The following is a 71,709-nucleotide window of genomic DNA, read 5'->3' as shown; positions in this document are numbered from 1 at the left end:
CCACTACATTGTTACTATACGTGGACATGTTAGTATGCAGGCCAACCATAATCAATGTTGGCATGCCATAAGGGTAATCCCTATTGTTCATTAGCGTAGAAATGCCGAACAAAGGCCTTGCGACCATATGGTTAAATAAGGCATTTTATGACTATTGCGGGTGGGTTTCCCCTTGTGATGGTACCACTACAACTGGCATGGATGACGCCATTAGAGGAATGTCATAACAAGTGTTAATACAACCGCGTCTTCAACCGCCAATCTGACTGGTTGTTCTACCATATTTCAGGGATTATTTTGTGCATTAGTGTTGTCGACAGAAGGACATGTCATTTTCAGTAAAGACTTTCCACTCCTTAAACACATGCAAACAACCCATAAACGATCATGGATGCAAAATAAGTTTTTATAGGAAAATTTGTGAATATATAGAAACTAGAAGGTTTATCACAAGTCCCACTGGGTATACCAATTTGTTTACGCTAGAATTTCGTAAACAACCGATAATCTTTTAATTAAAGGTTACAGGTAAGATCGACTAGTGAATCCTAGGACACAATGCTAAAGTTCTTAACTTATGGTTTTCTTTGAAAAAAGACTTAATTTCGACTAGGTCTAAACAGTTGTAATGAAAGCATAAATGTGTAATCTTGATAGAGATAAAGCAAAATATTGCAGTAAAACAAAAGTAAAAAGAAAATACTAAAATGATGTATGGATGAAAGTAATTGGACAAGAAAAGTAAACTGAATTGAAAGACTTTCACATTAAAGTAAAGATTGGTGTTTCATGGTTCATACATTTTCTCAATGAAAACTCTTTTCTCTTACCGCTGGTACTTCGAGTGTAAGTGAGATTTTGTAATGAAATGAACACCCTGAATTCTACAAATGAGATTCCTATATATACTAGTAAAAAATAAACGCCTTCAACGTTCATATCTTCGACTTTCGCCACGTAGAAACCTACATGTCTTTCGCCTTGCATTTCCTCCATGTGTCCTTCAGGATGTAACTTCAAAGTAGTTATCTATATTTGAACGTGATATCTACCCACCCAAATAACCGCTTCTTCGACGCACTTGGTGCTGTCGAGAACTTCGATGTCAGAATTTTTCCACAATATTCCTAAAAAATACTAAGTCCTAATTTCTCTTTGCTTTAGACTCTAAACTCTATATACGTCATCAAAAGTCAACATGTCCCTAACTTTGACCTATTTGCTGAAGTATATTCCCTTGTTAAAAATACCAGCTAACACTAATACCTTATACATGTTTAAGCTTTATAAACCCTTCTATAATACTAGGAGAAAACAATATGGTACTATGTATTCATACATCACACATAAACCATCTTCATCAAATTTCAAAAGAATGAAGTTAAAATATTGAAGGTGTTTCCTCCTTCCTTATTCTTCCATATTTTGTTGACGTAGAAATAATAATTTTCTTTTTCCATTTTCTTTAATGTGGCTACAATTACTTGTTGCGTTTACATTAGAGAAGATCAATCGATGGAAAATTACTTTTATTTCTAATTTGCAGGTGATTATAGGCATTGAAGCAAAACATACTTTTGGTCCCTTTGAAAGGTTGGGCTTGAATAATGATGTTAGTGGTATATAAGTGAGGCAAATGAATATTCAAATATCTTGAACATTATTCAATATTAGACACTGCATCTGGTTCTTAAAATATTAGCAGCAATTTAGAGAGTAGTTAATTGAACATGTTGGCATTGTTTTCCGTTTAACATTATTTTTGAACATGTTAATCATCCATTGTTGAAGACCATGCTCCATGTATTAAAATCCCATGTTTACCAATAAATTAAGAGGGTAGCCAAAATAATATGTTCAAGAACTTCATTTAAATGTGTCAGTATCATGTATTTCAGATTAATGGTCAATTCTGGACAAGCATTCCAGGAATATTTGTTGTTGGTGATGTAATTGCTTTCCTTTTAAAGGTATACTATTAGTTTGTTGAGATGGGTTGTCTCAATTCATTTTTGAGTTGACATTGACGTTTCTGGAAAACTAGATAAATCTTTAAACTCAACCCGTTCTTGATCTAACATTTGTATTTTTCGGAAAATTGGGCATATATAAAACCGTGTTGCTCGAGTGTAACACGTAGACCATGCTCGTAGATCGACACAACACTGTGTGAAAGCATTACTCTGTGCACAAACTAACACGTACATTGGATCATATTTCTTGCAAATTGAAATTACTTTTTTTTTCTCCCTGCTGATATTGTTGAATTTCATGAATGATTTCTAAGTATGTTTATCTTCTGTACTTCTACTAAAGAGTTTTTGAATATGAAAGAAGCATTAGAAAAATATTGTGACAGTTATTTGGAGACAATGATAAAACATTTGCTTTTATGTTTTTGTCTCACATCGATTGTTTTACTAATAATGCAAGTGTTTATATAACTCATATATAAATGATATGTTGTCAATTGATGTTGGATTGATACTCTAAGTAAATGGGCTTAGGCCCAGAAATATGTTTAAAACACTTAAATTAGAGGGACCAAAAGTGTATTTAAGCCTAAATTAGAGGGATCAAAATCGCTGGTTTTGTAATAAGGGAACATAATCGTTGGTTTTGTAATAGTGGGATCAATTGTTTAAAACACCTAAATTAGAGGGACAAAAAGTGTATTTAAGCCTACAATTAAAAAAATGTATCCATGGATTCGTAAATACTCGCAGGTATCTCAACATCCACGGATACCCGTTTGAAGGATACCTGCACGAATATGAGACATGTACAAATATCATATTTACTAAACGAGGTGAGTAACGGGGGATTAGTACCCGTGCCTACTGGTACCCATTGCCATCCCTAGTTGTATGTTACACTCACACGACCTGATTTAATCTTTTTTGTCAATAAAGCTTTCTAATGCATAACAACTCCACTTGAATCACACTGTAGGAAAACACATCCTACGTTACTTGAGTGACACAATAACTCATGGTTTGACGCTTGCACCAACCAACCCCTTACATAAGTTCTATCTTCGAGTCTATAGTGATTTCGATTGGACAAGTGACCCTGATGATCGCATATCGACCTCAGGTTCATGTGTGTATTTTGGCCCCAATCTAGTATCACTGAGCTCGAAGAAACAACTATATTTGTAAGGTTAAGTACGAAAGTAGAATATCAGGTATTGACGCATAAATCTCGAATCTGTTATGTGAACGCCTTTTCTCTCAAAATTAAACATTGATTACTTAGTTCCCATATTATTATGTGTCAATCTCAATGCGTTGATACTATCACATAATCTAATATTGCATGCTAGGATGAAATACATTAAACTTGATACTCACTTTGTTCGAGAGAGAGAGTTGTAGCAAATCATCTGCAAATCCAACATGTTCTTGCTCATGCTCAGATTGCTGACATGTTAACAAAACCTCTCCTAATTTCAGAAACAAACTCAAGCCACCATAAGCTTCTGTGGATGAGTATTAAAATATAAATGGTTCATCCATGTTACTAAGCTCATAACGATTGTTACAAATGATTAAAAAATGGTTATAATAAGTAATTGATGTAACTAACTTCAAGTTATAAGTTATAACTAACTTATAAAATCTATTTTGTATAAGAGACTGACTATCACTCTTTGTACACTCAATGAACCATAATACCAAAGAAGAGAATCTTGTACACTCCTATTCATTCTTTTTCCCTCTCTTCAATGAACAATTTTTCATTCAAACAACATAGCTTCAAGTTATAAGTTATAACTAACTTATAGAATCTATTTTGTATAAGAGACTAGCTATCACTCTTTGTACACTCAATAAACCATAATACCAAAGAAGAGAATCTTATACACTCTTATTCATTCTTTTTCCCTCCCTTCAATGAATAATTTTTCATTCTAACAACTTCTTTTAACTTATGATGGTTGCTAATCTAATCTACCTTATCTCATACTTAATACTACTTCATGTATTTACAAATGTCAATTGTTATGGTGATTGATTAACAAATTCTTCTACCATAAAAGTTTCCTTTATCTTTTTATCTCTTGTTTTTGTATTAAATTCAACCATAATAATAATAATAATTCGATGATGACACATCAGCTGTAGAAATATCTAGCTTCACTGCTGCGCCGCAAACAGGATTCCGGTTCCGGTATTAACCTAACCGACTCCAATCACGCAAAAGACCTAAATGACACTCGTTATTGATACAAAATCAACTCACTCTCAGTAATTCGTTAAGGGTAATATCGTCACATAACATCATCATCTCGCCCTAGACACTATCAAGATGCAGCAACAACCATAATACACGAAATCTTGCACGTTAACCGTTAATCGGCGGCACTTTCTCTTCGCACAATTCTTGGTTGTTTGGATCGAATATCTTCGATCTGAGTTTGAGAGTGAACGATGGGAGTCCCAGCGTTCTATAGATGGCTTGCAGAGAAATATCCGATGGTGATTGTCGACTCCGTCGAGGAAGAAGCGGTTGTTATCGAGGGCGTTCAAATCCCCATCGATACGAGTAAGCCAAACCCTAACAACATCGAATATGACAATCTTTATCTTGATATGAACGGTATCATTCATCCTTGTTTTCATCCTGAGGATAGGGTTAGTAACCTTTACCTTTCTCATTATGATTATGGAATACATTATTATTATTATTATTGTTGCTGTTGTTGTTGAATTCAGAGTATTGTGAATGATTTTAAGTTATTTGAAAATATTATTATTATTATTGTTGTTGTTGTTATTGGATTTGGAATAATGCTAATAATTTTGTGTTATGTGATTGCAGCCATCTCCAACTTCTTTCGAGGAGGTGTTTGAGTGTATGTTCGATTACATTGATAGGCTGTTTAACATGGTGCGGCCAAGGAAGTTGCTCTTTATGGCTATTGGTTTGTGTTATTTCTTTGCTATGAAAATTGTGGTATTTTGGTTTACATGGTTTTATTGGTTGCTGGTGAGGCTTAATTTTGATTCTTGGGGTTTAAATTGTATAGATGGTGTTGCGCCGAGGGCTAAAATGAACCAGCAACGGTCTAGGCGGTTTAGGTCAGCTAAAGACTCATCTGATGCGGTATGTTATGATGTGTTTTTTTCTTCTTCTTTATTTAGACTGTGATTTATTACAGATTTTGATTTATCATGCTTCTTATTGATGTGGACTGTGGAGCACTTTCATTGAACTATATTATAAACTTACACTTTGGGGTTGTTGTTTATAATAAATTGAATTTCTTGCTGTACTAGTTTGTATTTGGAAGTTTGAACCGCGCATTGGTCTGATCATTTGCGAGTTTATTGTAATCTTGAATGCTCTGATATTGGGTATTTGTCTGCAAATTTATGTTGATTTAATAGTCTTCTTGCTTGAGGCCAGTGGTGTAATATATAGCTGGTATAGCAGTGCTTGCATACTCTCCTTTGTGATTTCTGTATGTTCTGTTCATTTTATATCACTGATACATGTTCAACTTCAATCTCTCGGTACAGCAATGAAAATTTTGAAAATAAGGGTACATTTGATTCATTATTTTTTTTACTGCAATTATCTTGTTGGTAGGCTGCTGAAGAAGCAAGGTTAAGGGAGGAATTTGAGAGGGAGGGAAGAAAACTTCCTCCTAAAGAAGAGTCACAGACTTTCGATTCAAATGTAATCACTCCTGGAACCGAATTCATGTCTGTTTTGGCAATTGCACTTCAGTACTATACTCATCTTAGGCTGAACAATGATCCTGGTTGGACAAATATCAAGGTAAGTTCATTGTATTATGATTTAAATTGTTATGGCTGTATCATGTGTGTTTCGATGGAGTGTTGGTTATTAATACTTCAATTTATGTGTATATCTGAAGGTTATTCTCTCTGATGCAAATGTTCCTGGTGAAGGGGAGCATAAGATTATGTCCTATATCCGCCTTCAAAGAAATCTTGAAGGATATGATCCGAATACACGACATTGCCTGTATGGTTTGGTATATATCCTCCAATTTTTTGTTATTCTTTGAAAACAACTTATTTTTGACTGTCACTCAATATCTTCTATGCGCTTTTTTATCCCGGATTTGATGAACTTGTTCATATAATTTTGGTTTCTTATGACAGGATGCTGATTTGATTATGTTGGGTTTGGCTACCCATGAAATCCATTTTTCAATTCTTAGAGAGGTGTGTGTACTGCAATTTCAGAGTCTCTGAGTTAGTGCATAGTATATGTAATATTATTGGCTTCTTTTGGTCATACTTTCATAAGGATTGACAGATTGGTAAATCACGGGTTATTGTAGGTTGTATTTACTCCTGGACAAGACAAATGCTTTGTGTGCGGTCAGATGGGCCATATGGCGGCAGATTGTCAAGGAACTGCTAAAAGGAAGGCAGGAGAATTTGATGAAAAAGGAGATGCTATTGTTGCTAAAAAGCCCTTCCAGGTCAGGGTTTGAGATGAATTTTTAAATTAACAATGAAATAATGTCAATGCAATGGAATTTAATTCTTACTTCTGCATTTTCTTTTGTAGTTTCTGAACATTTGGACTCTGAGGGAATATCTGGAGTATGAAATGAGAATACCTAATCCTCCTTTTGAGATTGATTTTGAATGCATATTGGATGATTTTATCTTCATATGCTTTTTTGTTGGAAATGATTTCCTACCACACATGCCTACGCTAGAGATTCGCGAGGTAAGGGTTATATTTATAAGAATTAATGTGCAAATTTTGTCCTTACCGATAATGCGTGGTCTTCTACCTTTATTATCTAAAGTGCACATTTTATGCTGATTAAGTTGGTTTAACTTATACAAATTTCTGTGTTTTTTATAGGGTGCACTTAACTTGCTGATGGCTGTATACAAGAAGGAATTTAGGGAGTTGGGTGGTTATTTGACAAATGGTAGTAAGGTACTTACTTGATAATACCAAGGGTGATGATTGACATATATCTTTGTCTTATCCATCTAAATCAAGCTTGTGACTAATGTCTCCTTTTCCTCTTTTCTCAGCCAAATTTAAGCAGAGTGGAGCATTTTATTCAGGCTGTAGGGTCATATGAAGATAGCATATTCCAGAAAAGAGCACGGTTGCATCAGGTCTGTTGATCTTGAATAACTATATCATTATATTAGCCGGCGTTTAGCTTTGGTTGATGGCCAATAACTGTAAATATGATTTATAATGTATTTACTATATGTCGTGTCTGATCTTGAAAGAGTTATTGGAAATAGCACCGAGTATTCGGTATGCTAGCATACTCAATTGTTATGTTGTCTGGATTTGTGATTATGGAAGCTTAAATTATTCAGATTATCAGATGTTTTTAATGCATTTTGTATTGTAACTGTAATAATGATCAACGTTGGATTTATTATTTTGTTATTTCCATTTACCACTGTATCTAGTTGCATCTTTTCCTCTATGAAAACAAGGTAGATAGAAATCATCAGTCTATGCCCAATATCTATGCTGTATTTATGCCGTACCTATGTGCAGGAAAACGGTTGCTACTTGTATAACTTCTCTAATTTCTATCCATGTATTTTATATATGAAATGAAGGGAACATTATTGGAACAGAGTGGTCAACAAAGAGTTCATATTGCTGTTTAGTTTTTCACATTCGTTGTAATATATGTTTGATTGCTTGCTTTGAAGTAATTCTTCTGCTGTGTTTTAATACTTTTATTTGACCTCTCTTTAGCGACAAGTTGAAAGAATAAAGCGTCAGAAGTCACAAGCTAGAAGAGGCGACGATGTTGGGCCTCAAGTTCAACCCGAATCTCTAGTTGCCATTTCAAAATTCCATGGTTCTCGTCTTGCTTCAGCTCCAACGCCTTCACCGTTTCAACAATCTGGGCCCACTTCAGTTAGTGAAGGCAATAAAGAAGTCTTTGAGAGGCCCAGTAAAGTGTCTAGGTCATTTTCAGGAGCAACTGTTGCTGCTGCAATTGTTGAAGCTGAGACCAGTCTTGAAATGGATGTATGTTTTCCTGCTTCAGGAGAGGCATTCTTTAAACTAATATATAGGCTAACCTTTTACTGGTTATGAGCCTGTAAGATTTAAAAAAGCATTTTAATACATTGTTTAATAGTTTTTTTCCGAAGAGTTCTATATTGAGCTAGAGATTTCTCTTTACCATTTCTTGTAGTTAAGTATTCTCCTGCTTTTCAGGCTCAAGATAATAAAGACGACTTGAAAATAAAGCTGAAGGGGATACTTCGTGACAAAAATGATGTGTTCAACTCAAAAGATGGTCACGAGGACAAGGTAAAGCATATGATGCAGATAATTTTTACTTGAGATTTTGAACTTCATTAATAGTTGTAGCTTGGTATAAAATGAAAATATAGTATGTAAATTTTCCTGCGTATGGATGTATTAGATGGAATCTTAGTTATTTTTATTTTTCATTACCAATGTTTCATATCCATCCAGTGGATATAATGCTTTCCTGCGTGTTAAATAGCCGGTACAGCGGCTGTCGCAATACTGCTATTACATAACATTCGGAGCGGCCACTATGAGAGGCAACACGCTATTTCACTACCACTGCAATAGCAGTAGCTTTTTGCATATCAGTGATAGCGGTTATGGCTTACATAGCGGAAGTTGTTGTTTTTTATGCTTTTTATTTATCCCTAGTAATATCAGTAAAAATATCATGTGAGCATGTGAGCAGCACATGACATATTTTTAAAACATAATAAAATAATGCTGAGTTGGTGATGAGATGGGGTCGTATGTCACCCCTAAATCCCATAAGCTAGGTAACCTCTAATCTATTCCCTTTTATCTGTCATCTATAATTTGATTTCTTTTTTCTCTTTTTCTCTTTTTTTTCTTCCCTTTTTTTCTCTTATTCCTCAGTCTTTTTCCAAAATATTTCCTTTCTATTATATTCCCCTACCCATGTTTACTTTAATTTCTGTTAATGTAGAGCTTTTTTTTCTATGCAACATGCTTTATTTTGTTTATAATTATTTATTTCAACCCCTTTGCAGCTTCTGCTATTTTCCAGCTACTACTCTATTCACTATTTCTTTTATTGGATTTTATAGCCATCTGCTATTAATAACACAGTTATTATCCTTGGAGCTTTATATTGAGATGCATAATATTTTGGAATTTCATAGTATGCAAGCTTCATATAAAACTATGATTTTATTAAATAGAAACTCTATAAATAGAGTTGCTATTTAAACATTTTCTGGTTAGTATCAATCATTCATAGAAAAAAACATTAAATCAAACTCTTTTAATCTCAACCAACATTTAAAACATTTTCTGGTGAGTATTGATCATTCATTGTAGAAAGCGTTAAATCAAAATCTTTTGAGCCCAATCAAAGTTTTTGAATTTGAAGCATATGCTTTGAAGGATTATTCATTTGTACTCTGATTATCTAATATTGATTATACATGTATTTAATTTTTCAATTATAAATCAATGTGGTTCTAGTCGTAGTAGCCCCAAGATAAAAGTATAAGTGGCGCAATCAATCTATTGGCCACAAAATGAGTCCGGCTATTCCCATATTGGGAAGCATACCGGATCAAACCACCCCCTTTGTGTATGTTGGGTGTTCGGTTTAATGCATGTTTTTAGTATATGCATATTGTGAGTATGGTTAACAACCCAGAGCTTTCTTTGTCTTGGGCACATGCTACAAGCCTACAATGACTGGGATTACAACATTAATTTGAAGTGTTAATGGTTCATAACAATATCTTGGTAGTTTGAGAAGGATGATGTGTCATAGTGTAATGCTTGCACTTGTTCTTTGTATCTATATTGCATTTTTAAAACTGGTCTCCTTTATTTTAGTTAATTTAGGGCACTGCAGTCTTGTAGCTAATATATTTTGGTTTACAGATTAAGTTGGGAGAACCTGGCTGGAAGGAGAGGTATTATGAAGAAAAATTTTCTGCTCAAACTCCGGAGGAACTTGATGCCATACGAAAAGATGTTGTAAGTTGAGAAGTTGAATTTTATTGGTTTAGATTCATATGTAAAGATATGAGATTTCTTATTGCAATTTATTTATTGTTTAGGTCTTGAAATACACAGAAGGTCTATGTTGGGTGATGCATTATTATTATGAAGGTGTTTGTTCTTGGCAATGGTGAGTTTTTTCTCTGGAGTGCTGTATGAGTATGAAGTTGTGTTGGCTTTACTTTTCCTTTTATATAGTACTTGCTATATTTTCCAACTTCCTCACATTGATGAGAAATTTATGATTACCAAATTGTCTTGTTAGATAGAAATTGATCATGTGATAAGTGGTGCGTGCTCAGAACATATTTCTAACTTGTTTTTTGATTGTTCTACTGATATTTCTATAAAGATCTTATGTGGTATCTAATTGAATTTGGGTTTTGTTAGATAGAAATTTATCATGTGATAAGTGGTGCATATGCTCAGAACATATTCCTAACTTGTTTTTTGATTGTTCTACCGATATTTCTATAAAGATCTTATATGGTATTCTAATTAAATTTGGGTGTGTGATATAGCACTATCGCTGAACCAATTATTGATGATTACTTTCATTGTTTTGGTATACAAAGCATGTTTACTTGGCAGCGCCCAATCTATGATTTAGGTTTACATTTTGAAAAGCAAGATTATATAACTTCTCTTCATATTGACTAAATTCAAGAATCAAATATCTCTGTTAAATGAATTGATGGAAACTATTTATTAGTTTCCTTTGATAATTCAAATAAGAATTGAAGAATGTTCAAAAAATTAAACAAGAAATGTCTACACTTGGCTACAATACGATGTGTTTGGTTAGTTCATAATTCTCTTAAAGTTTCTCTAGCAATCACTTAATTGAAGACTAGAATTGGTATACAGATTCTAGCCTTCTCATTCATCTTTTGATTAACAATATGTTGAGGGACTGGGAATCTTTGTTTCTACCATCAATTTTCTCTTTTTATTGGTTGTTTCATGATTTGTTATCCTTCTTTTCCTTTGCAAGCAGTCAAAACTAATAGGAAAAATGAGAGATAAGAAGAGTGTTATTCATTTTTACTTGCCTTTGATATTCAATATTTTATTGATTAGTAGTGCACAGCCATTACCCGATAATATGCTTGTTTTATTGTTCTTGTTTTTCCTATTTTCTAATTTGTTCATATATCAGGTTTTATCCCTATCATTATGCCCCTTTTGCCTCTGATCTCAAGGACCTTGGTGGGCTTGATATTAAGTTTGAGTTGGGTACTCCATTCAAACCATTTGATCAGCTTCTTGGAGTTTTTCCTGCTGCAAGGTTTACTTGCCATCCCATTGTTTTAAATAGATGTTGTAAATCCAACTAAACTTAGTTTTTGTAACGTCAATATAATATATCTGCAGTTCTCATGCTCTGCCCGAGCCATATAGGAAACTTATGACTGATCCAAACTCTCCAATTATTGACTTTTATCCAATAGGTATGTCTATAACATCAATACACTCAAAGTTTTAGAAGTTTCACTGAATTATCTATCTGTTTTGCCCCCCATGTAATATTTGACGTCTTGTGTCAGATTTTGAAGTGGACATGAATGGCAAACGCTATGCTTGGCAGGTTTACCTCCGTTACACTTACATCTATCTTTGATTTTCTAACATAACGACATGGTTTGTAATAAAATTTTCCATTTTTAGGGTATTGCAAAGTTGCCTTTTATTGATGAAGTGCGACTTCTTCAGGAAGTTCGGAAAGTAGAGAACTTGTTAACGGTATTGCTCTTTCCCTCATACAGTTCTATCAACTCACATTTATTTAGTTCATTGTTCTATTGTTCTCTGATCCTTCTCCTCATGTTTCTAGACCGACCCCTTTTATCATATACTGATTTTAGTTATATTTTGATGGTCTTATGTCTATTTAAAAAAATAAAAGCCAGAGGAAAAACGACGGAATGCAATGATGTTCGAGATGATTTTTGTGAATTTGTGTCATCCTCTCTCTGCGTGCATTAGTACACTCGACAACAAATGTAGAAACATGTCCAACACTGAACGTGCTGATGTAAAGGAAAAAATAGATCCCAATGAAAGGTCAGTTCACTAAGCCTTGCAATTTTTTTGGACATACTTTTTGGTCGAGAAAATATTTAAATTGATTTGCTTTTAATCATAATGGTAAATGCGTTGTTGTATTGATAGAACATTGTTTAAAGTAATGAGCTGTGCAGTTATTTCCAGGAATATGCGCCAAGCTACATTATGCTCTTATGGGAAGCTATATTATGCTCTTATGGATAGTTTTAATTGATTTTTTCTTTATGAAATTATTGTGGTGCCTTTGTGTTGATTATCGTTTCATTTGAATAAATTATGTTTTTTTTTTATAAAAGGCTCATTTACCACATAATTGCTAGGTTTGTGCCTAATAATATCAAGTTAATCTCAATTACCACATAAACAGGGATCATTGAAAAAGCTAAATATAACTAGGTGTACAATATAAGATTCACAGACTACAATGTGGATACTAATAGTGAAGCATGTTCAAATTTAGGTAGTTGTTAACTCATCGAAGTCCAGGGATGGGGGTCAGCCAGTTGTACCTGTTGGCTGATTTTGAAGTAGCCACAGGAACTATCACTAACCCTTTTAAGCAATCTGTGTCATTTGTCAGTTCTCAACTGGAATTTAATAGTTAGGTCGGCTACATCATGGGATGAGCATATCCTTCATTGCCAAGCATTAAATAGTTTGATTTGCTACATTATGGGATGTGCATATACTTCATTGCAAGCTTTTGGTGAGAATTCTGTCAATTGATAAATAAGAAAGTAATTGTTTTGAACCCTCTGATGGTGTATTTTTCTATTTTCAAACTTTTAGGACAAGCAAAGTAACAGGTTGTATGGCATCAAATTATTTAGTTTACACCATATATTCTATTTATCTATTTATTATGGCAAATTTAAGATCTTGCTCGACTACTTTCTGATGTTATTTAGGGATACATGCAGTGGTGGAATGAATGGATACATATCCTTATGTGCTGGAGAACCTTGCCCTCCCATATTCAGGTCCCCTATTGCAGGCATGGAAGACATCATGGATAATCATGTTATGTAAGATTATCAATGCTGAGTATAGTCTAATTAAAGCGCACTATTTATGATCATGGATCTGATGAGATCGAACTTCAACAGATCCTTGATGTTTTGCTTCATATTGTTTTTGTAACACGTAAGTGATGTTATGTTTCTTATTTGCTGGACTGGCGCTCAGATCTGCAATCTATAGACTTCCAGACGTGCATGAACATATAACTCGACCACCACATGGAGTAAAATTTCCAGAGAAGGTATTAAAATTGCTACCTGCTACTTATTGTAGTGCTCTAACTCCCCGGGTTCCCTTCTCGGGTTTCCTGCTCAATTTCAGTGGCGTACTTCATATTGCTGAAAAAAACTTTTCTACAGATTGTGACGCCTGGGGATATACAACCTGAACCTGTTCCATGGCATGAAGATAATGGTAGGAGATATAACGAAAGTGGAAGGTAAGGCTTTGGGTTTAATATATTGGGCTAAAAAAGACTTGAAGTTAAATTTGTTACTTACTGTTGTATAGCATGCAATATCTTGTTGTCCAGCTGATCATGATCATAGCTGTTGATGGTGCTCTGATTTTCTATCTCAGGAAAAACCCACCGGGATCCATTTCTGGCCGGGAGCTTGGAGAGGCAGCACACAGACTCGTTGCCAATTCCTTACAGGTTAGGTCGGATGCAAATAGATACCATCATCCTAATGGATCCACGATGCCTTATAATGGCCCAAGGGGTCATAGACACCCCCACCCTCGCAATAACTATGAATCGCGCCCTGGCCATAACTATGAATCACGCCCTGGCTATAACTACGAGTCACACCCCGGCTATGCTGCTGGACTTCAACCGCCTTTATCAGCTCCTCAACAGTATATACCTTATACTGCCCCTACCGTGCAGTATGGTTATAACCAACCATACTCTCCACCGGTTATTCACAGTCCTCATCATCAATCAAATTCCTTTCCAAGAGGTGACCATCAAAACCCTAGATCACATCATTATGAAAGAAATAACTACCATGTTAATGGTGGAAATGCAAGGCATTCTACAGGAAACAATCAGAATCCTCGCTTTACAAATACACAAGGTTCATATCCCCGTCAAAGTCATCATGATTCTGGGCGTCACAGTCAAAACTTCCAACCATATAGAGGAGGTTCTGACCAGCATTGGACTCCAAGGGGTAACCCTAGTGGGTATAGAGATTATGGTCAACAGTCAGCCAATCATTATTCTCTATTAGATAGGGGAGCAGGTAGGAAGCCAATGCCACCACCTGGTCATAATCGTGGCAAATAAATCATCATTTCTAGGGAGTAACTTTACTCTAATGTTAGCATTGTTGTAACATAATTTTTTAAGCCATTTATTTAGTTTGGTTTGAAAGTTGTACGACTAATTTCTTTTCATCGTCCACATAAGATAATGGAGTCATTATTTTACCATTTGGATAGAGACATATTCACAGGACTTAAAGTTGGTAAACATTATTCAATTTGATAGACCTTTTATTTGTTACTTATCTCTTGAAGTTCCCTTGTTTGGGTTTATTTTGCAGTTCACAAAGGGTCCAATTCTTATCCCTTCCATGGGTATAATAGAATTTAGAAAATCATGAAGGATTATTAATTACTAATTAGTTACACCAACGTATCAAATATATTCTATACGATATTAATCAAGGCAGTGTCTTGTTTTTGAAAATGAAGACATTTGTCTAAATATGTGATTATTTCTATGACATTATTTTATAAGTATTTCAACAAATGTTTTTTCTTATTATATTTGATCAAACTCCCATAATGTTGTCACTTAGGTTGCAAGCAGACTTCGATTCATCATCTTGTTTGATGCAGTATTCAGTTTCTAGATTTTATTGGGAGATACCTCAAATTTAAAAGTTATATCAACAATAATCCCGAATTTAAAATTGGCAAAGTGTACAAAAGCCATCCTACTAACTCTGAGAAACTGAGAAGGGTAGGAACGTGTTTAGGCTAAAGGTTATCATGTGTGCTATTAAAAACAAATTGGATATAATAGTTAAAGTGGTTTAACAACAAATATATAAGATGAAACATAATGGTTAAATGGCTCAGGGGTTAAAAATAACATGCCTCAATGTGTGTATAGTCTGAAATCAATGAAAAAACATGTGTCTGAAATCAAAGAAAATGTGAAATAAATTCATAAAAGAAAATGTTTTATTTTTTCGATTGCTTACTAAGTTGGTTACATTAAATATATTTAAATCTCAGTTACATTAAATCTATTTAAATCTCAATACATCGTAATTAAATAGTATATAAAATAATTTGCAAGTTGGAATACATTAGAACTAAAAAAAACTAACTTTGATTCCTTTTTAAACTACAAATTTTCTCAACAATAAAACAACAACAATACTAGAGATTTAACATAAACATGACGCTAGACCTATTCACATTAGAACTCAATCATTCCAAAATAGAAATAACTTAACTAAAATAGAAAGATATTTAAAACAGAAAATTCAAATAGAACACAACACAAACCTAAACATCATGCTCTCTATCCTCCATGTCTTGATCAAAGGAACTTTTGCGGAGGATCTCAACATTAGGGGTGGCAAAACGGGCTCGGCCCGCGGGGAATGCTCGTTTTGCCCGCACTTTTGTGCGGGGCGGGCCAAGGATTTAGGCTCTCACCCTCAAATGTGTCCGTCCCGTCCCGTCCTGTTTTTTTCGCGGGCTTTTGCGGGCACGTGTATTTACATATATTTTTGCATTTTTAGGCTTAAAGAGTGCAGTGCCCGCGGGCTTTCCCCGTCCCGCCCTCACTTTTTTGCGGGGCGGGTCTAAGTTTTAGGTCCGCATCCTCAACTATGACCGCCCCGCCCCGCCCCGTTTTTTTGTGGGCTTTTGCGGGGCGGGCCTAAACGGGGCGGGCATATCCGTTTTCCACCCCTACTCAACATCACCCTCGCGCCTCAAAGGGAGGAAAGGGGCAGCTGAATTTGCTGAGAAGGTAGAAGACCCCCAAGGCTTTAACATTGGTAACCTCAGACGCATTCACATTGGTGTCTATGTTATGATGGCAGAAATAACCCTAGCTTTTGGGATAGAGATGTTGAAGAAATTTAGCTTGTGCTTCTTTATGATTTTATGAAAATTTGTGTAATCCTCCTTACCCAGATCAAAAGCTCTTTCTTCCACAAATTTTCTATCTACCAAGCTCTCGAATCTCAAATGGTGGTCTGGAGAAGAAAACCTTGATGAATCAAAGGTGACATGGTTTCTTTTCCTTTGTGAGAAGTTTGTAGCATGGAGCACAAGATGAAGAAGATGAAGATAACGAAGAAGATAGAGAAAGAGAAGAGAGACAGAAACAGTTATAACAAACTTTGAAGGAAGAGAAACTCTATTCATGTTATATATAAAAAATCTATTTACAAATTTTTAAATACACAAACTAAATTGTCACTTAGGTACCGTTAAAAGCTAAACTAGAAACTCAAAAGATAAAACACACTTCTGGAACAACAATTTTAGAAGCTTTTGTTTCTGAGTAAGAACATTGTTTTTGAATACGAATTACTTTTAACATCATCCCTTAATTCATATTCAACTAATTAAATTCTACAACACCAATTTCGTCTCTCAAGCAGACAAAATATTCAGTCTTGATAGTTTTAGTCAGAACATTTGCAAACTGCTTATGAGTTCTACAATACATAATTTCTAACACTCTTTCATGAATTTGATTTCGCAGAAAATCAAACTTCGTGTCAATATACTTGCTTCTTCCATGCAGTACTGGATTTTTGTCAAGATTTATGGCTGATTTATTGTTAATCATCAGCTTCACATGCTTGTTCACTTTAATCTTTAGATCCTACAATAAATTCATAAGTCAAATAGCTTGACACACATGCAATTCACTCAACTTCACAAGTTGATAATGCAACCACTTGTTGCTTCTTGGAGCACCAAGAGATAAAACATCCCAGATATTTTAAAAAAATATTCAGAAGTACTTTCTCTATCAAGTCTATCTCCACATCAATCAGAGTCTGAATAGCATATCAGCTCTGAGTCAGATTTAACATTAGAAGGGAACTACACTTCATCTCTCAGAGTCCCTTTAATGTACCTCATATCATGACATCAGTTTGGTAGTATGACCACTTTGGTTTATTCATAAACCTATTCACCATTTCAGTTGCATAATAGATGTTAGATATGGTGTCACACAAATATCTTAATGATCCAACCAACTGATTAAAAGTTGTAGCATCTGCATCGTCACCCCCAACATCAGAATCCAACTTATGATTCGTCTTAGTGGGTGTGATTGCAGTCTTGCAATTTGTTAGCTCAAATCTCTTCAGAATCTTAAGTTCACACTTCAGCTGATGCAAAATGATACTCTTCTTAGAATACATAATCTCCATTCCTAGACAATATACCATATTTCTCAGATCAGTAATCTCAAACTCATTCATCAACACCTTCTTGAACTTGACTAACTCATCTGAATAACTTCCTGTTAGCAATATATCATCAACATAGAGACACACTAGAATCATATTGCTTTCAGAAGTATGATGAACATAAATGACATATTTTATCTCACACTTTCTGAATCTTCTAGGTTGAAAAATGAATCAATCTTCAGATTCCAAGCTTTAGGAGCTTGTTTCAATCCATACGGTGCTTTATGTAATTTGTACACCATCCCTTCATGATTCTTTTTCATAAATCCCGAAGGTTGTGACACATATACCTCTTTTTGCAATGGACCATTCAGAAATGCAGATTTCACATTCAAATACATCAAAGATCAATTTCTATTAGCAGTTATAGTAATCACCAATCTAATTGTTTCATGTCTAGCTACACGTGCAAACACTTAAAAGTAATCTAATACAGGTTTATATAGAAATCCTCCTGCTACTAACCTTGCTTTGTGTTGGCCAATTAATCCATCTGGCTATAGCTTCACCTTGAAAACTCATCTGACGTCCATGACTTTCTTCTCCTTTGGAAGCTCAGTTAACTCCGAAATCTTGTTTCTTTTTATAACTCAAGTTCTTTTTCCATGGCCTTTAACCACACTTTCTTCTTGAGAGCTTCTTCAGTACTAACTAGTTCAGAGTCTACTAACATGGAACACTAAATGACTTCTCCCTTAGAGTCTACTTCAGTATCTTGTAACATGTCAAACTCTGCAAATCTCCTTGGTATTTTTATGATTCTTTGTGGCCTTTGAACTTGTTTAGGATCTTCTTCAGATGCTAGAACAATATCATATGCTTGACCACCTCCAGAAGTTGGACCACCTTCAGAAGTTTAACCTCCTCTAGAGTCTTGACCATCAGAGTCTAGATCATCATCAAAATCTAGATCAGAGTCTGATTCACCTTTATGGTCATACTTGCCTTCCGATTCACCTTTAGAATCATCATTTAATTCTGACTCATCTTCAGAACCTTTGGATTCTGAAGTATCTTCAGAACCTTAGGATTCTTAAGTATCTTCAGAAATTAACTTAGGTGTTGGCACTACACCTGAGTTGGATTGAGACTTACTTCAATCCCACACTTCTGATTCCTTCATAATGACGTATCTACTGACCTCAAACTTATTAGTGATTGGACAATAAAGTTTATATGCACCTGTATTGTGGTACCCAATCAACAACATTACTTTTCTTTTATCATCCAAATTCTTTCTAGTAACACCTGGTACATGTTTGTAATAAACTAAACCAAATACCTTGAAATGACTCACACTTTGCTTTTCTTCAGTCCACTTCTCAAAAGGAATAGTTTCCTTCAACTTCTTAGTTAGACACCTATTAAACACATACGCTGAAGTGGCAACAGCTTCTCCCTACAAGATGTGAGGGAGCTTCTTCTCCTTCAACATGCTCCTTGTCATATCAAGCAAAGTTTTGTTTCTTCTTTCAGCAAGACCATTGTGTTGAGAACTTTATGGAGCAGTCATCTCATGCTCAATTCCATTCTCCTCACATAACTTTCTGAACTTTGTAGAGTTATACTCACCTCCACTACCAGTTCTGAGAACTTTTAGCTTCTGACCACTCTGTTTTTTAGCCTTCATCTTGAACTTCTGAAATTCAGAAAACACCTCATGCTTAAACTTGATGAGTGTCACCCATGTCATTCTTATCAAGACTGAACATTTTGTCAGCAAACACCTAATGCTTAAACTTGATGAGTCTTACCCATCCCTTAGTCATTCCCCCTCATTCCCTCTTATGATACCACCACAACCTGCATTTCTTTGCTTATCTCTAGCACCATCAGTGTTCAGCTTCACTCTCCCCATTGCGGGTTCTTCCGAATTGATTAATTTTAACTCCCTACAGTGATCCATATTTGCGCATGTTGCCATTTCCGATTGTTTATAATCATGCACAAGCATATTAATATGAGACACCATATTTGAAGGTCTAGAATAGTTATCTTCATGCGATTCTTTATTATGCCAATTCCATAGATTATGACAAGCATTTGCCTAAATCGCCTTCAAATACTCAATATCATGTCACCCCATGTTATTTTTAAAGTTACTATACATCCATTGCTTTAGGTCACCTGCAAAAAAAAAGGTAAACCTCATGTTAGTGTGAACCATTGTCATCCAAATAGCCATAACACGCAAGCAATCTCGAAGGACATGTAAGGTATCTTCTTCCACATCTCCACAGAAGGATCACATCGCACTCCCAATGCTAAAACGGTTCTTCTTAACATTGGTAAGGAGTCCATCATGCATGAGCAACCAGAAGAAGGTTCGCGTGCGTTGGTTTGAATGCAGTATCCAAATATCATACCAGACATCATCTTCCATGGGAGTGTCATCCTTATCAAGCATGTTATACATAGTGCTAACATATAATTTTTTACAATGCTTTCCAATTCCATCTATTTCGTCCGGTCCAACATCAACTGAAGGGGGAATCATGCTGACAATCCTATATCAAATGTCCTTCAACAACCAATGATCGAGTGAGTCCCAATCTCAATCTCCATTATCCTTCACCAAGTCACTAACTCTAGCGGCATGAAGTTGCATAGGGATCAGAATACCCAACTCAACAATCTTAATGTCATGAGATATCCAACGTTTATTCCATGCTTCTACACTATCTCTATCACCAACATACCATACACAATTTTCTATAACTTTTGGCCAGTTTTTCACCATACATTTCCAAAAGCTTGAATCTGAATTTTTTACACTCATGATGGTGCTATCATGATCTCTTCCATATTTTCCCCGAACAATTTTTTGCCAAAGCTCCTCATCATCACCGTTATGGAGTTTCCAAACCATTTCATTTGATGTTGGATTCAACATTAGTCACCCATGCATTATTATATTAGTCAACTGAATGAGAAGCTTGATTTCCTCCAAAATCCTCCAAATAAACTCTCAGCTTAGCTTGTTGTAACCCTTCGAGAGGTCACTTTAATAACAAAGAATCTTTTTTTCCCTTCATCTTATTCATGTTATGAATTATCACTTGATCAACTATGATATTCTCATGAATGCTTCTTCCCTAAACAAACCCCGACTGAAACGAAGAAACAAGCTTAGGGATGCTTGCCTTGAGTCTTTCAACCAAGATCTTGCTCATGACCTTGTACAAAACATTGCACAAAGATATGGGCCTAAATTGATTGATGCAATCATGCTGCTTCATCTTAGGGATCAGACATATATTTGTTTGGTTTATGGAGGCAACTTCACTAGGACTCTTCCACATCTTCTTAATGTATTCACAAAATTTCCTTCCAACTATGTGCCAAGCCCTTTGATAAAATCCTGTATGAAACCCATCAGGTCCTGACGCTTTCTAAGGAATCATGTAAAACAAGACACACTCGATCTCTTCATTGGTAACTTGCTTGCCAAGATCTTCCCTTTTCTCAAGCTCAATTTGTGGGAACGTATACTCAGTTTTCTCCCACTTCATTCTAGTATCGAAGCTCTCTATAATGATTTCTGAACATTTTTCACACTTGGTTTTCACCCTCCACCTAATTACCAACTTCATTTTTAATCATGACAATATTATTTCTTCTTCTATGTTGAACAATTTTGAGGTGATAATATCTTGTATTTTTGTCCCCATTAACCAACCATTTTGCCATTGATCGTTGAAACCACATTTCCTCCTTCTTCTTGAGGAGATCATGCATTTCATTTTAAAGTTTACGTTCGAGCTTCCTTAATCCAACAATATTACTCCTCATTTGAATTCTCTTTTAGATGCCTCCAATACGATGCATGATCTTTTCCTTATGTCTAATAATTTGAGTGAGAGTGTTACATTTCCAGGTTTTGACTCCTTCTTTGATTTGCTATAAACTATGAAGAATGGATTTGTCATTGCTCCAACTGGCCTCAAGCATAATATGATACGACTCTTCCGCTAACCAAGCACTATCTGTCGCATCCCGAAAAATAGGATTCCTCGCGATGGTCGCGAAAAATTTGCGTTCGAACAGAGTCGCCACCGAACTTTATTTATCCCAATGAAGGAATAGGAAAATATCGATAAAACCTTTAGGAAATGGAATAATGGTCGTCGCAACCATATTAGGGTTCGGGAGTGGATTACGTAAGGGGAAGGTATTAGCACCCCTTACGTCCGTTGTACTCAACGGGAACCTTTTAGTTGAATTTTGCGATTTAAGTGTTAATTTATGTTTGTTTGTTATCTTTGGGTTATAAAATATTAGAAATTGAAATGGATGAGAACCTCAGAAAGGGAAAGGGGAGGTTTTTTATTAGTGTGCTCGCGAAGATACAACAATCTCCTGCCTACGTATCCTTATGGTATAATAGGGAAATTAGAGCATTCGTAGTGCGGGGAACTACGGTTGGTTGGTGTCTTTTAGTGAACAGCTGTTTTAGATCGCATTCTAAAGGTTAAATGTTGGCTTGTCTACTCTCGGCGGAGGCTTAAGCGCTAGTTTGTTATGCACATTAGAAAGGATTAAATGGTGTCCTTTCTGAAAATAGTTTTGGTCACATGGGGGTGACGAGTTGGATTAATATGTTGGATGTTTTTTATTGGTTGAGATGTTTTTGGTTGGATGATGATTACTCGGATAGTTGAGTAAGACAACTCGTATCCTAACAGTCGGGAAAGGGAATAGAAGACTCTAGACCGCTTTCTGTTTCATCTGAATATTTGTGAAAATAAGGTTGTATATGGTTGACGTATTTTAGAATGAACGACAAGTACTTGAATGACTGAGTAAAACAACTCATATCCAAGCATTTGAGAAAAGGAGTTGGAAGCTCTAAACCATCCCCTTTTTCGTATAGTTTGTTAAGAAAATGATTTGATTAAGGTGTACGCTTGTGGAAAAATGACAATTGTTCGACTAACCGAGTAAGAGAACTCATATTCAACTAATTGCGGAGAAAAGTTGAAAACTCAAAGTCAACTCCCTTTTCATTGAGCTTGCTGTTAAAATAATTTGATTTAATCTTGGTTTAAGGTTTGTAAAGAAACGATAATTATTTGACTAACCAAGTAAGTAAACTTGTATTCAAATAGTCGTGGAGAAAAAATTGAAGACTCAAAGTTATCTCCCATTTGGTTTCTTATTATAAAAGGATTTGATTTATTTGTTCTTGAGTGGATTAGAAATGATGATTATTCGACTAACCGAATAAAAGAATTCGTATTCAAATAGTCGAGGATAGGAGTTGAAAACTCAAAACCATCTCTTTTTCATTACTAAATGAAATAGTATTTAATTGTGATTAAGTATTTTAATTTAATTTTAATAAAGAGTACTCGATGTTGGATCGATGTTTTAAATTTATATTTTGTGAATGAATTGAATTTATTTAGTGAGTAGTTCATCTAATCGATTAATTAAAATCGAATAGGTCTCATTGTAAGAAAGCCCAAGATGAAGCCATGTGAGGTTGATGGCGATGCTTTAAAAGCGATAAACTTACAAAGGTATTTGAAAATGGGCTCGACTTTGAATCGAGAAGTTTAATTTGTTAAAAAATTAGTTTGAACTGATAACATGGTAATGGTTTGTCTTAAATATATCACAACATGCATATAAAGTCGAACACTTATACAAATGACTAACTAAATATTAACACACATAAACCTCATAAAATCCGAAAAAAATGAATAATTATATAATTGAAATAACTAATGATAATGATGATAATAATAATAAATAATCAAATAATTTTAATTATTTTTTAGAAATGATGATAGTGATTCAATTAATTTATAAAAACTTCTATTTAAATCAAGTAAGAAAAAAGACTAAATAAAAATTAAAATAAAAACAGTTTGGGCCTCGGGATAGAAACCAAGCCCAAACATAAACTGCCAAAAAAATGAGCAGATGGGGGTTTTAATAGGAAAACAAGCATGGGCCCAGGTTGGACTGGCCCAAAACGAAACCAACAAGGCCCTTAAGGCCTAGTCAACTGTGTTGACTTTGTGGGGGTGCCTGGGACTGTCAGATCAAGCAGTTTGACTTGGTCTTCAGATCAAGCGATGGACAGGAAAAGATACACCACCATACGGTTGAGGGATCCACACGGGATCCCCTGGTAGTCAACCACGCGTGGCATGTCCTGGGGAGGCCATTTGGCTTCCATGCGTTAACTCCCACCACCATATAAAAGTAGTCTTGAGAGAGAGAGAGAGAGAGAGAGAGAGAAAGAGTATTCATTTAATGCTTTCGTCTCTCTCTCCTCAATCCTCACTCTTTCTTGCTCTGCAATTTCAGATGTAAGCCACGACTGAAACTCACCGGAGAAGACGGTGGTGGCCGGCCATCCGTGGCGGCGCCTTCTTCTTCTCCGGCGACCCCCACCCAAAAACCTAAATTTCTAAACACAAATCCCACCTTATCTTGGCCGGAGAACACGAATTCGACCTTAGATCTTCCAAAATCTCTCTCAAACGGCCGGATTGGCGCTCCAAAAACGAACACAAACTTAAACCCTAACCTAAACGTCCTCCCACACAACCAGTGGAAACTTTAATTCGTTCTCACAACAAATCCAAAACCTAAACAGCAACAAAAACGGTTTAAACCTAAACCCTAGTTCCGAGATTAAAGCTTCTACAATCACGATTTAAAGAATATAACATGGGGTTTCTACTCAGTTTGGAAAGGCGAGTACGATGGTGCAAAGAGTTTGAGCAAGAAAGAAGGTTTTACTTGATCGGATTCAATCGCCGGCGACACTTCCCTACCACGTTTGAGATAAGTCTTCTCTTAACTTTGATTTCTCCTCGTCTTCCTCTTATCTGTGTTTGCTTTTGGATGCGTTTGACTGTGTTTGAATGAACAAATATTTTTTTGACTTCTTTCTTGTTTTTATGATTCACCGTCCTCTCCCGTTAATGTGTTTTTCTCTGGGTATATATGATGAGTTTCTTAAGTCTTGAGATAACTTGTTAGGTTATCTTTTTCATCCCAGATTTTATGGGACTATTATTTTGTGGATTTATTGTTGTTTTGAAGTGGTTGCGAAATACCTTTTTGGGTGTTTACTTTGGTTCTCTGTGCAAAGTCTTAAACTGATTAACTTATCAATTATTTTCCAGCTTTGCTTAAGTGCTTATTTGAAAAGACTTTTAATCTTTGAGTTGATTTTTGCAGGTCACACAAATGAAGTGACCTTAATTGAAGAGAGAAGTTTGCGTCAGCTTTTGGAGGAGGTTGAATTTTGGGGCGCTTCACTTCAAAAGACGGTTTTGGCAATGGCCTTCGAAAATTTCGTCTTCAATCTGCTGGATTTACAACAACTTTTAATTTTTCAAGTTCACTTTGATGTAATTGTTGGACTTTTGGATAATGTATTAACTTTGGAATTATTTGTAATACCTTAGACTTAAAATTCATTTATGTAATTAATCTCTTTTTAAACATTTAAACTTTATTTTATTTAGAAACTTGTTTGGGCCATCATAAGCACTTAACTAGTAGTTGCCTTTAGTACAGTACCATCAACAAAATACAAACATAACCAAAGATTTAAAATGAACCACAAGTCATAAGTATTGTAACTTCAATTCCAATCACAAAACCAACAAAGGATTTTGGTACATGAGTTTTAAACATGGTGACTTATCTTAAATCCAACACATACATGCTTAAAAAAATGCAAAGTTAACTTAGGGACCTATGAGGACTTCGAATTTTGGCATAAATATTTGGGATGTGTAAATGGACTAATAACAAGTGATCTAAAAAAACATGGCTCTTAATACTTACCAACAAGAAAAGTGGACTTGGATTAGTAACGTGAAAAAATTTGAGACACACTTTGGACTTGCAAATGTGTTGACGGGCGTGGGCATTTTTTTAAACTATCAAGTCTTTATGGATAAAACAAAAAAATTGGCCTTTTAACCAATAAATCCCAAAAATGCGCATATCATTCCATGCTTTAGTAACAACAATAAGAGACAAACGCAACATATGTTTTTTTTTCTTGAGTCAAGTACAAGAACTTAACAGATGAAATGTCACTGAAAGATTTGTTGAAAACTTGATGTCACTGAGGGTTTTCTTTAGAATAATCATGTGAGTATTGAATGTGTCTTTAGAAATGATTGAGAACTTGGAGTAGCTTAGGGCTGAGCAACCCTAAGACATAGTTTATGCCTTATAACATCTGGTGGTGAATGCTGGTGAAAGATTTTTCTTACCCGAACAAAATTGAGGTATGACACTCTCGAAGCGAGCACGACTTGCCAACTCTCCCACTCGACTTAAAGAGACAAATAAGAAGAGGGTGGTGGTCAGAGAAGTCAAGTCTGGGAAGAACCTTCACATATCCTTCAGAGAATTGGAGTCTCCAACTATCATTGCACATAGCTCTATCAATACGTTCATAAATGTGTTGCCCTCCGTTATAGAATAAACCTCTCCAAGTGAATTTCGATACAATAACTCCAAAATCAAGTAAACCACACTTATCTATCCTATCATACTCTTGGATCTATTACATCTGTTTTAGGATATGGGGACACCTTCTCTTTTCTCATGATCATAATAGGCCGTTTGTTTTAGATTTTTTAAAATCCTTTTTAATTAGCTTTTAAGAATTTTTTTTAATAGTAGAGAGAAAAACATAGTTTATAGTGTTCATACGTTTTTAATCATATTGATGAAAAATAAGTTTAACATGCCTAGTTTTAGTTTGAATGTTTTTTTTACCACAATTTATGTCTTTCTTGAAATCTCTTAAGAATAATCTATAAATTATTTATAATCTTTTATAATGTGCTTAACTTAGTAGTTTAACATTTGTTTCAATAAATAAGAATTACATATAAAAGCTAAATGAACATCAAATTTAAAAAGGTGATAGGAAATTAAAAGAATCAAATGCAAATAATATAAAAATACGTTTGATTATCGGATCACGTTTTTTCATATTTAATCATTTTATTTGAAGTGACTTTGAAAATTGTATGTCTGACATTAAAATCTTTAGTCCTCAAGTCAAGTCCATACATATATGTTTTCATCGTTATTCATTAGTACACACTAAGTGTCGATCTCTTTCATATATATCGATCACAAAATTCTTAGGTTTTTATTTCTTTATAAATACTTCCACTCTTCTCTCACTTTTGTCGGTCAACAAAATCATAAGTCTTTATTTTTTCATAAATACTTTCACCCGTTAAAACATATTAAAAAATGAGATTTCTAAGAAAATTGTGCTGTTAAAACCTACAAATTCCTTGCAATAAACTTTGTATTCTTTAAAGGTATCGGAACGATAATAGAAAATAAGAGACTCATAAATTAATACTTAATAATAATATAATACAATATTCTACCGATGACTTAAGTTAACCTAGAATCTTGTATATCAGCAAACACCTAAATACTACCTATAACTTATATCAAACTTTACTTTAGAACACTTTTATTTAAAATTAGTTTATTTTAATTTATAATAAACCAATACAGTGCTTACTTCGTATTATCTTTATGTACCAAAATCAGTGTCCTTTGGTAGTCATTAACATTTCTATATATGTTTTTATTTATTTTTTAACTTAATAGTTTTCAAGGAAAAGAAGTCGTGGAAATCTAGAGTTCGATCAATGAAATAAATAAAATCTAATAAATAGTTATTTTAGTCAAGATTTGAACTCATTCTCTCAAATATTTCTTCCTTAATTGACACACGTGACCCCCTTAGATTCAAAAGAGATAATAAGCATAACCTGTAATTCAATTGAAGCAAATTATCATGAAAGTTGAACTAATATATTTAATAATCATGAAAATTGAATGAATTAATACAGGTGGAGAGGAATATTGACTTGGTATATGGGGGAGGAAGCATTGGTTTGATGGGTTTAATATCACAAGTCGTGTTTTATGGAGGACGCCACGTCATAGGGTAACTCTGCCATCAACCTTAACTCACCTCCCCTTAGTTTTCTGTTTGTTTTTCTGTGATGCTGTTGAAGTTTCCTATTGAGGTAGGGTCATCCCTAAGACTCTTATGCCAAGAGAGGTATTGTGTTCAATTATATTTTTGTCTTACCCAAAAATAAAATCGCTAGGTTTGTTTGTGAGTAGAAATCTAACTCATTACTAATATCATGAGGAATCAGATGACAAATGAGAGTATAGGAGAACTTCAGGCTGTATTGGAGATGCAGCAACGCAAGGTCGAAATAGCTCAACATTGATTACTTTTATTGCCTTGCCAGGTTATAGAGCAAGTAAACACACCATTATAGTGAAGATACAAGTTGTGAAATTTTTACAAAAATAATCCACTTTTTTAAGGAAATTCCCAAAATATCCCTGATTTCAAAAAAATTCTCAAACTACCCCACTTTTAGAAGGAATCGCCAATTGAATTGGCGACTCCTCTTAAAAATTGAATGCAGACACCAATTGGATTGGCTAGGGCACCTAATTGAATTGGCGCCCCTGTGTATACCTTGAGAGGAGGCGCCAATTGGATTAGCGCCTCAGTGTAAAATGCAATTTTTGTGTTATAAATAGATGCGTTGTGTGAGTCATTGTTCTGTATCTCAATTAATCATTTGACAATCATGTTTGGTGTTCGTCGCCGATACGGAAAGGTGATTTATGCGAGAGACAAACCTCAGATGTTGATGCTGTTCTGGAACATCACTACGTTCGATCAACTGAAGAGAGAGTTGGTTCGTTGGTGCGATGGGAAAATATTAGAAGGGGAAAAATTAGAAGTATTGAGAGACTCGACAGTATTTTTGGTTGCTAGGGATGCTGGGGAAATGATAAGGATGCTAGGGAGTGATGTTCGGTCGAGATGACATCAATTTGATTGTTGTAATCAGTTAGAAATATTTCTGTTTTCAGATAGCTTATTTTGTACTGATGTTTGTTGTGAACCTCGTTGTAACAAAAACTTAATGATATAAAATGATTGAAGGTTATAGAAATACAATGTTACAAAAAGCTTAAGACCCAGATAATGCTCCTCGATTGGGACAGTTGTTCTTGTTGTGTCCTGGTTGACGACAGATACTACATAATCTTATCATTTTATTTGTGGAATCCATTTCTGTCCTGATACGTGTGCTGTTTGGCCTTCCTTTTTTCTTTCTACGCATCTCGTCGTTGTGCCAAACTATATCACCTTCATATGGAGGTCAGTATTCCTTCACTGGTAGTACCGAGAAACTTTGATTATATACATTCATGACGGTGACGGTCTTGGACACATCAGATAAATGGTTGTAAGCGTCTTGACGAGTATAAGCGCATGCTGCAATGACGTGGGAGCAAGGAATGCGGAAGGCCTGTAATTTTCCAGAATCGCACCAACTTCTGTTTAGTCTAACAGCATAGGCTAAATTTGGTCTCCCCTCGTTGTGATCCATTGTTTCCTGGACGCTGAAATTTTGCCTATGACGGTCAAAGACTGTTACAGCGTGTCTGCTAGCTTTGATGCTCTCCTCTTTCATGACCTTCATGCAACACTCACTGAATACTTGCCCGGACATCAACACCGCACTCCATCTTTCACCTCTGGTTGCGAACGTAAGTCGATTTTACCAAGGCGGTTATCGGCAGATTTCGAATTCCTTTGAATACCCCGTTCATGCATTCCACAAGGTTTGTTGTCATGTGGCTCCATCGACAACCTCTGTCAAATTCCCTTGTCCATTGCTCTATTGGTATGTTATTTAGCCATCTCCCTGCGTCTTCATTAGACAGTCTAATTTCATCACGATAATATTGAAATGACGGTTGAGTTAGAGCATACCCAGCATTCACCACCTTCTTGCGAAGATTCTTATCTTTTATAACACGCATAAAGTTTTGTGCAATGTGTATGATGCAATAGACATGGGTAGAAGGAGGATCATGTCATCCGTTGCCATGGTTGTTGTAGGCACTCTCAATGGCAGCATGTCTATCAGAAATCAAACAGAGATTGGCTTGTGGAGCCACATGCGTTCTGAGATGTCGAAGAAAGAAACCCCATCCACCAACCGTTTCACCCTCAACCAGAGCAAAGGCAATGGGAAAGACATTGTTGTTGTCGTCTTGTGCAACCGCCATGAGCAAAGTACCCTTGTATTTTATGTATAAGCAAGTGCCATCAATTTGAATAATAGGTTTGCAGAATGCGAAACCTTTGATGCACGAGTCAAATGCCCAAAAGAGACGGTGAAAGATTCTATTACCTATAGCATAGGTTCCGTCTGAAATCATCGCTGGCAATGTCTCCATAATTGCCATAGTTCCTGGGACATATGTTTTTAGTGCCCATAAAGACCGTGGCAATTCCTTGTATGAATCCTCCCAGTTGTCGAATACTTGTTCAACAACCTTTGTTCTCGCAATCCAGGCTTTCTTGTAAGATGGAGTATAATTATATGTTGTTCTGATATGGGATATAATTATACTCACCTTCACTGATGGATCTTTATTAACCAACGACAAAATGTCTTGACACATCAACGCAGCGTTTAGTTTACGGTGATCATGTTCAACGTTAGTTGCAATGCAACTGTAAAATTAGCAGAGTTGTTCATGTGGAATTTTTTGATAGCTAGAACACATTCTTCTTTGGTACGAAACATGTCTCCCACCTTTAATTCGCCTTCTGATCTTGGATACAGATTATAGAAAACATTGTTGGATGTTTCATCGTCGTGCAGATTCATATTTGTCATATATTGAGGCAGATTGTAGACATGACTAGGAGGTATTGGTGGTGGTTGATCATCATCTTCAATGTCGTTGTTCAACATGTGATCAACATGTATCTCAGTCTCCTCTTCTTCTTCATCAACGACATCCACTTCTGCTTCTGCTTCTGGGTTGGCGTCATCTGACCATTATGGATCAAATTCACCAGATTCATCCTGACTGGTTATTTGTGACTACTGAGATGGTATACATGGTTGAAGAGTAATGTACAACTCAATACAGTTGCAACCTGAATGTTCATGACTAACAAACATGTATTCAACATCTTCATCGTCTCGTACCTTTAGGGGAAAAACTTACATTGACTATTCTAAAAAAATATTGGATTTTGATACGTGATCTTTGACACAATGCCCGATCCTATACAAGATTGTATTCTTTTTTTTCAAATGCAAGAAGGTTGCATTTCTCTTGATCGTGAGTCTAATGGTATCTGTGTTTCGAAAACAAAAACCATACAACTCAGACTCGTATGTTTCACCGCTGCAGTGAACGTTGACAATGTATTTTGGTGAAGATGACATTGTGCAGATGAAAACTATTTTCTTGCTGCAGATGAATGTGAGTGAAGTGTCTTGGATGTTGATAGTAAGACACTTAAATAGAGGAGTGAAGTGTCTCACATGCTAGCTAGTTCGAAGTGACGTGCCGCACATGCAAGCTACTCCGAAGTGACGTGTCACACACGCAAGCTACTCCGAAATGATGTGTCAACCATGCAAGCTACTAAGAAGTGACATGTTCAACATGCAAGAGAGAGGACAACCATGTGTCAGACATGCAGACACCCACTCCAAATGAATTGGCGTCCCCACTCATTCCTTGCACATGGGCGCCAATTCAAGTGGAGACACCTTGTCAATGCATGCATTCAGACCTCGAAACCAAGCAATCAGACCTAGATCTTGCATGCATGTCCCTATGGAGGCGCCAATTTGAATGGCGACCCCTCTTAAAGGTTGTACATGGTCGCCAATTCAAGTGGAGACACCATGCAAGCACAAATTTTCATGCTCATATAATTTGCCTATAAATACATCCACTCCATCAACACTTCTTCCACACCATCACTCTCACTACTTCTTCTATAATTTCATCTGCAAAATAATTTCTTATAGTTTCATCTACACCAACCCCCCGACAAAATGTCTATCCTCACAATGGGCGAATCACACAGAGGAACGGTTGCAAACATCGCAACATATGTAAGTTTTTTCTTTTGTTAACTTTTTATCTTTCATCTTCACCAACCCCCCTTTTATTTTAACATACAAACTTAGTCAAGTTTTTTGTTCTTTCTTTTATAGAATGTATCAAGGTTCAGGACTCGGGTTCACGAATATCTCCATATGGACCCGATGATTCAACCTTATGTTGAACTCGCCGGTTTTGCTCATATAAGCAAGATTTTGTCTTAGTCCATAAATAACAAATCCATTCTAGCTTTATGCGAAAGATGGAGACCAGAGACACACACATTTTGGTTTCCAACCAGTGAGTGTACCGTGACGTTAGAAGACGTCTACATGCTTTTGGGACTGCCCATTGAAGGTAAGGTTGTTAATGGTAAAACCAACTATGCAAATTCAATTTGCATGGATCTCTTGGAGACTGATTTGTTAGATGATAACGCAAGAGGTCAAGGTATACTACTTTCACGCCTTAAGTCGTACTATAATAATTTATACTTAGATGAGCATTCTACCGAAGATGCTCGAATAATAAAAACTAGGTGTTACATTATGCTGTTAATTGACTCGTTTTTATTTCCCAAAGATAGTGGTTCTAGCATGCATATTATGTATTTATCTTTACTTAGACATGTAGATAGAATAAGAAGTTACAGTTGGGGATCTGTTTGTCTAGCTTATCTCTATAACTCATTGTGCAAAAACTCACACAAAGACGCATCTACATTTTCTGGATGTGTTATTTTGCTACAAACATGGGGTAAGTTGTTTAAATTGCTATATCTTTACTTACTTCTTTAAAGATTATTATCTCTAACTAATATTTTTTGACCATGTATTAACTGACGCAGTCATGCCAACTAAAGAAAAACCAAGTCGTACTTATATGGCTTGGTATAGATCGGTTGGTTTTCAATTCATCGCCGAGGATATGTACTTGTACAACCCACGCCAGATGAATTACACACCTGACACCTCAACATCCAACCCCTAACAACAGTGTTAAACCGGATACACACAACCCCATGTTCGTCAAACGTTCCGTTCAACCAACACACAACCATACAACCAAAACATACCATACACCCAACCCCAATACCAAGAGCATACCCCATATCACCACCAACAAATTGACCATCAACCTGAGACTCAACATCGCTTCGCACCCACCCCATCACCCTACCAAAGTCGCCTAAGCCAGAACACCCAACAATCATTCAACATCAACTTCCCCTCCTTCTACCATAGCCAAGAAGCTCAAACCTCACAAAACTAAAACATCCAACAACCATATCTCTACCAAACACCCCAACAACCTTTCCTTGACGCATCGTTCACACTCATGTCTCCCTTCAATCGTCCTGATCCCCCACCAATGAGTCAACCACAACCTAACTTCTCTAGCATGGGTCATGAGCTCAGCTACGGCGGTACACCATCGATGCATACTGAAGACTATGTTAACTTGTCTGACTACCTCAACAGGCCTTCTCCTGTAGTTGGAAGTGACGCTCCTGGCCCCTCAGATGCTCAAACACCGGTACCGAATCATCAACATGGATTAGGGCCACGGGTTAAGGTAGCTAAAGGATGTGGGACCGGAGGTCGGTTAGGTGATCCCGGTCATCACCATTAGGTTTCTTTGTGTAAACGACAAATTTTATTAATATCAATTGGTCCTATATCAAATTTATCTATCATGTATATCATTTACAAAAAAAAATTGCATTTTACACTGAGGCTCCAATTGAATTGGCGTCTCATCTTAAGTACTACAGAGGAGTGCCAATCCAATTGGCGCCTCCATTCAATTTTTAAGAGGAATCTCCAATTCAATTGGAGACTCCTCTTAAAAATTGGGTAGTTTGAGAATTTTTTTATATCAGGGATATTTTGGAAATTTCCTTTAAAAAATGGGTTATTTTTGTAAAAAAATTCACAAGTTGTAGCTTTCATTGCCTTGCCAGGTTAGCTGTAGCTTTCACGTCACAAAGCAAGTAAACACACCATTATAGTAAGAAGCTACAAGTTGTAGCTTTCACATTACAAAGCAAGTAAATACACCATTATAGTGAAGCAACAAGTTGTAGCTTTCACATTGAAACACAGTTGGATGTGGTTCCAAACAAGCTATCAATAATTTACTATGACGAAATGGAGTCAATCTAGTAAAGAAAGTTAATCTTTGGTCACAAATGTGACTTTGAACCAGTATATGTAGATAAAAAACAAATTGGTATGGCTTTAGTCTTAAGTTGCATACTTAAAGAGCATGTCTTATTTCATTGCAGTTTTTTTAACACTAATATTCCTATTTCTGTTCCTATTCTTATGTATCGGTGGATATGACACCATGGAAGAACTATTGGAAGTGGTCACTTGAGCTCAACTAGGAATCCATGATAAACCAGTGAGTATATATAGTAATAAAAGTTTATGCAATTGGATTTGTAGATTAAAAAAGTATATTAAATCAACTTATATGATGATAAAGAAAAGACACAATGAAGATCTTATCAATGGAGCATAAATGAATGGATTCTTAATGGAAAAAAAGGATTGATTCCATTGCAGGTGGGTTTGTTGAACGTAGATGGTTACAACAACTCTTTGCTGTCATTCATGGACAATGCTGTAGATGAAGGTTTCTTAACACCAGCTGCCCGTTATTATAGTGTCTGCCCAAACTGCATAAGACCTTATCTGCAAGCTTGAGGTACACAGCATATAATACAGCACAATTCCCAAATTTACCAATTTTCATCTCATTTACTCTTTTAGCTAAAATTATATTTAATCTGTCTAGTATAAGGTTTTTATTACCATTTCATTAAAATAGTAACAACAACTACAACTCACATAAAAATGCACATGAAGATAAATTAACATTGTGATTAGATGCAAGTGGTTAATATACTTAAGTTAAAGTCAATTTGTTCTGCCAGTACCAAAGTTTAATCCCTATCTAAAACATAAAATTAGTCAATCTTTACTAAACTCCCAGCTGAACTCTAGATATTTAGAATAGAAAGAGAAAAAAAAATCGACAAATTAAGTTTCTATTCATACATAATAACTATTCTTTTGTTAACTCCTTGCTAATTTTACCAAGAATACCTCCCCAAGCACTGCGGTGTGTCCCCGAAGCAAAGTTGGGCGATTGACCAGCAATTTGTAAACAGTTAGCACGGTAACATTAGATATTTCTCTTTTTGACCAAGTCAAAATCTACTTATATATTTATATTTCTTTTCCTTTTATGGAGAAGGGGCTTACCAGGTTCATGCACCAACCAATCGCCCGTTTTCAAGTAGGAAAGCAGGAAAGGGTGATTGGCAGCTACTAATATGTGATTTTAAGCGGGGTATGTTTGGATGCGCACTTTTACATCTGTGGCACCTCAACTCCATAGACAGTAGCTTGTCGTCATCTTTCAATGTTGCTTTTCCATGATTAGATACCTCATCAATTATATCCACCGAGTCACGAAAGAATGCAGTGTTAAACGAGTTCCAATGCTTCTTATTCTTCAAATGTTTTGATTCAAAGTCCTGGCTAATAACATGTAAATGTAGTTGTCGCATTGACGGAACCTGCAGAATGTAGACAATAATGGGATTAAAGGGTGAAAATAAGAGACTAGCCCCTTAAAATTTTAGTTTAGAAATGAAACCTTAAAGCACGGCCACAAAAATAGAAAAAAATAAAACTTAAGCGTGACTTTAAAGTTACTTGTAGATACACCTTATCAGAGCAACAATATCATGATTAAGTTTTTTTATGTTGATTTTTCTAAAATGTGCAGAAGGTAACAATAAAGAAAAAGATAAAAGGGAGTATTTAAAGGTCCTTATGTGCAATGCAAGTTGCCCACGCTAGAATAATCCTTTTTTTATAAATCCTCTGCACACACTAGAATAATCCTTTTTGAAGATCCTTACTTGTAGAGACACCTTATGAACGCAACAATAATGTGATTAAGTTATTTTTTATTGATTTTTCTACGACGTGCAGAAGGTAATAATAGAGAAAAGAGGAGTAATTAAAGATCCTTATGTGTGCAAGATACATTGCACACACAAGAATAATCCTTTTTATAACAGCTTACTTCTTTTACAAAACTCTAAAATATTCTTTTTAACTGTTTCACTGGTGAATTGTCACTTAATTAATTTGAGTTAATTACAAAATATATGCCCAGCTACAGAAGAAATTGATTTTCAACCTCATTTTGATTTTGAATCCAATTTAGCCGCCAACTAATCTAAATGTGTTTTATACTCGTGGCAAAGTCACTCATTTACCAAAAAACAAGGGGATACTCATTTTCTTTTCATTTTCTGGGTGGGGGGAGTGAAGTGGAAAAAAATAGATCTTGAATATAAACTTTGCATACCGAGTGATATCCAAGGCGAAATACCAGTGAAGCATTCTCGCTTAAGAATTTCTCAGCCCATTTTAAACCCACTGCATGCAACCTTTTCAACACCAAAAGGTGCTCATTGTGTACGTCTGACAGGCAATCAAGACCTCTAGTCCGTGCCAAGATCAGAACATGCTTCTGTGCCTGCAAAGCACAAGGAAATTCAGTATGATACATTTACAGAGTCAAGCATGTCAAAAAATGAAGAAAAAAAGAATCAACACGGAAGAATTCACCTTAGGATACATATCGTTCAAAACAATAATGTCTTCTGAAATTTCAAGCAAGCCATCCTTATGCTTTTCAGGGTGCATAGCTATTTGGTGAAGAGCTTGAGCCCATGATCCCCATGCCTTCCTCGTACTCCCGTCGCTTCTTTTATGCTCTGAATCTACCTTTTCATCCCTAGAACCTGTAAAGGTTGTGTCAAAAGCATCTTGACTTCCCTTGTATTTCTTGCTTTTTACCAACCCATGATCAGCATCTCTCTTACTCTTTTGATCAGTGTTTGGGGAATGATTTCTGGAATGCTGTTCAGACTGATCCTGCAATTCCAGAGACTTTTTTCCAATGTTTTCGTTTTGCTGTACCTGATTCTTAACAATTGATGCAAAACCTTCAAATAGGGATGCATAAGCATCTTGGAGAACTTTGCAGCCTTTTTCATAATCATTGTTCAGACAATTTGGTCTTTGTGGATTCATATTAGGTCCAAGGACATGTATTACATGGGTCACACCTTCTCTTATGAACAAAGGAGAAGATGAAGGTAAAGGGACAGCAACAGCATTCCCAGGTGAAAGAGTCTTTACTTTGTCTTTGGTTGCAGACTCCAGTTCAGGACCTGCGGCATCAAAAATTGATGCATTAACACCACCACCACCAGGTTTTAGCCTCCTGCAAAGGTTTTTTTCATTAAACCAAGTGATGCAAAGGTTTTTTCATTAAACCAAGCGAACATGTGAAAAATGAATGACATGTTTAATTGACTGAAAACATATTTTATCCGTGGGAAATAAATCAAAATTAATGAGATTTACATCAATAAGCAATGCTTTGGTATCAACTGAATTAATTAGAAAGGGATGTCAAAATAAAGGTAGTTGTAGTTGAGTTGATGCATTGGTGGAAACAGAAGCATCAAAGAAGAAAAAGTGATGAGCTTTAATCTAGACTGCAAGACAAATTTCCAAATGTGGTATCAGACCGCTAGAGACTGAGGAAACCCTAACACATAGACTAGGGCCTACCATATAAAACTCATAATTGCCACACATATGCACCTCTGTGAGGTCTACTTTCTCATGTGTTTAAATTTCCATTTCAGCTTGGATTTACATTATTTGCATACACCAAAGTCATATAATCTTACCAGTTGGCAGCATTAGCTATGACATTACAGCGCAAACCTCCTGTGGAATAAAGGCGAGTGATGTCTCCAACATGGGTGAAGAACTTTTGGGTGTCAATGTTCTTTTCTGCTGCTTTGGATTTAACTAAGGACAAAATCTTTGACTTGTGTGTCAAATCAACTAGAACAAGTCTTGCATTCCCCACCTTATTTGCGTACTCTGTGACCTTCTCAACAATAATATCAGCTGCCTTGTCATGGTTGAATTGGAAATCAGATGTTGAAATAGATGGAAATGCCAGAGTTGGAGTATCATCCAAAGAGACTTGATTGTGACAGGAACCGGAAGATTTATCAGCCTGGCCTTCAATTTCCTTTGACCCTGACTTGGAATTGTCATGTGCTGATGGAATTTTTTCCATATCTTTGCAGGGGGGATCACTTTGCCCAGGAGTCTTGGAATTAGAGTCTCTAATGCTATTTTCTTTAGATGCAGTATCAACTGGGACCTCTACCTTTTTCAGGAATTTTATTATACTAGATTGGATTTTGGAATCTGGATTTTTCTGACCAAAGCAGCCATGTGAAAGGTTATCCAGTGGCCCGAGTTTTTGGTATGTATCAATAGCATCTTTGACATTACTCTCACTCTGACAAAATGTTATTCTGTTAAAGCCTTCACTTAATTTGGGCAGCTCTTTATTTTGAAGCATTCTATTTACAACTGCAGCAGCTTTTCCACCCTGCAAATTTCCTTCATGCCCAGATCGTTTAACAGATCGAGAAATACAAAGCTTAGCAGGAAGATCAAGTACAACTGCATGCATATCTATTTGGGTTTCACCCTGAAGCTTTACAAAATCTGATCGCTGTTCTCTGTTAAGATTGCACCTGTCAATGAATACACTCTTCCCATCCTTTAATCCTCTGGCTGCACTACTTAAACATTGAGCTTTATTTCCTGCTTTACCATTTCCAATAGTGTCCTAAAGCAAAAGAAGAGAAGTACAACCAATGTTAGTCAAGATTCAAAATCACCTCCTGTGACCCCCATTCCCTCTCAAAGCACATACCAACAAGAAACAGTCTCCGTATTGATAGACTTATCATGTGATATTCCTAGGGATTATTTATGCTACCTAATAAAACTCACAAAAAATGAATTTAGGGTATTTCAGTGAAAATCCCTCACTTTCATTCATTCATAATACAAACTTCCAAACAGGGAAGAAGGTTTCTATAATCCTCCATCCAAACATCCCTAGAAGCTCTCGAGCAGACTAGAACTAAAACTAAACACCAATCAATTTCTTATGATGTTTTAAATATAAGTGTACATGAAAATATCCAAGATCAGGATGAAGATCGAATTGCACAGGTATAACACACACCCTGATTCAATTCAGGGTTATCAAACAAACTAAAGTAGTGTAATAATACCCAGGTTAAAACTTACAAAGCGAGACAGAAAATAATGCAACCCTTGTTCTTTTTCCTGTATTTGAAGCATTACTTTCACAAATGAAACATGAAGTAAGAAAAAGTAGTACATTTTGATCCCAATGAAAAACTGAAACCAAAGAGTACACCACAGTTTATTTCCTCACTTGTTTTCAACCTATGTAGCACATACACTTCAAATTCAATCACTCTTATTACTATACGTCAGAGTCTATGTACTTGATGTTTTCAATTAATGGTTATTAGTTGCTTAGCAGCATTGAAATAAAAATAAAAAAGCAAAAAAGTTGAGTTGTGAAAGTGAAACCCATTGAGGCAATTAATCAAACAGGTAGAAGGGAAAATAATAAAACCTGACAAACGCGAAGCCAAGAGCGAGATGAGGAACGCATAACCTCTTCACAGAAGGTAGATTTCCCGCTCCCAGGCGGTCCAACTAAGATTACCAAAACGGGTTTTCCATCTGCGTTGTCATTGAGAAAAAAGAGGGTTTAATATATTAATTTTCATGATTCATTTTGATATATAAACATAGAGAGAGAGGGTAACAAAGGTTGTAGATAGAATAGGAAACCTTTGTTGCGGTGGGAAGTTTGATCGAGGTCCATGTCCATATTCAAATCGGAGACTCTCCTTGAGGGTTGTATGATCGGAGTTGGGTCAGATTTGGGGTTGTTTCTAGTATATAGTTGTGGAGTGTGGAAAACTTGCAAGAAATCAATGCAATGAAACATTCGGTACACCCTGCATTCCTGCGCTTATATACACTTTTTCTATAAGACTTGCTTCATCTTTTTATCTCTTAATTTAATTTAGGATATTCCTAACAGGGGCACAAGTTAAGAAAAAGTCAAAGTTTATATTAAAAAAAATAATTAAAAAAATAATTTTATAATTTTATTAAAATTAATACACAATTTTCAAGATAATATTTATTTATTTGATTTTTAACTTGTGCCTTAGGACACAAGTTAGTATTAAAAAATATTACAAAATTATTTAAAATTATATAATTAATCTAAGTATTTTCTTTTGTTATTTTTTTTATAAATAAAATCGTTAATTATTATCCACGTGATATCAATGTTACCTTTTTAAAATCTAATATAATTTTTTCTTTGGTATTTTTAAATTTTGTTAATGCATTTATTTTCATTTTTAATATATGTTCTGGACTGGGCCACGACGCTTAGCACGGCGCGGCCCAATGCTCGCCAAGCCCACGTCCAAACGACCGTATCCAAGCGACCACGAGGACACGTCAGGTGAACGACCGTCCGCCCGGAGAATGTCTCCCCGGCCCCTTAAATACGTGTCGGACAACGAGCGGGTCCTCCTCATATGATCTCCATCCACTCATCGTCAACCCACGCCGCGGGCACCTAAGTTGTGTCGGGCAGAGCCATAACGGCATCTCACTCACCACGTCACCCAACTCCCCTATATTGTCTCCTTAGGGATAGGGGCAGTTGGACCAGGGAGCAGACCTTGGTCTAGGTCTTAACGCTTCTTACGCGTCCCCTGGCAGCTCCTCCTTGGGCCTAGCTAATCCAGCCCATTAGGAGCCTTGGCCCAGCGCTGGGGGCTCAATATAAATACCCCTTTCATGGCAAAGGGGCAGGTATTCTAACTCACACTCTGATAATCTCATTCTGTACCTTTTCTGACTTAAGCGTTGGAGCACCTTGCAGGTACACCCCCCTCTCATTTCATTCTCCGGCCCATTCACCAAGACCTTGGAAGGCCCTCCTGATCAGGTGAGATCAATATATTTTATATTTTTTAATATATTTTACATTTTCTGTATTTATTTACATTTATAATATATTTTACATTTCATTATTTAGAACAAATCTTAAATGAGTCTCTAATTAAGCTTGCAGTCGTCACCTTTTTTCTCTTTCTCCTTCTTTCTTCTTTTTCTCCTTCTTTCTCTTCTCTCCCCATATTTCCTCTTCTTTTCTATGAAGATCCAACCTGACCCGAACTGGAACACAATGCTCCGGTATCTAGCTACAACAACATTGATTCACAGATAGATAGAGGTGTGCAAGTTGAAGCTGTTGAACAGAATAATCGACATGTGGCGGAAGCTCTTGTGAAACAGATCTGATACCTAATAGTGTGCAAGAAAGTGCTATGAGAAAAATTCTTATCTATTTTGCGGAAGGTTTAGCACGAAGAATCGAAGATGTGTTTCCACAATATTCCATCTTTGATTAGCTTCATATTCATTTATATGAAATTTGTCCTTACCTGAAGTTCGCTCACTTCACTGTTATTTTTGAAACTTTTCAAGGAAATCTCGTGTTCATGTTATTGGTTTCTCAATCAATCAAGGGATGCAATGGTTGACACTTATGCAGGCACTTACCTCGCGTCCTGGTGGTCAGGAAGTTGTTAGGACTTTGATGATGTTGTCAGGAGATTATACTTTCAAGAGTAAATTAGATGAGCTAATTGGATGGATAAAGTGTTTGTTTGAAGATGTTTTTGTGATATTCTTATGCATAGATATGTTGATTATTATGATATGACATTGTAAAATGGAGGATACATAAAAAATTGATATTGTTTCTTCATGGAATTTAATGGATGATTTTACCGGCCCTCCTTTTAAACAAAATACATTTTAAAGAGGCACCATATGATTAGGTTATTAGTTATGACATGATTGTTTTTCCAAATACTTGTGAATACATATTGTTTAAAAGAAAACATGTGAGTTGTTAATCTTATGCTGACTGCATTTAGGAAGAGTTGTTGCAGAAATTTGTTTGATCTATAAGTTGTTCATTCATGAAAGTGTTTGATATTTTTTTACACATTATTAACATTTTGAGGGGGTTTTAATCTCCCAAAACAAAAATTTTAGTTTAAACAAAATATCATTTTTTTTAATATATATGTTGTCTTAGTTTGCCTACGTGTCATGCCATATTGCCATGTTGTTAAGTTAAAGTTTTTTTTCCAGAATTTTTAACAACAAGGACCTTTTTGTGTAACAGAATAACTCATAGGGGACCACTATGTAATATTTTTTAGTTAGGGACTAAAATGAAATATTAAATTAAATTAAGGGACTTTTGGACCAATTATGCCTTTCTATTCATTCTTCAAAATTTATACTATTTTTTTCTATCATCATATTTTATGTTATATTATTATTATTATTTTCATTTTTTTATTATTATATTTATTTATATTGATAAAAATTACAATAAGGGGTAGTCTTGTTTGTATAAGATTGTCTCAGCTTTTAGGGTGTTCGAGTGTGCTGACTGTCTGTTCACGTATGATTGTGATACACTTCATTTTTTGAGAATTGGAGATCTCCTTTCACCTTCAGGGAACGAGGTATATATAGGAGACACAATGAGCTTGGATCAGAGACCTAGAGGAGTGGTTTCCTTTTCTTTCGGTCAAAGATGTGGGAGTGGGAAGACCAGATTCTTCTTGAAATCTTGGTGAGGGAAATTTTCCCTTCCGTTTGATTGATTCCACATATGCCACATACCCCATAAGCTGAATCATGAGGGAAATGTGGTTCAGTTTGTCCAGTTAGGCCTAGGCCCATACAACGACTTTGTGCACATTTTGGACGACGTGTTCCAACTTATGGTTCCCTAAGGAGTTGCTTGGTTTCAGGAGATTTGTGGATAAAGAAAGAATAAGAACAACAATAATGATATGAAGAGATATCGAGGAAGAAATACTAACTCAAAAAAAATTCAAAGGTAGAAGGAAATAAGACAAGAAACCACCTAGAAGCTTAGAAATGAAAAAGGAATTCCCAATCGAGGAAGTAGAGGTGGATGAATAGATCAAACAGTATTTTGAAGCTAAGGAAGAACATATAGAAACTTGGGAGAAGTAGAATGCTTGAGTGAGAAGGTGAAAGAATTGTTCGAAGTAAGGGATCATCCTTATATAAGAAGACGAAAGGGACAAATTTATGATCCATTGTGAAGGAAGGCTTATAATATGAAATAATCAATAGTGAAAATTCAATCTTAAAGTCGTAACGGCACTCAAGTACTCTAAATAGTAGTGCAACTCTATACTTTAAAGCATCAACATAATGTTATGGAAACGTTTCGGTGATGAGGCTGGAATTTAATGCACGTGTTTTTAAGACTATCTACTCAAATTCACCAAACTTTTTCACTTCCACCTCTATAAAGCAAAGGCTTTTACGAGGAGCACAAGACGACAATAGAGGGAAATCTGGCAACCTCAACCAATGAGCTACCAAGTAACAATAAAGACTTGGGAAGGCAACTATTTCATGCCACTCAGAGGTCAAGGGTGGCAGATACAATTATGAATTGCCAATCTAAAACTTCACTAAGTATGATGGATGGACAGGTGAAACTTCCTTAAAATGTGGGATGCCTAATTCCAACCACTTAAACATCCATCAGACGCAGATCTATTGATCGAATTGGATAAACAAATCTTTTGTGTTTCTCGTCTTCTTTTATCTTTTTTTGCCAAGTTAATTCACTTTCTCATTGTAAAAGGTTATTATTGTTGAAGACCATTTATTTGATTGTCATTGTTCTTTGTCTCACACATCAAATTTCTTGGTGTGGTTGAACTCTGAATAATTTCTTCTAAAAGGGTTTTAATTATTCTATCAATTTCACATCAAGTGACGCACACCGTGGGGCAGAATGGGTATTGTTTACAAGTGAACACCATGGGTAAATGAGAGATCAAACTTTTTTATGGAAACAATGATTTTGGATTGTGGAAAGTAAATATGCATAATTTTAACTCAAGAAAAGTGTATTCATGATTTGAAGGGTGAAAAATTAATGCTTGCACGCATAAGTAAAGCAAAGAAGACCGAGATGGTGGATAAGACCAAAAGTACCATTATCTTATTCCTCGAGGATTCTAAGAGAAGACGTCAGGGAGAAAACGACGGTTGCGATGTGGGAAAAACTTGAATCATTGTATATGACTAAGACTTTGGATCACATGTCTTGTCTGAAATGGCAACTATATTCATTCTGAATGATGGATAACAAATCCAAAGTGGAGCAGTTGATAAAATTTCACAAGATTATCGACAATCTTGAGAATATTGAAGTAAAAATTGAAGATGAGGACAAGACTCTATTCTTGTTGAGCTCATTACTCAGATCCTTTAAACACTTTAAAGATGCCCTTCTTTATGGTAAGGAAGGTACTGTTATTCTGGATGAAGTCCAGACGACAGTGAAATCCAAAGAGCTTTCAAAGACGAAAAATTTGAAAATTGATGATAGTGGTGAATGCTCGAGTGTTTCAAGAGGAGGATATGAGAGTAGAGGGATGTCCAAATCAAAGAGGGTTGATAATTCAAAGGTAAAATGCTATAATTGTACAAAATATCAGTCACTTAAAGAGGGATTATCCTGAGAGAAAATGAGAGTGTTAGTGCATCAACAATGTCGAGTTTGGAGACTGGAGATAATTGGGCCATAGACCCGGGCTGCTATTACCACACGTGTCCAAGAAAAGAATACTTTGAGACTTTGAATTTAGAGAAAGGTAGAGTAATTATTCTTAGTCACAGTAAGGCTTGCGAGATTCATGGTATTGGTACGGTCAAACATAAAATGTTCGATGATCGTGAGTTTCTTCTTCAAAACGTGAGGTATGTTCCAAAACTCGGGAAAAATTTGTTATCCATAAGCATATTTTTGATGATATAACATAATAAAGTGATCATATCTAAAGGGTCTGAAATATGTGGTATATATATTTTAGAAGGTTCAAATGTTGTTGTTCATTCATTATTATATAGTGAAGACTATTATGACAGGAATAAGTTATGGGATTTGCGATCAAGGCATGGTGAATGCATGAAGGTTGTTTCATAATACTTTAATGAATTTTGGAGAAGACAAGAGATACAAACGCATGAGATCGTTGAGTTGTCATTGAGTTTTCGGAGTAAGGTTGGTGCCAAAGCAACTTAATTGGTGGGAAAAGAGTTTTGTCAAGGAAAGAAGAGTGAAAACCAATGGATGAACCTTTTAGAAATCATAGTAGACAAAACTCAGTTTGAGGTGGAGTTTCCTACTATGGATACTAGTAGTGGTGAGGGAACGGTTATAGAGGCCTCTGGTTATAGAGGCTTCCAGCTTGATTTTTGTTGGCAAGATGTTCTTAACAAGCCTCTATATGAATTTATTTATTCTTGTATGAACCAAAGCATGTCAATTTTTCTTCCACAACTTAGGATGGAGTGGGCACGACAGACTTGCATGCTTTGAAGCTCTCATCGCACCAAGGATATGGTAGACAAACTTCATAGAGTAACTACCATCTTTTTCATTGTGCCAAATCATCTTATCTTCTGGACTTCTAAGAGAAATAAGAATGTTGAGTATTTTCTTTGCTTCAATGGGGTTAAAACACGAGCTTATGAGGTCCCTTTTCCACATGGAGAGACCTTGGTCAATAAGATACAAACCTTGGCGTCTCTATCCAAGTCTCTCACCGAGCTATGAACTTTGAAACTTGTATTTTCAGAAAGCCAATTATCTCCCAAATTTTAACTTTTGCTCCATTACTTATCCTCTACTCAGCTCCTTCCAAAATCAACTCCTTCACACTAAGAATGCTTTGTCATGTGTAGCTAAATGGAAAATCCACCTAACATCCAAGATCGAGCTCCTAGAATATTATTTACTTTTAAAAACCTTTTTAACCAATGATTGCCCCTGTGTAAAGTCTCCAAAGGTGCTTACATAGAGGGCTTGTGTTGAAATCATTTATTCCTCTAAAACCCATGTCTCATATGCTATTTGACCGTGCCAACCTTTCCCAACTCATCTAATGAACCTTCATCCCCCCTCCTTCGTGCCCCACCAATTTTTTTCCAACAAAGCTTTAATGTTCTGGCGAACCCCTTCACGAAGTTTAAAATAGCTCATAATGTAACCTGGCTTCATAATTTAACTTGGATTGCTTGAGCCACCACTTTAATTAAAACTTCTTTACCTACCTTAAATAGGAACTTCTCTTTCCATCCTTTCATCTTCTTCCACATGACAAAGGGAAAAAAATTTCTTTATGGATCTTCCAAATACCACAGGTATCCTCAGATATCTAGAGTGAGTCACCACAGTCTTTACACCCATCTGATTACGGATCATGTCTTTAGCATCCTCAAGCACATTTCAACTAAACGATGCCTCTAATTTTTACAAATTGACCATATGCCTGAAGATGCCTAGTAATTTGAGAGAATTTCCATAATACAATCAGCTTCCTTAGAGTTTTCACGGGCAAGAGAGTCGTCTATAATTTGTGAGAACAAATGTGATAATTTTTGCACTTTCCTTGCCACTTGAATACCATGGACGATGTTAGACCTAACTTCCTTTTTGAGCATTCTAGATAAAACATCTGCACACAAAATAAACAGGTAAGAGGAGAGGACTCCCATTGACAAAAAACCCTCCCAGGGTAAAAACTTATGTTTGACTGACCGTAATTAGAACTTGATAAGAAACTGATGAAATGCATCTACGTATGAACTTCATCCTAATCGCTGGAAAGCCCGTAAAAACCAGAACACCCTCCACGAAATCTCATTCTACTGTATCATATAGCCTTTTACATGTCCAACTTGAACGCCATAACCTCTTTTTTTCATCCAATGAAAACATTTCAACGGAATTAGGACGTTATCCGTGATTAATCTTTCAATAATAAAAGCACTTTGCTTCTCATCTATATCATTATTAATAAAACAAATTATTATAATAAAAGATTAATTACTATGCATTGTCAATGTAAAAAGATTTATACCATCGATTCATCACCATCACCCGTTTATATTATTTTATAGGTTTTTAAAATAAAAATTAAACTTATTTCAATATCCAACGTCTAAGATTAACTAACGGTATAAACGGTCAATGTATTTCAATTAAATCCTTATAATAAAATTTAAAACAAATAAAATATTTAATTAAAATTAATATAATATACTAAACGCATAATAATTAATAATAATATCATAATTCGACACTCACTCCTCCTTTCATCTTCATCTCTCCCGAGTTTCGCTGATTTTCTTTCCACAATACATTCTCTATACGATTTGACATTTCAATCTTCAACTCCAAACAGTTGGGGCGAGGTATCCAATTTCAAAACCTTCATTATTAGGGTTTTATCTTTCTAATGTTTAATGCCATCATGATTATATTGTTTGGATGAAAATTTAATTCCAGTTCAAAATTAAGTAGCTTTTGTTTCAATTTTCATGTTTCATTTGGCTGCAAATGTTAATACTAGTTAGTAATGTTAGTGTAGGAATTACCAATTGCAGTTGGCACAAATTGTTAGAGATTTTGTGAATTGGATTCTAATCAGGAATTCTGCAATTGGTAGGGTTTATGTAAATTCCATTGTCAATAGCTCTGATGATGACTGTCTAACTAGTTTTTTTGAAATCAGAGTATCTGATTGCCCTGTGTATCCAAACTGCATTTGCTGCAGTTAAAAATGAAGCTAGTAAATTAAGTAAATTTGATCGGGAAATTGGACGGCTTAACGTTCTGTGTTCGTGTTTTGACTCCTACTTGTTGAAAAATAAAATTTGGTGACAACTTTTGTTTTGTTTACTTTTGATGCCTCTTTTGTCTTGGTGCCCTATTGTAAAAATGAAATTGTTGATCTTAACTTGGGTAAGATAGTATAAGCTTTTTATGAAGATTTTGTCTTCACTTTTAGTGTAATAATGCAAAGTGTTTTCAAGAGAATCTTATTGAACAAATTATTGAAATTTTAAGCATTCATGCAGGTGGTGCAGATGGAACTTGAACCCAGTAATCAGCCCAAGCAAGAGCGTTCGAGGACAAGATGGACAGCATCCCTTGACAGGATATTTGCAGACTTGGTTGTCAAGCAGATTCAACTTGGGAACAGACAAAACGATGTTTTTGACAAGAAAACGTGGAATCACATTCGTGATGAGTTTAATAAGCAAACAGACCTTAATTTCAATAATAATCAATTGAGAAAACATCTAGATGTTCTTCGGACACGCTTCAATAATTTGAAACCTACTAATGATCAAAATAATGGTTTTGTAATAGATGATCCCCTTTACGTTGGCTTTGATCAGTGGGAAGATATCGGGGTAAGTAAAGTTCCTTTATGATAATATTTTCCTTATGCATGTAATGTCAGCAGTTTATTATCTCATGAACCGTTGCGATTACTTACATTATACTTTAAATTGATTTCTTTACTTTAGAAGAGTCAAATCCAATTTTAATACAAATTTGTTAAGCTTCCTGTGCAGACACAGCCGAGGAATGAAACAGTTAAAGGAAAAGATTGTCCGATATATGAGCAGCTCTGCGCAATATTCATAGACTCGCCTGCTGATGGGAAATACGCTCAATCTAGTCATTATGAAGAGTTAGATAAAACTGCCGGATTCGATGCTGCTGGCTTGACTTCATGTCCAGAAAATGGTGTCTCACATTATGAGAATCAATCATCGTCAAAATCCATTCCAAGGAATATCTCAAATGTTGAGAAAGTGACAAAGAATTCACTTGATAGGAAAAGAAAACGTCCTAATGAGACACAAACTACTAGTTTGGATCAAGACGCATGCAACGCTATGGCAGAAGCCTTGTTACAGATGGTTTCGGTTTCAAGATTAAGAGCGGTTGTTTCAAGTGCAATTGATGATAAATTTTCCATAACAAATTGCATAAGGGCTCTGGATGAAATACAAGGCATTGATCAACATCTTTACTTTTCTGCACTGGATCTCTTTGAGGATCCCAGTTTAAGAGAGACATTCATTTCATTGAAAAGTGTCAAGATACGGTTGGCATGGTTACAAGGAAAATGCAGTAAAAGTTCCCCCCGTTAGTTTATATCTAAGCCATTTTGAAGTTGGCTTCATTTACTTAGGCTATAGACTTAGTATACCCTTCTTTTTGTTTTGCTGTAAGTAGTTTTGTTTTAGTTTCTGCAAATTTTGTCAACTTCTTACAAGAGCCATTTCATCTGAACATGATTCCTATAGTTATTTCTCCAGATATGATGTTGAGGATCCATTTTATTTATCTACATGTATCTTTGACCCCTGTTAATTAATTGTAAACAAGTGGTGTCTTTAGATTTATAATTTGTGACATGTTATGATTTATGACTCAGCATTTCATATCGAATCTGTAGATTTAACTTCATATTCTTTTTAATTATATTGCGTTCTACCTAATTCATAAGACAAAAGAATTTTCTCAGAAATATTTGGTCTGTAATGCCAAAGATGGTGGCAAAAAAAAAGACTTCTGCCTAATTCATTCTTCTGATAAAAGGAAAGGGTATACGGCATGATTCTTATGGTTTAATTACTTGCATATCAAGGTATCTTTTCTTTACTAATAAAAGGCCTAGTGTTCACTTTTCACCAACATGGTGAGAGACAAGTTATAGATGCTTAGATCTTATGTATAGAAAAATATGTATTAATAGAAGTAAATATTTTAAATAGATTGACCAATGTGTAAGTATAGACAAATGTATCAAGAGAAGTGAATATTTTAAATAGATTGGCCAATGAGTACATTGAATTAGAAATTAGTCTCAGCAGTTGCATGCTGCTTTGGATATTCGCCATATTAGTGCATCTTGTAACTTCTCTCTGGATATTCGCCATATTAGTGCATCTTGTAACTTCTCTCAGTGGACGAATGCACAAGAAAACTCATTATAATATCTCTCTTCAGTAAAGTAAAAAGTGGAAAACCATATCAACCCTACAAAAGCAAAATTTATCACATACTAGGAGAACTTAAGCAAAATTGGGATGGCTTCTAGCAATATCAGGTTATACTACAGCATAGAGATTACTTCTCACTTAAAGAGACCAATTATGCTTCTAGTATTGTTGTTACAATGGCTATACAAAATTGGAACCAATAACCTTGAGCAATTTAGTGAAACCTCTCACCCTATTCACACTACTAAAGCTTACCATCCTTCTAATGTTGCTAAAGAAGTAATAAACAAAAACAGGAACAGAACTAACATCAATGAAACTAATTTAGGCATAGTATATTGGGGCCATTCTTTACAAATGGATATTTAATATATAATGTTTATAAATACCAAAATTTTACAAAGATAGGTCATGGAAGGGAGTGGCCTAATATCACTGGTTAAAATGCAAACCAAATGAAAACATCAACATGATTCTTTTAGTTGTATCCGGTGTATACAGAGATCAACGAAATTGAATGAGTACAATAACATCGCAATTAAATCCAAAATCAGTGCCTCTCAATCTTAGCTTGTCTCAGTCATCGTCTTTGAACTCTCTGATCAAATATTAAACACAAAATAGTGTTAACAATTTTCACGCCGAATGACAAAATTATCACGGTATGCATAATGAGGAGAAAAAACGAACTGCAGAACCCCATACGTACCTACGGTCAAGGTAACGAGGTTGAATTCCTGAACCTTGACAAGTTGTGCATGTGAGTGAGCCAGCACCATCACAGTTTATACAACGAGAAACCTCCGTCTCAGTTCCACCAAGTTCAACTGTCACATTGCCACTTCCCAAACAAAATCTGCATTTCTCTGGCGAAAATGTAACATTTTTCATACTTAAGGTTGGTAAAAAAAATGATCAACCTAATATGGAATTGAACAGATTACATTCACAACCTAATGTATAGTAACCAGCACCGAGTAAAAAGGTTCAACCAGATATATTCATAAGCATCACAAAAAAGTTTCAATAAAAACAAAATTGCAACAACCTATCATAACATTCAACAAACACTCATCCATAAACACTACGTATGAACAATGTTTACTTACGAGCTCCAGATCCATTGCATGGGAAGCATGGCTGTGTGTTATCTCTCTTAGCCTGCAACAAGTAGATAATAAATAAGACACTAATATGAATCCAAAAACACACTAACATATGATAGTAATATATAAATAAAAGGTAAAAACACTTGACTGCATTATCAATTTGTGTTTCATAGAACACCGGAATGCCAATTCCAACAGCCACACTCAAAACACCGACAGTTATAGCTATAACCTGAAATGGAAGAAGAAAAAACATTCGTAAATCAAAATGATAAATAATTATAAGAAAGAATGAAAGATAATGAAGAAGGAAAAGGAGGGAATGAAAAACCGTGTTTTGATCAAGTTCAAGAGCTCTAATACGTGGATAAAATGTATGTTTTGGCTGAATTAAGATATTTCTAGATGATGGAGAGGGAGAGAAAGATTTAAGAGGGGAATAAAGAAAGGAGGAACGGAAGTGAGGGAGAGAAAGAGAAGAAGATACTGTCATTTTTCAATGCTTTCAACTTCAACAAAGTGTTGAGTGAATGGATGTTAGAGATGTTGTTGTAATGAGGGAATGAAATGAAACTCCAAACATCATCCATTCAGTGGTGTTCTGGAGATGTCACAACCACATTGTCATGCTTTCATCTTCCACGTGGCACCATTGTGTGTTTTTTTCGATTTCTTATTAGTTTCCTTTTTGTTTGTTGGGTCATTAGCCTTTTGGTTGTCATACGACCAACCCAAAGGACACTCTTTTAAAGGACAATTTTATCTTTACACCCTCAATTGTTCATCACACTCCCACACATTTTAAATATCTTTTTGAAAGTCTAAGACTTTGCAAATCATAGATAATGAATGAGAATGACCAAGCTATCTTAAATATATTTTTGGTGAATGTTTAATAAGATGAGAAAACAAATTCAAAAAATATTGTGAAAAAAGAAGAAAACAATTCTAATATAATTTGTGGACCAAAATTAAAATAATCCTCCCACAATTTTTATTTATAGTTTTGCTTAGAAATTTTATTTAAATGTTTGTTTGGCTAGCATAGTATATGATGTTTATTTATTTTTTATAAATTTAAAAAGAAATCAATATTCAAGCAAGTTAGAAATTATGTATTTTGTATAAATTAATTGTCTTGTTATTAGATGAAAATGTACAAATATATAGCATGATAATTTGGCCAACACAATCCAAAGACTCTAAAAAGCATAATGGTTACAATCAAATATGGGTACTAATAACACTAAACTAATAATGATTTGTTAATTACAATCAAATACCATCAATTAGATTATTCAACAATGATATGATCTGAGTATCAATGAATTATGTCTAACCCCCTCTTCAAACTAATGGTGAGAGAAACATCCGAAAATTGTCTCTAAATTGATTGATATATGCATCCATGACTCAATGGTTTTATGAGGCAGTCAACAATCTTACGTGTTGTGGGAACATATGCTCCATCAATTTAATTTTGTAACATTTGGTCTCTAATACAATGAACATCAATTTTACAATGAACATCAATTTTAATGTGCTTTGCGTCCATAATTGGATTAGGGGTTAACTCCTTAGAATTTAAGTTATCTCATAATAGAGTATGTTTTCTAGATAATGGAAGCTTGAGCTCAACAAGTAGTGACAAAGTCCATACTATTTCAGAAGCTAAATCGGTAAAGTCCATGTACTTAGATTTTGTACTTGATATTAAGACCACTTTTTGTTTTGTTAAGGACCAAGAATCTAGAGTTTCACCATTGAAAGACGCATATTGACCAACCATAAATTCTTTGTATGATCCTCGACCTCGTGTGTTGTTCTATTTTCTGGTGAGATATTAATGGCTTTATATGTGTCAATGTCAATATCTTGAAGAGTCTTAATTTAAATAATATTTTCTTTTGTTTCATCAACTTAATGCAATTTAAAAATGCTTCTCTCTTATTGATTAATGTAGTGACATTATTGTTGAAACTACTTATAATGCGCAAAGGAAAATAAACAAATGGATTTTCATTTAGTATTTTCGAGGGGCCTTTTGTATTGAGAAATTCATCATAAAATAGAAAGTGATATTCATTGAAGATGAAATGTCTTGAGGTGAAGATTATTTCATAATAGTTGGGGGATATTTATACTATTTGTGTGAATTACTATAAAGCAGAAAAACACATTTTTTTGTTTGAAATCGTAATATATGTCTATTGTATGGTTTGAGACAGGGATAACAATCAGGTTCCTTGTGATACACAATAGAGTAACGACTCTTATTTTAAGTAGAGATCTCGCGCAAACGTGTCACACTGCCCTACGTATGCACCATGTTTATGCATTTCAGCTGATGTGTTACTTCGTTAATTGCAAAACGCGTTGCATTCTTTGTCCTAAGCATCAAGTTATGGCAGTTACACTAATGTGGCATACTGCAATGATTGCACAACACATCACATTCCCTTTCCCTACGTGCCACATTGTGATATTTACCTTGACGTGGTTGATGCGAAAATCACCTAACGCGCCATGTTGCGTTACGTGTGCATCACATTTTGCAGTTTCTTGTGGCATTTTTGAAGTCTTATGAGATTTTCCCGATTGTTAAGAGTTTTTTTTTCTATTTTCTTTTGAATGGTATTTTCGCAAAAGAGAGTAAGAAACAAGAAAATTTTGACATTTGCATTATCTAACCCGGAAATATTTTTTTTCTCAATTTACATGCATGGTGAGATAAGCTTTTCTTTTGCATTACTTATCTCTTATTTTTTTTTCAAATGATTAATGGATGATGATACTTTCATTTATTTTTCTTGTGACTCTACCTCTATTACTACTTTTTGATCTACCGCATACTCATGTTCTTGAACCATGTCTTTATAAATACTCATAACTTGAGTATACAAATTTTGAATCCCAAAATGAATTTAGCCATAATTGTCTATTTTGGCGGCTTTGACCATAGCAAATCTTGTGAAAATTGCTCGAAATTTGCTGTGGGAGATTTTGTCTTTTCTACAATCGCTCACATGCATGATAGTTGTGGTGGTAAAGTTGAACATAATGATTCTGATTCCTAATTAGTGAATATAAACACTTGTTTGCTCATAAAAAATAACTTAAAAAAATACTTAGACTAGCCAATACAACAAATGAAAGCCGACAAATGCATAATTTTATTGTGTCAATAATCCAATTAGTGGTCAAAGAACCAACATTGTTATGTACAGAAGCAGAAAGTAAACCTGATGAGGAGGTATGAATGAGATGAGAATCAGAGTTGTTGGATTCCTCAGTCTTACTTAACAATGCTACCAACTTGTTGTACATTGCACGATTGATTTCCACCTTGTTTTATGGAGCATCATCAGAAGAGAATGATGAGGATGCATCTTCATTTGTGGTTTCAACATTATTGGAGAAACTTACCTTATCTTTGAATCTAAAACCTGGGAGAAAGCCATGTTTGAAATAACAAGTATCAAGGGTATGTCCAGTTTTTCCATAAAATGAACAAACTTTGGAGTTGCCAAAACTTTTGCCTTGAATGTATGTTTGCCACGACCTCTACTTTGTTTGGATTGAAACTTAGCATGTGATGAAGAATTGTGAGCTCGAGCCATAAGAATCTTGGTATGATCAGAAGGAGAAACTAATTTCCTTTCTTGTTGCAAGATGGATGAAAATAGTTTGGTAACATCGGGTAATGGTTCTATCATAAGGATTTGAGACTTGACATGGTTGAAATTATCATTCAACCCTTTGAGAAAGTAGATGATGTATTCAACATCTCTTTGTTTCTTGAGTGCATCATGAGCACCACATGTACATTTGAGAAGTATTCTTAAAGCCTCAAGATCTTCCCACAAATTCTTTAACTCATTAAAGTAAGATGTAACTGATTTGTCAACTTGTTTCATTGAATGAATTTATTGAAGAAGATTGGATAAACGAAAATGGTCACCTTTGGAAAACCGGTTGTCGAGACCAGTCCATACTTTTACAATATTTTCAACATAAATTGCACTTTGAGCTATGTCTGGAGATAGAGAATCAGAGATCCAAACAAGCACGATGTTGTTGCATCATTCCCAAGCATCAAAGAGGTTATCATATTCATTTGGTTTAAGAAGTTTTCCATTGACGAATTTGATTTTGTTCTTGCTTAGGAGGGAATACTTCATTGATCTACTCCAAGATTCATAGTTGTTCTCCGATAATGGTGGAAAGACTAAGACAACACTAGGATTCTTAGCTGGATGAAGGTAATAGGGACTGGTTTGATCAAGAGCGAGATTCTTGATTGTATGATTGTTGTTATTATTGTTGGAGTTGTTATTGTTATTGTTGTTAGAAGAATTGAATTCAGGTGGATCTTTCATTTGAAAGAATGTGAGTGAAGTTCAACAATGGAAGAAAAAGAGGTGAACAATGGTGGTTTTTTGAAAACAGTAAGAAAGACAAAAAAGAATATGGTTTTCAAGTTATTCTTGCTCCTGATACCATAATACACTTTGTGAAATGTGAAATGGTGTCCATTATTGAACTTACTAAAGAAAAATACAACATCAAAGTATATATATACAAACTCTTGTTTGTAAACCAAACAACCAACTAAACCTAACAATATGCACCAAAATAGGAAAAAAAGTTGGAGATTAGAAACAGAAAAAAATAGAATACTATAACTTAATAATTTATGAAGACTAGAAAAATAATTGTCATGCAAAGCAAAGATATATAAGTAAAATTATAAATAGATTCGATATGACCATTTGTAAGTCTGCTAGTACATTAATAAAGGAAATGAGATAGAGAACAAGAGTGGTCAAGCATTGTGGGAAACTTCTTACCTTTCTATATGGTACTAGAGAAACCAAAAGGAACATGTAGAAAATTATGTGCTTCCAACTCATTTAAAAGGAAACATCAAGTTAAAGGTAAGAAATTACGACATAAGTATAGTTCTGCAAGATAGAGTTATGAAGAGGCAAAGCCACATGCATCAAATCAAATGCACTCCGTCAAAAAAAGATTGCATCAGACTGAACACAAATGGAGTTGTCCAAAAGCATGACAAATCAGGATGTGGAGGAGTTATTAGAGACAGTAATAGAACTTGGAAAGGCGGTTTCGCAAAGTATGTTGGTGTTTGTAAAGTTGGTGTCGCAGAATTTTATGGAGTTTATGAAAGTTTGAGTATTTGTACGACAAAGGGTTCAGTAACGTTGAACTTCACATTGACAATATGAATGTGTTTAAGGCACTTACCTCCACAACATCAATCATGATAGCTGGTTTGGGGATAATTCAAAGAATTAAAAACATGATAGATCAAGACTAAGAGATTCAAATTAGACATATATATATATATATATATATATATATATATATATATATATATATATATATATATATATATATATATATATATATCATGAAGCTAATAAATGTAAAGATGCACTAGTGAGCTTGAAAATGAATAACGATAGGGATATACAATTGTACGATATATATGTTTTTTTGAGTTCACCTCTATTTGTCTTTCTGATCTGGTTGATACTAGCCAACAACTATGTTATAATTTTGTAATTTGTTCTTCTTTTTGGCTTTGGCTATCTTGTATTAAAAAAAAAAGGCACAAGTTTTATTTTGTACTTGAAAATCTACACCAAAATAACTCTACTAGGGAAGACTAACAAACACAAAATCGAAATAACCTAATGGCTTGTGAGTAAATGTTCTTCATGCGCTATTCTCCTTATATAGTAGTTAACAAAGACCATTTAATGTGGTTAATCCTGATTTGATATTTTAATGGTGATTGCCAATCAAGACTTGATTGTCTCAAATTCTTAATTATGATATCTCTTCATTCGTGAGAAATGTGCTCCCAATCACCCCTAAGTAAAATAGTCAAATATTGTCCTACGCCAGACTTAAGTCAATATAGTCAATCTCTCTAATTAGTTATTTCAACCCGAATATTTTCTTTTGGATAGATTATTTAAAGAAGACAAGTTCCATGAATCCAAATTGACTCCAATTCGTTTAAGAATCGGCCCAAAAGACTGAACATGTAAAAAACTACACTTCAAGAATAATAATGAAAGATCGAAAGGTTCAAGGAGTTGAAGAAATTGCTAAACATTGTGTCAACAAAATTATTTGATTAAAGAAGTGTATTGTGATGTAAATTAATTATTTATATTGATGGCAATTTAACTTTTTCTATTAGTTTAGTTAGTTGAGGCAGTTGGCATCAAGTGATTAATGGAGCTGATGTATAACTAACATTATAGTATAAATACATTAAGTAAAGGAAGGCAATATTTCCCCCCTATTTTCATAGAAAATAAATAAAGGGAGAAAAACTATCTATATGTAGATGAGAGTGACATGCTAACAACTAAAATGATTAGGAGGCACATGATGAAATGAGTAACCAACAATATTGGTCATCATTGATTTTGAGTTTTGGCGATTAGCATCATATGCTACATGATATCTATGTTGGACATATTCCCATGCCCCATAAGAATCCATGGTTTTTCTTTCTTTTCTTTTTTAACCATTTATCCTTTAGTTAAGAGGCTCCCATTCTTATGTAGTACCATTTTATTAGGTTCCCTTACCTTTCTAGAATTAATATAGGTTGAGCCTTGAGACTTTATTACAAGATAAGTAATTACTTCCTCTTACCCTTTGCTTTTGATGCCAATAATGTTGTGGTTGACAAAAACTGCCAACACCAACTCCACTCCACCAACTAAAATCCTAATCTAATTGCTTCTCTTTGCAACTTCTTTAAAGGAACAATGCCAAAACATGCCCAATATATTATCAAGGACATGTATATCTACATAGTTTATGTATTAGCATCAGTAGTTTCGTCTGAGTATGAAGATATTTTATGTAGAATTTTAGATTTGAATTAGTATTATTATATTTTCATGGGCATTTTTTTTTGTAATTATTATAAATAAGATCTTAGAATTGATTATTATTATTATATAATTATATTATATAATTTTGGTATTTTTTGGACATATATTTTTAATTGTGCCATATTATATTTTGGAAGATATTTGCACCATGCATTCTGGCACAATAAAGAAGCCAAAGTTATCCACATGACTAGATAACTTTATTTAAAGGAATAGTTGCGGCTATACTGTCCTCTTTTTCATGTTTTCATCCTTCTCCTCTATCAATATAAATAATACATTCAAATATTCAATTATGTAAATTTTGCTTTAGAGTTTGTAGATTAATTTACAAAGAATTTATCGGATCACAACCTAAGATCAACATTTTAATCTGAAATTATTTAAAACTTATCTGTGAAGTGAAGTGAACAAGAACAACTATAAAAAAAAAAAATTGAAATGAAAGTTTTGGGGTCCAGTTACAACCAAATTGCGCACCTCAACTAATTCATCTCTTTCATTTTTATCAAAAGCAATTTTGTTTGTGGTTATTCATACATTCATATGTACCTTCACCACCAACCTATAACTATATTTAAAAGCATTCATAAAACATGAAATATTGCAGAAATTTATCACTCTTCGATCAATATATATCAATTTGATTGCTCTAATGAAACATTTAATTTAAATATTTTAAGTATAAAATTATAGAAATAATCATTTGAATTTGGAACATAAGGACTTAATTTTATAAATAAACTGAAATAGACAATCAAAATTGCAATTAAGTGTAACATTAATTATTGATTTGTTTATCGATTGTTGAAATTATTATTTTATTTTTTAAAACTGAATTGTCTAAATTAAGTGTAACATTAATAATTGATTTGTTTATCAATTGAGTATTATTTCATTCAGTGGTGTCAATAAAGTAATAATAATTGAGAACAAAAAAGCAGAGAAAGGTGAACCGTAGGATGAGTAATTAACGATGAATGATGATCAAGAAACACCAACACATCAAAATTAACGAGAAACACAGAATAGTTTCTCAGTCACTAGTAGAGTTCTACTAAACTTGCTTACTACATCTTCAGAAAGCGAAGAAAATGACATTTCCAAATTGAAAAGCAACCATTTAACGGCTCTTCTAACAAACTCACTCCAAAACCTTCAACCTCTTCTTTTTTTCTCATTTTTCTCTATTTACTGTTACTTTTTCTCACCGACAACGTAACGGTTCACCGTAACCGTTTCCGGCGCCGTCGCCGATCTTCCTCTACCTCCACCGCCAGATTCACCTTAACTTCAGGTATAATGTGATTTATTTTTCGCGTGTTGATGTTCGTTTTCTGTTTGATTTTGCGATGTGTAAATCTAATCAAATCAAATGCTTTTGACTTTTAATGCATTGGATTTTATCATTACATGCGCTAGTTTTGCTGAGTTTGATCTTTGACATTGATCGTTTTTCACCCAAGTTCCTTCTGGATTTCATGATTTTTTGTTTCTACAATGTTATCTATCTGCTTAATTTCAATTATAGTTATTATTATTTTTTTGATTAACACTATACAAAGCAAAACTCCTTAACAGTGTTTTTTACTTGAACTGTGCATTTGCTGTAGCTGAAGTTGAAAGAGAAAACCACATGTGAATTGTGATTTCGTAAAAAAGAAATTATTGAATAGCATCATGTTTAATAGTTTAGTGAGGATGGAATTAGAACTGTTTTAGTATTCAATTAGAACTTAGAAGCTTAGTTATAGCAATTGTATCATTATTCTTAACTTGCTTGGATTGGATGTTATAGTATATAATGTTTGGATTAACAGGTTATCTTTGGTTTGGATTTCAGGGATACAGAATGATAGGATCCTTTCTTACCTGGGCGCTTGTGTATGTTTCACACTGTGCTAAATTTTTTAACCTATATGCTGATGTTAATGATTTGCATTGTGATAATTGAAATTTATTGGTTCTTTGGTGTATTGGCAGGAGTGTTTTTGGCTATGCCTATCCAGCTTATGAATGCTATAAAGTAGTTGAAAAGAATAAGCCGGAAATTGAACAACTTCGATTTTGGTGTCAGTATTGGTATGGAATATAGATTGATCCTCTGTGCTAAACTTGTACCATTTGATAACTTCGAGTAAATAATGATACAGACAGTGTTTATTATCCCATGTTGCAGGATTTTGGTTGCTGTTTTGACAGTATGTGAGAGATTTGGGGATACTTTTATATCATGGTAGATGACTCTATCTTGAAAGTTTTCTGTTCTCTTAATTAAAAAAAAGTTTATCATGGATTCTTATTTTGGAAATTGACTTCTTCTTGAAGGGTCCCAATGTATAGTGAAGCTAAGTTGGCATTTTTCATATTTTTATGGTACCCCAAGACAAAGGTATTTACCATGGTAGAATCCAATATAAGTTTAGTATTTGCATCTCTTCTATATGATGGTAAAAGTTTTTGTTTGTGTCAGGGAACGACATATGTATATGATTCCTTCTTTAGACCATATATTGCAAAACATGAGCCAGAAATTGATCGAAGCTTGTTGGAACTAAGGACGAGGGCGGGAGATTATGTAGTTTTGTATTGGCAAAGAGCTGCTGGTTATGGTCAGACTAGAATATATGACATTTTGAAGTTTGTTACAGCACAATCAACACCAGCACCTCGCCCTGCTCAGGTAGTTTATTACAATTATGCCTTGGTCTTGTCTACTATGTATTACTTTTAGTTTTACTTAACTTTATATAAGTACATTTGGGTGTGCATAACAGAACAAAATTAAAGCCAAATACAACTTATAAATACATACTTGTATTGTTAATCTACAGAGATTTGAACCAGAAAATTGACTAATACCCTGAATAACTATTTTTTCTCCGACAAGTAAATTGACTCTCATTTTTAATAAAGGGGAATATGCTTTCCATGTTTGTATTTTGTTAAGCATCATAAAGTTGTTATTCATTAGAAATTTTGTAGATTAACCTTTGATTTATCATCTATATGGATATTGTAGTGTTTTTAGCTGCGTCATATGCTTTCTTTTCACTTCCATCTTGAAAGTATTCGTCATTGGAGGAAGACAAGAGAAAGGGAAATAACTTTTATCACACAATCACAACTCATTCAGTTACTACTATATACCACTATAATTATAGCAACGACAACTACCCAAAATCTAAGTAGCTTTTAACAATCTCACTCTTCTTCATGTATTCTTCTACTTAACAAAAACTCTTGAAATTGCAGCAAAGACCAGGTGTGAGAGTCCGTAAACCTGCACCTGCGAAAGGCCAACCAGCCGCTGCTACAGAACCACAGGTTGAGGAACCCCCATCTCCTTCCTCTAGCACATCTTCAAGTCAGTTCCAGAGGGAAGTAAAAGAGGAGTTGAGTTCTCCACAAGGTCCTAAGGCTGCCGCCCCCCCTGTTGCAGGTTTAAATAACCAGAAGCCATCTGTAGCTGGTTTAATAAACCAGAAGCCTCCTGTAGCTGGTTTAACTACCCAAAAGTCTTGTGTAGCAAGTTTAAATACTCAAAAGTCTTCTGCAGCAAGTTTAAATTCTCAAAAGTCTTCTGTAGCAGGTCTAATTACCCAAAAGTCTAATCCTACATTTTCAACAACCATAAAATCTGCATCGACAGAGGCAGAGCCTAAGAAGATTGAAGCAGAAGCAACACCTCCATCCTCTTCAGCAAATGAAAATGGAAAATCTCCTATAAAGGAGACCATAATGGAAGAAAGTATTCGGGTTACTCGGGGAAGACTTAGAAAAACACGATCCGCAGCAGGAACCTCGTAGAACAATGTTGTCAATTTTTAGCCTGAAATAGGGGGTAGTTGGACCATGCTGGACACTGAATTCTAAAGCTTTATCTGATATATGATTTTATGAGTTTGCATTCCATTTGTTGCTTAATTTTATTTTAGAAATTTTTCTAAGCATGAAATTGTCGGTAGCTAGATGCAACTTCTTATGAACTCTTATTCCATTCTGATGTTTGCATCAGCTGCTCTGTATAGCAGGTCTTGACGTATAAGTGTAACAAACGTATTAACATTTAAATTTAGATTCTACTTTGCACTGAAATTGATACTAGTAGTCATTAACTTACAAACAGTATTTTCAGAAGCCAATAACAGAAGAAGCATTAAGTTGGAAGGTAATGCGTGGCGTTGTAAATTAGGGGTGAAATCAGTTCTGTTTGGATCGAATTTTGATTAAAAAATGGTCAAACTAACCAATTTGGTTTTGTTTGGTTGATTTGGTTTAAGTTGATTTGGTTTTTAGTATTTTTTAAAAATAGAACCGAATCAAGCTAATCAATTTGGTTTTGTTTGGTTGATAACGTTTTTTTTTCCTTTCAAATTTATATTTATTTGTGTATTCTCTGTTGTCATGTAAAAAGTTGTGACTTAACAGGGAGTAATACAATCAAGATGAGTTCACGAACATGCCTAATACAACCAATGAAAAGAGATATTACAGGCTATATATATTTCCAGTACAATATAAGTTGTCTGAGAGAATAAATAGCTAACCACATCTAACAATCCTATAATGTAATAAAAAAAGAGTTGAAGCAGTAAACAAACTCATAAAGAATAGGTCTTTCTAAAAACTAAGACTTATAAAAACAAAATGAAATACAAACAACAATTAAGTATATCATTCGCTCCATTAAATTAATTCATCTTAACTTACTTTTGTTTTTCAGCCACTCCAAGCATGTCGTGAAGCTTCTTAAATTGCTCTAACTCCAGTGGCGTCGTCATAACGTCTGCAATTTATTCTTGAGTGTTGTGGTAGCTTAGTTTAATGACTCCATCATTCACCAAGTCATTAAGGAAGTGAAATCTTACATCAATATACTTGCTCTAGCCATAGAACATCAGACTTTTTGCTAACTGTATGGTAGGGTTGTTATTGCACATGATCATCATACTTGTCTTCTATTCAATTTCAAGTTTCTCCAATATCCTCCCGAGCCAAACACACTAGATACTCTGCCTCCTTAGTAGACAAAGCAACCAACATAAATATAAATCTAAATGTACTTCTTCGATCATCCAAGTCACCAGCATAATCAGTGTCCGTAAATGGCAAATGTTTTAAGTCGTTCTCCATTTTTTTAATAGAAAATTCCATTATTTGTTGTACCTTTTAAGTACCTCAACATTCTCTTTGCTGCGAGGCAATCTGACATGGTAGGACTTGTCATGAACCTGCTTATTACGCTAACACCATACATTAAGTCGGGCATATTTGCATTCAAATACACGAGACTTCAAACCACTTCCTTGAATAGAGTTTCATCAACTCTAACTACTAGCATGTTTGGATTAGCGGTGGAAAAATAGTGGACGTGCGTTTGGACCAGAAGCTACACTTTGTAGCTTCTCTTTTCCACGGTGGAACGGTCCTCAAACGTGCGATTGGCTTTGCAAACGCGTATCCAAACATACACTACATCCTCGTCTTTGTACAACTTTGTACCCAACATTATCAGATTCTTGATTGCGTTCCTATATTCCATGTCAAACCTTGCCAATACTTCTCGTGCATACCTTATACGGCATATGAATATTTCATCTGAACACTATTTAACTTCTATCCAAAAAAAAAAATCATTTTCCCAAAATCAGACATATCAAATTCTGACATCATTGAAGGTTTAAACTACACATGCTTATATCATCCCCAATAAAAAATAAATCAAACCATCAAAATATAGACTACTATCAAAATTTTACCTCATTTTTTCTTGGGGAAAAAGGCGTGACAACTGGAACTTCTTTCAAATCCTTCATGCACAAAGTAAACTTCAATTCTTCTATACCAGGCTCATGCTGCCTGTTTCAGTCCGTAGAGTGCTCTCCTCATCAACTTGTAGACATTCTCTTCTTCTCCCTTTTTAATGAATCCATCTAGTTGTTGCACAAACATTTCCTCCTTGAGTTCCCCGTGAAGAAATGCACTATTTACATCAAGTTGAAAGACCTCCCAGATGAACTGAGCAGCCTTTGAAAGTATCACACAAATTGTGTCAAACCTCTCCATTTGAGCAAATACTTTAATGTGATATATTCCATGACATTGCGCATACCCTTTTGCAACCAACCTTGCTTAGAGTTTCACTATTTCTCTAACTTCAATATGATTAATCTTGAACATCCATTTAACTCTAATAGGATTTACTCATTTAGGAAATATTATAATCTCATATATTTAATTCTTTTATATGGCCTCAATTTATGCTAATATTGCTTCCCTCCAATTTCTTGCTTGTATTTGCTTCTCCAAATATAATTGGATCAGTTACTGCCATCATTACATTAAGATTTTCTTCTTTTAAAAGTCCTTCCACTATTTCATAAACTTTCATCCAACCTGATGATATTCTTTCTCTTTCTCCACTCCATTCAACTAATTCTCTAATTATGTCAAGTACTTTAGGTGCACTCAGATTTTTCTCATTTGAGGATGTCTCCGTTAGACTACTGCTTGAGTTGCTTCTCAAATTTCTTGTTTCACCATTTTCTTCTTCAATTTGATCATCACTTCTATCTTAATCACCTATTCCAATATATCTCCCATGATTTCCTCGCTTGTTCTTCCCTAGTCCTAACTTTCTTCTTCTTCAAAAATTACATCCTTGATGATGATAATCTTCTTCGAGACTAAATCACATAATCTTCATGCTTATGATTCTTTGTTGACTTCTAAAAAACATACTTTTTGCACCTGTCATCTAACTTGCTCCTTTTTTGCTCAGGTACATAAACATAAACATATGCTACACAGCTGAAGATTCCAAAATACTCAACCACTAGTTTCTTACCACTACATGCCTCTTTTAGGGTTGTATTTTGAATTTCTATAATTGGACATCGATTTTGAATGTGCACACACCAACACACAACATCATGACATAAAGTTTTAGGAACTTGTTTCATACTTAGCATGGATTAGACTGCATTCATAATCGTCCTATTGTTCCCTTCGCCAACTCCGTTATGCTAGGGGTGTAGGTTATTGTTAATTGCCTACTGATTATTGGGGGAATTTTTCACTAGGGAGCATTGAACATTGTGAGACTTCTGTTTCTTTCCCGAGCAACACCTTTGTGAGAGATACAACAAATATTCACCCAAAACCTTAAGGTGATAGGTGAGTGAGTTCTCTCACTTATAAATGCTCAAGTCTCCATATTTCCAACCAATATGGGACTATTACCCACACTATTCATACTTGATACATTCTCAACACTCCCCTCCTCAAGTGTGAGTTCATAATGCTCCCCCTCAAGTAAAAACTCTTCTTACTTCCACAAACTTTTGTACCGCACTGAACATTTCTTATTCATCATACTGGCGTCGTTGACACTCTTCAATGAAACTTTTCTTATTCACCACCCTGGTGCCGTTGACTTTCGATAAAAGTGTCACTTTCTCGAACCAAAGGCTCATGATACCATTTGTTGGGGAGTCTTTTACTATGGAGCATTGAACATTGTGTGACTTCTTTTAGAGCAACACCTTTGTGAGAGACACACCACATATTCACCTAAAACCTTAATATCATATGTGGGTGGATTCTCTCACTTATAAATGCTCAAGTCTCCATATTTTCAACCAATGTGGGATAATTACCATACTTGATACATTCTCAACACTCCCCATCAAGTGTGAGTCCACAATGCTCCCCATTAAGTGGAAGCTATTCTTACTTCGACATAATTCATTGTATATAAGCTATCTACATTCATCATAGCTCTTAATCTTATGAACACTTAGACCTGCACCCCCTTCGTCATGATGTCTACAATCTGATTCTTAGTTCTATAGTGTTCTAAATTCATCTTCCCATCGTCTACTTGCTCTCGAAGATAAAGAAACCTGATTTCTACATGCTTGCTTCGACCACGTGCTATCGGATTCTTCACCAGATTGATAGCTGACATGCTGTCGATCTTCATGGTAATTGCTCCATGACTCTTCGCTGTTATCTCTTCGGCCAGATTCACCATCCATGTTACTAGACATGCACAAAAGGAAGCAGCTATGTATTCTGCTTCCCATGACGATAATGCCACTATTGGCTCCTTTCACGAACTTCATGCAAATGGTGTACCACCTAGCATAAACACATAGCCAACTGTGGATTTTCGATTCTCATCATCACTACACCAACTTGATTCGGTGTATTCCACTAGTTTGCACTCTTTTCCTTCATCAATTGCAGGAAAAAAAATGCCATAGTCCAAAGTTCCTTTCAGATACCTTAGTATCCTTTTCGTCGCTGCTAGATATGATACCTTTGGCTTCTGCATGAATCTACTCACCATACCTATATTGTATTCTAAGTCAGGCCTTGTGTGACAAAGGTATCGAAGTGACCCAATAAGTCTTCTATATTGGGTTAGGTCGACATCATCTTCATCTGAGTCTTTCAACAATTGTAATTTAGGCTCAGCTGGAGTCGAAGTTGGGTTGCAATCTTGCATCTCAAATCTCTTAGGTATTTTGCTTGCATAACTTCTTTGATGCATCATCAAACCTCTACTACTCTTGTATAATTAGATGCCAAGGAAATATAAAATGTCACCCAGACCTGACATTTTGAATTCCTTGTTGAGATTACCTTTGAAGTCTTCGATCTCCTTCTTGCAGCTACCTGTTATCAACAAATTATCGACATAGAGACATAGTATAAGCAATTCACTCTTGCTTCTTATTACATATACTCCATATTCAGTTGCGAACTTCACAAATTCCTTCTCCCTCAGAAAGCCACCTATCTTCTTTTTCCAAGCTCTTGGAGCTTGTTTAAGTCTGTACAGGGCTTTATGCAACCTGTACACCTTTCTTTCTTCGCCTTGTTTCACAAACCCATCTGGCTGTGCAACATAAACTTCTTCTTTTAAGGGGCCATTCAGGAATGCACATTTCACATCCATCTGACACATCTTCCAGTTGTTCATGTTTGCTAGACCAATAACCAACCTAATTGTTTCGATCCTAGCAACAGGTGCAAAAACTTCGTCGAAGTCGATTCCTTCTTTATGAAGAAATACTTTCGCCACAAGTCCCTCCTTGTGTTGAGTCAATTCCCCTTTGGGATTCAACTTCACCTTCTATACCCACTTCACATTGATTTCCTTCTTATCTTGGGGCAATTCGACAAACGATCAAATGTTGTTGACTTCGATTGACTTCAGTTCTTCGTTCATTTCTTTTACCCACTTTGAATCTTTCAATGCCTCAGCTGCATTGACTGGTTCAACATCTGCATAGAAAGCATAGTGTACCAGCTCACCTTCTTCATTGACCACATCATCTGATATAATCACACATTCTTGAAACCTTACAGGCATATGTCTTGTTCTTTGAGGCCTGCTTGGGCGTGCTTCACCTCTGACTTCTTGTCGAACTTCTCTTTCGACTTCACTAGCTGGTTTATCACATAAGATTCTCACTGAATCCTTCTTAACATTCTCAGTCCAATCCCATTCCTTAAGCTCATCTATGATCACGTCCTTGTTGATCACCACTTGCTTGTTCACTAGGTCGAACAACTTGTATCCTCCAATCGAATAATATCTTATCAGGATCATCTGACTCGACTTGTCATCAAGTTTTCTTCTCAACTGATCTGGCACATGTGTATGTGCTATAGATCCAAATACTGTCAGATGACTCAAGCTAGGCTTGACACCAGACCAACATTCTTCTGGCGTGATTCCTTCTAGCTTCTTCGTCGGACATCTTTTTAGGATATATGTTGCAGTCTACACAACTTCTCCTTATAACTATTTGGGTATATGCTTGTCTTTCAACATACTTCTCACCATATTCATGATGGTTTATTCTTCCTTTATGCGACTCCATTCCGCTATAGAGTGTACGGTGGCACCACCTCATGCATAATCTCTTCTTTCACACATAATGCATCGAAGTCTTTCGACACGTATTCTCCACCACCACCAGTCCTCAAAATCTTTAGCTTTCGACCGCTTTGTCGTCCGTCCATAGATTTTAACTTGGCAAATACCTCGATCACTTCACTTTTCTTCTTGATCAAGTAAGCCCATAATTTTTGACCGAAATCATCTATGAATGTAACAAAGTATATGTTACCTCCAATTGAATCAACCTAGATAGGACCACATACATCAGAGTATATGACTTCAAGAATTGCCTTCGACCTGCTTCCTGCATCCTTACTGAATTTGTTCTTGTGTTGCTTCGCCTACACACATTCTTCACACACTTCATTTGGAATGTCGGTTTTTGGTAATCCTGAAACCATATTTCTCTTCAAATATCTAATGTCTTTGAAATTGAGATGGCCAAGTCTATAATGCCATATCCATTCATCTTTGTTGGCTTCTTATTCAAGGCACGTATGCTCCATCACATTAAGCTCAATCTTGAAGGTTTTATTTTGAGACATTGGAGCCTTCAAGATCAACCTTCCATTTGAGTCGAGATCTTTCATCATCTTCTCTTTAATCAACACCTTGTAGTTATTTTCGACTAACTGTCATATGCTGAGCAAATTTCTCTTCATGCCTGGTATGTACAACACATTTGAAATTACTGACCTCTTGCCATCTTTCCTCATAATCAGAACATCACCAACACCTTCAGCTGCTAGAGTGTTGTCATTTGAAAATTTCACCATGTTCTTCATTGAGGGTTTTATGTTGACAAACTAATCTTTCTTTCCAGACATGTGCGATGAGCATCCTGAGTCCAAGTACCACTGGTCCTTGAATCTCTCTTCATCTCTCATTGTAACCATCAACAACATCTCTTCTTCTTCATGTTTCACCAGCTTTGCATCAATTTCTTGATTCTTCTGTTTTTCTAGACAATCACTAGAATAGTGACCATGCTTCTGACAATTGTAACACTGAATGTGACTCTTGTCTAGATTTTTACCATCACCTTTTCCCTTACTTGTAGCACCATCTTTTTGGTTGCCTTGGTTCCAGGGTTTTCTCTGATTCAACCAGTTTCCTTCTTGCTGATTTCGACCAGTCGAATTATTGTAGCCTCTTCTTTTGTTGTCATTCCATCTTCCTTTACCTGCAGCTCTTTCAGCCATTCTTTGTTCATGATATTCAAGCGTCCCTTGAAGCTCTTCTTTTATCAATTTTGATAAATCTTTCGACTCTTCTATGGCTACTACCACGTGATCCAACTTTGGAGCCAACGACCTCAAGATCTTTCCAACAACAGATCTTGATGTCAACACTTCTCCACATACCTTGATTTGATTCACCAGTTTTGTAACCATAGTGGAGAAATTAGTTATGCTTTCATTGTCTTCCATCTGAAGCAATTCATACGTCCTTTTATGAGTTTGTAACCTCACCTCTTTCACCTTCTCCGCGTCTCCAAACTACTTCTCCAGAATTTCCCATGCTTCTTTTACTGACTCTACATCATTAACCTTTTCAAAGTTATCTGGATCAACACATTTATGGATTATAAAGAGAGCTTTATAATCTTTCTGTTTCAATTCTTTATGTGCAACTCTTTCTTGACCCGTCGCGTTTTCTGCAAGCATTGTTACTCCTCCCTTCACAAGATCCCAAAGATCTTGACAACATAATACAACATTCATCTACTTGCGCCAATTCTCATAATTATTGTTCTTGAGAATCGGAAGATTCGCTGGAAAATACCCATTTGGATGATTCATTGTCATCGTGATTTTCTTCCCACGAATCGCTCAAACTGGAGCTCTGATACCAGATGTTGGAAATCCACCACAACCTATGGAGAATTTCTATCAATCTTGATGAACAAGATTATTATCAACCACGCAATGACAATGAAAAGAAAAGAATGATTGAGAAAGAAATAAAAAAATGTTGGAGAAGAAGAGGATTATTTTTTGTAGAGTTTTCTCTATGCCCACAACTTGTGGACAACTTCTATATTCACTTTGCAACTGCAAAATTCTGTGAATACAATGTTATGAGTTATTTCAAAAATATGGGTTACTCCCTCTATTTATAGATTTAGGTTAGCTTACTCCCTAAGCCAAAGCCCCAAACTATAAAAGTCCAAAATAGTTAACACTACTAAATCTTGTGTGAAGCAACATGCTTCGACACACTAATACAACTCGACACACTAGGTTATTCGACACATCCTTGTTCTGTCGAGCAACCTGCTCCAGCACAAGGAATTACAATTCAACACTGATGCATTATGCTGGACAAAATTATCTAAACTCATTTAAGTTGAACTCATCACCCATGTGTATCGTCAAACATGTCATGTATGCCCATGTCTCCTTGCCAACAAAAGCCTTGAAGTTTCTGAATGTGACAAAAGCTTTTGATTTTTCATGAAAGAAATATACCTAACATTTACAAGTAAAGTCATCTATAAAACTTAAGTTGTACCTCTTGTTGATGCTATAAGTTGGCGTGATATGCCTACATATGTCTGAATGGATTAATTAGTTTTGAGACCCTGCATAAGCTTTTCTTAAGTATAGGTTATTTATGTTGCGTGCTAGTCAAATATGTGGTGGATATCTTCTCCGAAGGCTTTAATAAAGGTAAACTAGTTACCATCTTGTTGATAAACAACGTTATAAATACTTTACGATTCAAATGCCCAAATCAGCAGTACCACATGTGAGCTTATTTGTCTGCCACTCCTTCAATCTTTAAGCACATAAAGCTCTTTGATTTCATGGAGGCTAACATAAAGAACATTATGTTCTCACCCATATCAGTTTGCATAATCAAACCTCTCTTAGGACGAAACACTTTGCAAGTCCCATTTTGAATTAAAATAGCTTATTCTTTCTCTTGAAGTTGTCCCAAACTTAATAATTTGTTTTTAAGCTCAAGAATATAGTAAACAACATAAATCATCTAGCTTATTTCGTTCCACTCATATGCTTAATTTTGCAACCACCGCCATTGTTGTGTCATTCCCAAGTTTTACTATTTGATTTAACTCTTATTCCAAATCAAGGAACCATTCTTGGTTCTTAGTCATGTGATTACTGCATCCTAAGTCGAGGAACCAAATATTGTCCCTCTTTGTTTGATGATGCTCTACATATGACATCAACAAAAGTTATCTTCTTCTTCTAAGTCAGAATAATTTGCTTTCTTTACCTAGTCATATTCATATTAAAAGTATCCCAACTTTATGAAATTTGAAACACTAAATGATTTCTTTGCTTATAGGTTTTCTTCCTCATCCTCGACCATGTTCTCCTCTAAACACTCCTCGACCTTTTCCTTTGCTTGCTCTATCTTCTGAAGCCACTTTCAATAGAGGTTCCTTATAATGATGCCCATGCATCCTCAGTTCTTGAACCAGTAGACTCCCGTGCAGTTAATTGATGCTTAACGTACTTAAATCATTGACTCCTCTATTGAGAGAAAAATTGAACTTGGGAGTTAAAGATCTAAGTACCTTGCTGACCATTGTACTCTGCTATATTGTCTCTCTATTTGATTTCATTTTGTTTACTATAGACAAGTTTCATCCTAGGTAATTGTCTACCTTTTCTCCTTATTTCATGGTAAGAAGTTCAAACTATCTTCTTAGTTCATGAATTTAATCCCTGTTCACCTTGGTGGATCCTTGATGCTTCTACTTCATTGCATTTTAGATTGCCTTTGACGTCACTTTGTCGATAATTGTCTCTAGAATTTGTCTATCTATTGCCTGGAACAAATAGTTTTTAACCTTCAAATTTTTGACTTTGGCTCCCCCCACCATATTCCTCTGTGCCAAATTTGGTGATGATGTCCCAATTGTCGGTGTTGGGATTCCTTCGTCCACCAAACTCCACATCTCCTTACTTCTCATAAAGTTCTCCATCTTCATCGCCAAATAATCGCAATGGTCGTCGAATTTTATGATGTAAGATTGCATAAACTTTTATGGTGTTGACACTCCTCCCTCTCTCTCTCTCTCTCTCTCTCTCTCTCTCTCAATCAGACCATTTTCAGAGTTCTGATGCCAATTGTTAAAACTCAAAGACTAATATAGCTAACTAGAATAGATATTATTGAACGATAGCAAACTAAGGTTATATATTTCAAGTACAAATTAAC

General features: G+C 35.2%; 5 protein-coding genes, 1 long non-coding RNA gene and 1 pseudogene across 10 annotated transcripts; 5 read left to right on the top strand and 2 right to left on the bottom strand.

Moving 5' to 3' along the window:
• Window positions 1-4,115: 4,115 nt before the first annotated feature.
• Window positions 4,116-14,620, top strand: LOC127093485 (5'-3' exoribonuclease 3). Of its 3 annotated transcripts, none has more exons than XM_051032423.1 (23): window positions 4,118-4,637; window positions 4,825-4,927; window positions 5,033-5,109; window positions 5,596-5,787; window positions 5,888-6,007; window positions 6,138-6,200; window positions 6,320-6,463; window positions 6,553-6,717; window positions 6,859-6,936; window positions 7,038-7,124; window positions 7,732-8,010; window positions 8,203-8,298; window positions 9,904-9,999; window positions 10,083-10,153; window positions 11,183-11,311; window positions 11,398-11,474; window positions 11,571-11,611; window positions 11,692-11,766; window positions 11,930-12,087; window positions 12,999-13,115; window positions 13,276-13,351; window positions 13,470-13,549; window positions 13,690-14,620. In XM_051032423.1, exons 1-23 carry the CDS (start codon window positions 4,434-4,436, stop codon window positions 14,399-14,401), a joined length of 3,240 nt encoding a protein of 1,079 aa, XP_050888380.1. In that variant the 5' UTR covers window positions 4,118-4,433; the 3' UTR covers window positions 14,402-14,620. The 3 variants fall into 3 exon arrangements, with proteins under 3 accessions (XP_050888382.1, XP_050888380.1, XP_050888381.1); XM_051032424.1 differs by having other exon boundaries at window positions 4,119-4,637; window positions 13,011-13,115; XM_051032425.1 differs by lacking the exon at window positions 7,732-8,010 and having other exon boundaries at window positions 4,116-4,637.
• Window positions 14,621-27,493: 12,873 nt separating this feature from the next.
• On the top strand, window positions 27,494-37,436 carry LOC127093483 (cytokinin riboside 5'-monophosphate phosphoribohydrolase LOG1-like; annotated as a pseudogene).
• On the bottom strand, window positions 34,447-39,591 carry LOC127093482 (transcription factor bHLH140). Of its 2 annotated transcripts, XM_051032422.1 has the most exons (7): window positions 39,362-39,591; window positions 39,141-39,250; window positions 37,348-38,312; window positions 36,212-36,872; window positions 35,949-36,119; window positions 34,829-35,145; window positions 34,447-34,680 (listed from the first exon to the last, which is right to left on the bottom strand). In XM_051032422.1, exons 1-6 carry the CDS (start codon window positions 39,519-39,521, stop codon window positions 34,834-34,836), a joined length of 2,379 nt encoding a protein of 792 aa, XP_050888379.1. In that variant the 5' UTR covers window positions 39,522-39,591; the 3' UTR covers window positions 34,447-34,680; window positions 34,829-34,833. The 2 variants fall into 2 exon arrangements, with proteins under 2 accessions (XP_050888379.1, XP_050888378.1); XM_051032421.1 differs by having other exon boundaries at window positions 34,447-35,145.
• Window positions 37,805-38,569, top strand: LOC127093484 (uncharacterized). The gene is made up of 2 exons (XR_007792557.1): window positions 37,805-37,940; window positions 38,057-38,569. It is a non-coding gene; the product is annotated as an uncharacterized LOC127093484 (long non-coding RNA).
• Window positions 39,592-46,804: 7,213 nt separating the features above from the next.
• Window positions 46,805-48,911, top strand: LOC127093481 (L10-interacting MYB domain-containing protein). 2 transcript variants are annotated; one of them, XM_051032418.1, is made up of 3 exons: window positions 46,805-46,933; window positions 47,600-47,938; window positions 48,092-48,911. In XM_051032418.1, exons 2-3 carry the CDS (start codon window positions 47,609-47,611, stop codon window positions 48,686-48,688), a joined length of 927 nt encoding a protein of 308 aa, XP_050888375.1. In that variant the 5' UTR covers window positions 46,805-46,933; window positions 47,600-47,608; the 3' UTR covers window positions 48,689-48,911. The 2 variants fall into 2 exon arrangements, with proteins under 2 accessions (XP_050888375.1, XP_050888377.1); XM_051032420.1 differs by having other exon boundaries at window positions 46,830-46,933; window positions 48,104-48,911.
• A 946-nt stretch (window positions 48,912-49,857) lies between these two features.
• Window positions 49,858-51,360, bottom strand: LOC127093480 (protein SPA, chloroplastic). The gene is made up of 5 exons (XM_051032417.1): window positions 50,984-51,360; window positions 50,801-50,884; window positions 50,653-50,704; window positions 50,253-50,409; window positions 49,858-50,141 (listed from the first exon to the last, which is right to left on the bottom strand). The coding sequence occupies exons 1-5, from the start codon at window positions 51,143-51,145 to the stop codon at window positions 50,120-50,122; spliced, it is 477 nt and encodes a 158-aa protein (XP_050888374.1). The 5' UTR covers window positions 51,146-51,360; the 3' UTR covers window positions 49,858-50,119.
• Window positions 51,361-58,656: 7,296 nt separating this feature from the next.
• On the top strand, window positions 58,657-61,694 carry LOC127093479 (HVA22-like protein i). The gene is made up of 7 exons (XM_051032416.1): window positions 58,657-58,893; window positions 59,440-59,480; window positions 59,580-59,678; window positions 59,776-59,832; window positions 59,925-59,988; window positions 60,070-60,279; window positions 60,852-61,694. The coding sequence occupies exons 2-7, from the start codon at window positions 59,449-59,451 to the stop codon at window positions 61,404-61,406; spliced, it is 1,017 nt and encodes a 338-aa protein (XP_050888373.1). The 5' UTR covers window positions 58,657-58,893; window positions 59,440-59,448; the 3' UTR covers window positions 61,407-61,694.
• Window positions 61,695-71,709: the final 10,015 nt, after the last annotated feature.

This window comes from Lathyrus oleraceus, chromosome 6 (assembly GCF_024323335.1).
Source record: "Lathyrus oleraceus cultivar Zhongwan6 chromosome 6, CAAS_Psat_ZW6_1.0, whole genome shotgun sequence".
Classification (NCBI taxonomy): Eukaryota; Viridiplantae; Streptophyta; class Magnoliopsida; order Fabales; family Fabaceae; genus Lathyrus; species Lathyrus oleraceus.
Note: the sequence above shows the minus strand (reverse complement) of the source record. Positions and strands in the feature narration are given on the sequence as shown.

Bases quoted from the DNA above. Each gene is read 5' to 3' on its own strand.
- LOC127093485 (XM_051032423.1), top strand. From the start codon at position 4,434: ATGGGAGTCCCAGCGTTCTATAGATGGCTTGCAGAGAAATATCCGATG. The intron at 7,125-7,731 runs GTCTGTTGATCT...ACCTCTCTTTAG, and splicing joins AAAGAGCACGGTTGCATCAG to CGACAAGTTGAAAGAATAAA. The intron at 8,299-9,903 runs GTAAAGCATATG...TTTGGTTTACAG, and splicing joins AAGATGGTCACGAGGACAAG to ATTAAGTTGGGAGAACCTGG.
- LOC127093482 (XM_051032421.1), bottom strand. From the start codon at position 39,521: ATGTTTCATTGCATTGATTTCTTGCAAGTTTTCCACACTCCACAACTA. The intron at 38,313-39,140 runs GTTTTATTATTT...CTTTTGCTTTAG, and splicing joins CTTGGCTTCGCGTTTGTCAG to GACACTATTGGAAATGGTAA. The intron at 35,146-35,948 runs GTATGCAAAGTT...TACATTCTGCAG, and splicing joins TTCGCCTTGGATATCACTCG to GTTCCGTCAATGCGACAACT.
- LOC127093481 (XM_051032418.1), top strand. From the start codon at position 47,609: ATGGAACTTGAACCCAGTAATCAGCCCAAGCAAGAGCGTTCGAGGACA. The intron at 47,939-48,091 runs GTAAGTAAAGTT...AAATTTGTTAAG, and splicing joins ATCAGTGGGAAGATATCGGG to CTTCCTGTGCAGACACAGCC.
- LOC127093480 (XM_051032417.1), bottom strand. From the start codon at position 51,145: ATGACAGTATCTTCTTCTCTTTCTCTCCCTCACTTCCGTTCCTCCTTT. The intron at 50,885-50,983 runs GTTTTTCATTCC...CTTCCATTTCAG, and splicing joins TTGAACTTGATCAAAACACG to GTTATAGCTATAACTGTCGG. The intron at 50,142-50,252 runs GTACGTATGGGG...ATATTTGATCAG, and splicing joins CCTCGTTACCTTGACCGTAG to AGAGTTCAAAGACGATGACT.
- LOC127093479 (XM_051032416.1), top strand. From the start codon at position 59,449: ATGATAGGATCCTTTCTTACCTGGGCGCTTGT. The intron at 59,679-59,775 runs GTATGGAATATA...CCCATGTTGCAG, and splicing joins CGATTTTGGTGTCAGTATTG to GATTTTGGTTGCTGTTTTGA. The intron at 59,833-59,924 runs GTAGATGACTCT...TTCTTCTTGAAG, and splicing joins GGGGATACTTTTATATCATG to GGTCCCAATGTATAGTGAAG.